The sequence below is a fragment of the Vulpes lagopus genome, chromosome 7 (genome assembly GCF_018345385.1).
Source record: "Vulpes lagopus strain Blue_001 chromosome 7, ASM1834538v1, whole genome shotgun sequence".
Lineage (NCBI taxonomy): Eukaryota > Metazoa > Chordata > Mammalia > Carnivora > Canidae > Vulpes > Vulpes lagopus.
In genome coordinates this window covers 40982412-41054500 of record NC_054830.1, presented here as the reverse complement: position 1 = coordinate 41054500, position 72089 = coordinate 40982412, and positions in this window count along the sequence as shown.

The following is a 72089-nucleotide window of genomic DNA, read 5'->3' as shown; positions in this document are numbered from 1 at the left end:
ACAAACAGCATAGACTTAGAGAGTACAAATAGTATAAAAATAGTAGAGGTTTAGAAAATACAAACCATATAGGGATTGCTTGCAAATAGTACAGATTTAGGAAATGCACTTTCTCATTTAATATTCAAAACTCCAAAATTGGTTTAAAATTGAATCTCATCTGTCTCCGTTTGAACGGTAGAGGGAGCCTCCAGTTAGGAAAGAATGCTGTGGCTGGCTTTGTCATTCTTCTACTCTCCCAGTTTCAGGCCTCTCCCAGCTTTGCTAAATTTAGTTTCTGGCCCCTGTGGGGGTTGGGGTTTGGGAAAGGAAGAAAGGCTGTTAAGAAGGGGGGTGCAAAAAGTTCTAATTGATGGATATTGCAATAAGACGGAGTGGAGTTTTCTCTTCTTGGCAGATATTCAAAACAGACTCCCACATGCAGCTTGCACAGGTCCTGCTGGGATCTCTCATGCTCTGACCTGCATCAGTGCAGGTCAGATCTTATTCCTCTCTGCTAGGGTTTATTCAGCCTGTGTGAATGGGTCCTGAAGCAGCATCACTCTGCCTATTTCCAGAAAAGGACCTGGATTCTGATCATTCATGGATCCTGACACATGGTCTTGACACATTCTGGGAGAACAAATGAATCCTAATGCAACAGTGACTTCTGTGACAGATCATAAGCCCGTTTCTCAACCCTGACGTGTCTCCAGTGAGAATCAGACATACTTGTCACCTTTAAATGCAGTGGACACTTAGCAGGCTCCCCTCCTGATTCACTAGTTTCACTAGTCCTGAAATGTGCGTCCGTTCCCCCCAACCCCCCAGGGAAATGGGAAGGGATGTTTCAGCCCTGTAACAGTTCTCCTCAGATATCTGCTTTACAAACACTCCTTCAGTCCCTTCTCTCCCCATCCCCCAGATCCTTTTATGGTTGGGTTAGGGGATTAAGAGTTGTACAATAGGTTTTGAGATATCTCTATTAAAAATTTCCATTTGGCTTGAAGCTTTACTTTTAGAATATCCATTGTCCAACTTCACAGCGTGTTGCACAAATATTGTCTCCCTGGGGTGTAACTTGCCTTTTTTTGATGTATTTCTATCATATGAGATCTTAAGGTTTTTCTACAGAATCAAACTTTCCAATATTTTCCCTGGGGTAAAAATCTTATTCAAGAACACCATCCTTAAGTCAAGATAATACAAATGTCCTTCCTTTTTTGTTCTAAACCTTTTACTTATTAGTCTGTTTATAGTTAATTATTTTGACTACTTAAAATAAAGTAACATTCTGATGCAAATTTGTGGTACAGTTCATCTAATTTTATTTTTTTCCAAATGAAAGCCAACTGGTGTTGAAATGACCACAAATTTTATACTGATGTGAAATGCCATCTTTATCACATACTTCATTCCGGAGGAGGATTCAAACCTGACCAAGGAGATATTTTTTTCTTATTAAATTATAGGTAATCTACATTCACAAAGCAGATAAGCTGGTTACTTCTCTGAGCAACAACTCTATTTTTCATGTTTCCATAAATTCTATACAACATGCAGTAGTATCGCAACTGCCTTACCCACTTTCCAGGTTTGCTATAAAAGCTTAAAAATAAAGTTAGGTAATATAGACAAAGGCCTTTGGCAAATTATAAAATTATTTACAAATTTAATTATTATTTTTACTCTTTTATTTAAAAAATATAATCCTGAGTGAACTGTCATTGTAAAACATAGCCCTAATTAAACAAACTGTCCATCTATTTCCAGACATTATACTCAACAGGATGAAAATTATCCACTGCAAACTGCTCATTTTAAAATTAGTTTTATGCAAGAAAATTATATAGGACATACTATTTCATTCTAACATTATATAATTTAATAAATGTCAATTCTGTACTTCTTTGACATTATATCTACATTTGGTTTAAAATAGTAAAAGAGAGAAAAATGGATTTCAACAAATTGGTCTCAAATTCCACTGAATCTGCTGAGTTGTAGTAATGGAATAACATGATGGAATGACACAAATACTGTCAAAGCTGCAATAAAACAGGATCCTGTTTTCCCCTGAAGAGGGAAAAACAGAGGGTGGCAATATCAGAAAATTTTATTCTTGTCAGTTTCATTTTGCAGGTAGCTTTTATACATTTTTATATTTTAAAATACGGTGTACGATGAATGCACTGAGCAGTTCTTATCAAGCCCAATAGTTAGAAAAGTGAAAAAGGACCAATTTCATTTTGGTAAACCACTAAAAGGAAAACTATACTTAGATTAAAAACATAATGAGAATATCGCACGGTATGCTGTCAACCACATATTTATCGAATAACAAATCCTTGTAAGGATGAAGAGTTAATTAAAAATTACATAGCAATCTGTTACCTTGAAGTTTGAGGTCAGGCTTGGCAGATAAAAACTCAAAAGTTCCTTTACCATATGCTTGCGTTACCATCTGGTTTCAGGAAGAATTTATTTGACCGATTGCAAATATTTCAAAGAAAATACAAGAGGGATTTAGGAAAACCACATGCAGCCAAACCTAGTTCTTGAAAGATCTTATTTAAATGAAGATGAGAGTTCAACGTTTAAGGAATGCTGGTTTGATGATTATGGGAAGAAAGGTGGGGAAAGGTAGTAGGCAGGCAAATGAATTTTTTTTTTTTTAAATTTTTTTTTTTAATTTTTTATTTATTTATGATAGTCACAGAGAGAGAGAGAGGCAGAGACACAGGCGGAGGGAGAAGCAGGCTCCATGCACCGGGAGCCTGATGTGGGATTCGATCCCGGGTCTCCAGGATCGCGCCCTGGGCCAAAGGCAGGCGCCAAACCGCTGCGCCACCCAGGGATCCCAGGCAAATGAATTTTTATACATAATTTATCTAATATGTTTCAATAAGAAAAGACAATTCCTAATTGGTTCTTTTTTTCCTCCAAAGGAGATAAAAGCCCATCAAATCATATCAGGTCTCTTCTTGGACAGGGACAGAAGAGAAACACGTGCCTCAGACAACCTTTGGTTTTATTCAAAAGTATTTTGTGGACTGATACCAGACCTCCAGACATACACAGAGCAGCTGTTTGCCCTGCTGGCCCTCGTCTCCTGGGCTCCAGCCAGCTGAAGAGCTGCCCTCTACTTTCCTGTTGAGTCAAATTCATGGATCTGGTTTGTGTTGGTTCTGCTGTCTCTGAAGTCTTGCAATGACTAACATGAAGTATGCAGGCCAGAGGGGGTGCAAAAGCAGTAATCATGAGAGACATACCAAGAGTAAAAGCAACTAATATTTTATTGGGTACTTAATAGATGCCAATGGTTCTGCTAAATGCTGTGTGGAAATTGTCTCATGTAAACCTCAAACTTTTTGAGGCAGGCACTCTTATTATTCTAACTTTTCAAAAGTGGGATACATTCCAGTGTGACACAACTTGTAATTGACAAAGTCAGTGGAAAAACTTGGGCCCCTTCCTGGGAACCACTGAGTCTTCTTGCTTCCCCCATGACTCTGGAAACTGGAGTGGAAAGGGGATGTTACCTTACACCTCTGTATCATTTGTGCCAAAGGACAAAGAGCCCACCCCGCCCCAGCAGAAACTATGCTAAATGCTATTCTTTGACGGTTGGAACAAAGGTAAGAGTAATTATGGCACACAGCTTGTGACATAAGGAAGGAGATAGGTGAATATCAAAGAAACTCCCTGAGGAGTCCAGTGAAGCTAAGAAAATGGCTTCTACGTTCATGCCCTATCACCATTACAACCATACTATAGCTTCAGTAATACTTCATGAAAGTCAGGGGCTATAATTATCTTTTCAGAGTCAAAAAAAAAAAAAAGTCTCAGACGCACATCTGATTTTATAACAAAGGCTGTGAATCCAAGTTGAAGAATGATGGAGATTGAATTGGCACCAAATTCAAAACAGATTTGCAACTTCTCAGTATCCACCTAAATTGAGAAAATATTGGGAGTGACGTTTTGCAGTATTTTGGCAAAATAAAAACAAGAGGAACAGAGAATGAAAGGTTGGAACGTTGACTTTTCCTAAAATTGTACTTCAGAAATTTTGATTAGTGATTCACTAGAAAGGCAGAATTGGCTTGAATTTGTTAAGTCTGACTGAGAATTTATCCATTGGGTCCTTCATTCATTTCTTGAGAGCCTCCTTAGCAACAGCCTCCTAGCCTTCTTGAAGTGCTGGGAGTAAAATTGTGAAGAAGACAGAGAAATTCTCTGTTTTTATGAGATTATATTATAGTAGAAGAGACATGTAAATAAACAAATAAATGAGGAAACAAAATACCCTATGGGGACATTTTACAAGATACGTAACAATAAATGCAGGGCAGTGGTAGATGATAGCTGGGGGCTTAATTTCAACTGAGTAATTAGACATAAGAGGCTATTGAGGGACCCCTGGGTGGCTCAGCGGTTAAGCGTCTGCCTTCAGCCCAGGGCATGATCCTGGAGTCCGGGAATCGAGTCCTGCATTGGGCTTCCTGCATGGAGCCTGCTTCTCCCTCTGCCTATGTCTCTGCCTCTCTCTCTCTGTGTCTCTCATAAATAAATAAATAAAATCTTTTTTTTTTTAAGTGGCTATTGAGTTGGTGACATTAAAAGTGAATTTGAATAACAAGTTGGGATTAAATATGAGAGGCTCTGGAAGAAAAGTACTTCAAGAAAACTCTTGTGCAAAAGCTCTGGGGTGGGTGAAGAAACAGAGATAGCAAGTGTGTTGGGGCTGAATGAGGTCGAAATGTAGTGCAGGAGATGAAGGCAAAGAGCAGGCAGGATCAGACTTGTAGTATGTTCAAATTCAGAGTCAATAATTGCATTTGATTTTAAGTACAATTTGTAACCAAGGGAAGTTTTTAAACAGTGATAACCCCCCATCCCCCAAGCAGCATATTTTTAGGGAATAATGGCCTTTTTCCAAATTAGTACATCAGGACAACAGGTATACATTGGGGTCACTCTAGATAAGTGGGACAAATAAATAGTCATCCTTATTTTAAATACGACTGCCATTACAACTTTTAAAAGATTTCTATGAGGGCTGACTGGTCAATGGATTTTGGGGGAGTAGCAATGGAAACAGGGAGAATAATGAAGATGCTTTTCATTAGCCTAAAAGTGAAAGAGTAGTAGCCTTGATGAGTGTGGTATTAGTGTTGATTTCATGTTATTAAACAAACATATATGTATATTCCAGACAATGAGTGATATTCTTGATGTAGGCTTAGGACTTGCTAATGGGGAAGAGGAAGCTCTTAGCCACGAGGGCTAATGGACAGAGAGCAATGCACAATGACTCCTCATTTTTGACTTTAGCAAATAGATGGATGCAATTACTGTTTACAGTGATTTGGTTTGAGAGCATAAGAGGCAGGGGGAAATGAGAGCTCTATTTTGTCCATGATAAGTTAGTTATGCCTATTTGACATCCATTTGGTGATATCAAGTAGTCACTTGGAATATGAGTTTGGAATTCAGGAAATGACAGGGTTGGAGGTAGGTATTTGGGAGTCATTGATCTATAGATGGTATTACTGCACTTGCCTGATCTTTGCATTTTTAACCTCCACTGATCTTCGGGATCTATAGATAAGTTGAAGATCAATGTTTTATTTATTACAAAGTTTCTGAGAGTCTAGTCCTCCAAACAGTCAAATCAGAATCAATTTTGATGTTTGTGTATAATTGATATCCCAATTCCAGAAACTTTTATTTAACATGGCATATGGTAGGGCCATAGAAGCTGCATTGTGAATGAGCTCCCCAGGGATTCTGATGCCCATTATGTCTGCAAAGCACTTCTTTTATTGTTGTCATGGTGTCATATAAGTAGTCAAAGAGGCAAAGAGAAATAGGTGGTTATGCCGCCTGAGATGGCAGTTTCTGATGATGGGGGTAGGGAGGGGGTGAGAGAAACCTGATTGTACCCTCCCTTAATGTCTTAATTTCATCACTATTATCATTGCTGTTTATTTTAAGTTCCTGTAACATTATCACGATTGTATTTTGTTTTGCTTTAATGCACTGTAGAACTTTCATTCTCAAAGTTGGCATACAGAGGCACCGCTGTATTATTTTATTAAAAAAGTGGTCTCTGGGACACCTGGGTGGCTCAGCGGTTGAGCACCTGCCCCTGGCTCAGGGCGTGATCCGCGGTCTTAGGATCGAGTCCCACATCAGGCTCCCTGCCTGGAGCCTGCTTCTCCCTCTGCCTATGTCTCTGTCTTTCTCTCTCTGTGTCTTTCATGAATAAATAAATAAAATCTTTAAAAAAATAAAATAAAAATGTGGTCTCCAGTGATGAATTCGGATTCAGAGGTTGTCCTAGGAATCCTTACTTTTAAGGAGCACCTCAGGTACTTCAAAACTATGATTAATCAAGTGGCTTGGCACAAATTCTTGTTTTACATGGAAGTTTCTACACAAGGACTTCCAGTTGCTTCATGTTTAAGTTCCTATTCTTTGGACATGTTCATGGAAAGTTTGATTTACATCATATTACAGCTTCATATGTTTGTTCTCTGTAATTTTTAAAAAATATCCAGAGTAAATAGGTGGATTCTATATTCAATTTCTGAAAATTAAAAACAAATTTTACTTGGTTTCATATAAACCTTATTATGGTCTTAAGAAAAGAAATCCTCTTCCTATTAATCCTTTTGTCCCCCTCCCATGGTCTTAACAAATTTAGTTTCACTTAATTTTATTTTTGGCATACAAAAAGCTGTATGTATTTGATGTATACAACTTAATGAGTATGGAGATAAGTATAAACCCATGAGATCATCACTACAACCTATGCCATTACGCCACCCATCATCTCAGTTTCCTTCCACCTCTTATTTATTATGACCTTAATTTAAAAAACTTTTTGAGAGGCAGAGAGAGAGAGAGGAGAGGAGAAGAGAAGAGGAGAGGAGAGGAGAGGAGAGGAGAGGAGAGGAGAGGAGAGGAGAAAGAACTTTAAGCACTCTCCACACCCAGCATGGAGACTGATGCTCAATCCCACAACCCTTGAGATCATGACCTGAGCCAAAATCTAGAGCCCAATGCTTAACTGACTAAGCCACCCAGGCACCCATTATTATCTTAAATTTTCTAAAATTAAGGTAAAATTGACATATAATGTCACTCTTGTTTCAGTTCTACAACATGATTCAATATTTATATATATTGCAAAATGATTAGCACAATATATCTGGTTGCTATGGGATCCCTGGGTGGTGCAGCAGTTTAGCGCCTGCCTTTGGCCCAGGGTGCAATCCTGGAGACCCAGGATCAAATCCCACGTCAGGCTCCTGGTGCATGGAGCCTGCTTCTCTCTCTGCCTGTGTCTCTGCCTCTCTCTCTCTCTCTCTCTGTGACTATCATAAATAAATAAAAATTAAAAATAAAATAAAACATTAAAAAAAATCTGGTTGCTATCCCTCACTCTACAAAGTTAATTTTTAGGATTTATTCTCTTAGTAACTTTCAAGTATGGTCTACATTATTGACTCTAATCACCATCTAAACATAACATCCTCATGACTTATTATTTTATAACTGGAAGTTTGTTCCTCTTGACCTCTTTCACCCATTTTGCCCACCTCATAATTCTTCTTCCTTCAGACAATCATCATTTTGTTCTCTGTATCTGTGATTTTTGTTTTGTTTTAGATTCCAAATACAAGCAAAATCATATGATATTTGTATTTCTCTGTCTGACTTATTTCACTTAGCATAATATCCTCTAGGTCCATCCATTTGTTGCAAATAGCGAGACTTCAGGTTTTTTTTAATCACTTAGTAATTTTTCCAGTGTGTGTGTATGCACGCATTTATGTGTGTGTGTCTCACATCTTTGTCTAATCATTTATCAGTGGACACTAAAGTTGTTACTATATCTTGGCTATTGTAATGTTGCAAGGGATATAGGCTTGCATATATCTCTTTGAATTAGTGTTTTCATTTTCTTTAGCTAAAACCCAGAAGTGGAATTACCGGATCATATGGTAGTTCTATTTTTAATTTTTTGAAGAATCTTCACACTGTTTTCCATAGTGGTGTACCTAATCTTCAAGTATATTTTCCCCAAATGTGCAGACATGAAAAATAGCTCAAATGAAATGTTCAAATGAAAATATTTTTCAGTGTTCCATAATAAACTGCTATTCATTGTTAGCTTTATGCATCTGCATCAGATTTTTCTAGTTCTAAATAAAATAATTCTGAAAGTATGATAAAACCTGAGCAGATTATCTAAAAGAGAAAGATGGATGCAAAGATGGAAATAACCTACTTGATATAAGAGGAAAATTATGCTTGATTATTATTATTAATTCTATTTTTAGTCCCTCTACAATTTGAAAAGCTCATACATATCCATTACCTATTTGTTTCTTATAGCAGCCCTGTAAAGTAGGTAAGAAGGTAATTATCATTTTCACTTTATAACCAAAGCCCTAGGAAAATAAATGGCTTGCTCAAGGTTGTATACAGTAGTGCTGAATCAAGCGCTTAAACTCAAGCCTTTTTGCTCCAGGTTTGGAGTATCACCCAAAATACCTAAGTAGTCTTGTCATAATGTATGTGACAGTCTCCCTGACATTTTGAATCAGAATCTTCCCCATTTGCTGGCTGCTTCTGATGTGCTTATAAACAGCCTTATAAGAGCCTTCCTGAGTATATCAATCTGTTCCTCAACAAAATTAGGAAACATATTATTCATGACACTTTTGATGCAAGAGACTAAAGCCCATCTCAAACTGACTTAAACAGAAATGCTAGTGTGGGAGAAGAGGAAGAATTATAGTCTTCCACAAATGAATACTCAGGCAATAGAAACTCTCTAGGTAAAGTTACATCCAGGATAGCAAATGATGTCGTCAAGACTAGGTTCTTCTCAGGGGGCGCCTGGGTGGCTCAGTTGGTTAGGTGTCCAACTATGGATTCCAGCTCAGGTCATGATCTCAGGGTTGTGAGATCCAGCCACACCCCCATGGAGCCTGCTTAAAATTTTGTCTCTTCTTCTCCTTTTGTCCCTCCCAGCTTGCTCACTCTCTCCCTCTCTCTAAAGGAAAGAAAGAAAGAGAAAGAAAGAAAGAAAGAAAGAAAGAAAGAAAGAAAGAAAGAAAGAAAGAAAGAAAGAAAGACAGACTAGGTTCTTCTTCAATGCTTGATATGTTCCTCTCAATGATGCGGCTCAGATATCTTTTCATGATGGTGTCCAGGAGTGTTAGGTTTCATTTTCAAATCCCCATACCAGGAAGACATGGCTCCTCTGGATTTATCATGGGTTGACTAAATTAATGGCCTGGAGAGAAGGCTACACTGTTCTGACAGCTTAGGAAGAGCAGCTCCTTCCCATGTTTGCCCATCAGCAGGAGGCTCCAGCCCAACACAGACAGGGCGAAAGGTAGGGTGGGATACTGGAAAGCCAATTCACCTTACTACATGAAGAGCAGCAAAGTACATTTAGCTTACTTTTCTTCTAAATCATTGTGCCTTGGGTAATAAATGATATTAACTTGTTTTCTTGTTTTGAAAATAATTTAAGGTTTTAAAACTTGGCAGTATCAGTGGGCTTTTGATTGGTAGGGTTCCATGTGGAATTGAGTGAGCCAAACATTTATGGATTAACTGACTTTTCAATTAGTTTACCTCTGTTTAAACAGGTGAAGGAGATGGAAAAGGTGGCACTTAGAAAGTTTGTGGAAATTCCAAAAGCTCTAATGCTTTGAACTTGGACTGTGAGAGGTTGTTATAGTCAGTCATTGTAATAAATTTATTACACCATGGTGCTTGAACATGTCCATTGCCAGACAAAGTCCAGATTTATGGGCAATCATACATTATGTATCAGATATATAAAAAAGTTTTATGCTATTGCACTAAATTTCAAGAAAATATAAATCCTGACAAAGAGGAAACCACTCTAAAAAAATCTGTGGCTTATGCTCAACCCCTTGCAGTTGCTTTGGCGATCAACTGTGAATTTCTGTATAGATTCTCACAAAGAATGTTGAGACATTCACAGTAGTTTTCAGAAGCAAAGTGATATCTAGAAGGGAAAAAGCTTTTAGTCCAAATAAAATTGAGTCAATTTTTCATTTTAAAGTCATGAAGGTTTTAGTGTTACTAAGCCCTAGAACCACCGTAACAGGAGAACTTTAGTCCTAAGTAAAAGCACAACTCATTTTTTTTTTCAGTTGTATAGTATGGAGGAAATACAAGAATGAGAACCAGGTTTTTAAAAAAGTTGCTATGATCACTAGTGAATGAAGACTGTCACATAACACTGACCTAAACTTTTAAATGATTCTTACCCTCCACCAAAAGAAAGAAAAATAGGAGTAAAATGAGCTTAATACTACTTATCACCACAAGTTCCTTGCTGAGTCAGTTATTATACTTGAAAAAACAATTTAAGACTAGAGAATGCATGGTCCTGTACCACCAAATAATATACAGATGAAATTCAGCAAGTTCTCAAAGGGAATTTTTTTAAAAGATTCTACTTATTCATGAGAGACACAGAGAGAGAGTGAGAAAGGCAGAGACACAGGCAGAGGGAGAATCAGGCTCCTTGAGGGAGCCTGACATGGGACTCGATCTTGGGACTCCCGATCACACCCCAGGCCGAAGGCAGGTGATAAACCCACTGAGCCACTCAAGGATCCCTCAAAGGGAATCTAATACTAATATTTGTAAATGGTAGGAATTTTTTTTTTCTTTAGAGAGGGAAGGAGCACATGTGCAAAAGTAGAGGGAGCAGAGAGAGAGAAAATCTTAAGCAGACTCCACACTTACAGTGGAGCCCTACACGAGGCTTGATCTCACCATCCTGAGATCATGACCTGAGCCGAAATTGAGAGTTGGAGGTTCAACCTACTAAGCCAACCAGGCACCTCTGGGAGATGATTTTTTAAAAGGAATAGATTATTCCTTTTGGATGGATCAGAATGTCTACTGTTAATACTTTCTCATATTCACACACTTTTTCAATCTCATATGCACACACTTTTTCATATTGTGTGTGTGTGTATACTCACACACACACACACACACACACACACACACACACCAGTATTCATTCTCTCCATCTGGTAGAGAAGGCTAATATTTAGGCAATAACCTATTTTCTTCCATTCCTTCCATCCTTCATTTCCTCTCTCATTCCCTGCTTTTTCCTCCCTTCTAATTTCTTGATTTTAAAATATTATCTCTTTTTTCTCCCTTATTTCTTTATTTTAGAATTATTTTATTCATCTACTGAATATTTATTTAACACTGGCTTAAAAATAAACCAATGAATTCAACTTCAAAAAGCAACACAATATATTCTTTGCAAAGTATTTTGAAAAGATCTTTTTTCTACATATAGAAAAATATTATAGCATCTGATTGAGAATAAAGGCACAGAATATTTGGTTTAGAATATTTTTTAACTTAAAAATTTTTAACTTTTTATTTTGAAATTATTTCACATGTAGAGAAACATTACAATCCAGTAGAAAGAATTCCATTATGCTTTTCACCTAGATTCCCCAAATATCAACCTATCAATCTTTTTACTATTTTTATTTACTCTCTTTTTTTTCTGATATGTTTGGGTGTAATGCAATGATGACCCTTTATTTCTAAAATTTTCATTCTTATTTCTTAGAAACTAGGCTATTTCTGATATAACTATAGTGTATTTTTTTAAAGATTTTATTTATTTATTCATGAGAGGCAGAGGCAGAGACATAAGCAGAGGGAGAAATAGGCTCTCTGCTGGAGCCTGATGTGGGACTCGATTTTGGACCCTGGGATCATGCCCTGAATCAAAGGCAGATGCTCAACCGCTGAGTCACGCAGGCATCCCACTATAGTGCAACTATTAAAGATAGGAAATTAATATTGAAACACTACTGGTATCTAATCTATAGGCATTATGCAAATGAAATTTAAAATTCAAACTCCTCAACTATCTCTGTAATGCTGATTATGGCTAAAATAATTTATTTTCTGATGTAAGATTTCATCCAAGAGTTCATATTGCATTTTATTATCATGACTCTTCAATTTTCTCTACTCTGGAACAGTTCTTTAGGATTTCTTTACTTTTTGTTATCTTAGCATTTTTGAAGATTATAGGCCTTTATTTATAGACTGTCCCTCAATTTGAGTTTGTCAAATATGTCATATGGTTAGATTCCAGTTGTGGGTTTTTTGTTGTTGTTGTTGTTGTTTCTCTTCTTATTTATTTATTCATGAGAGACACAGAGAGAGGCAGAGACATAGGCAGAGAGAGAAGCAGGCTCCATGCAGGGAGCCTGATGTTGGACTTGATCCCGGGACTCCAGGATCACACCCTAAGCCAAAGACAGATGCTTAACCGCTGAGTCACCCAAGTGTCCCTCTATTTTTTTTTTTTAAGATTTTACATATTTATTCATGAGAGACACAGAGAGAGGCAGAGACACAGGCAGAGGGAGAAGCAGGCTCCATGCAGGGAGCCCAACGTGGGACTCAATCCCTGGACCCTGGGATCATGCCCTGAGCTGAAGGCAGACACTCCACCACTGGGCCACCCAGGTCTCCCGCATCCATATTTATTAGTTTATGTTCTATTATAAGGAAGAATTTTATCCCACTCATTCATTAATTAATTCACTTTTATCACTATGGACTCAGAATTATTTTGTTCTATATACCATTACTACCACGATTTATCCTAATGTTCACATTTTCTGAGTGGTAATCATTTCACAAGGTATGCATGTATCAAATCATCACATTGTACATCTTAAACTTATACCATGTTGTATGTCAATTATATCTCCATAATTCTGGAAAAAAATTTTGAGAGTTGGCCAAATATCAAGTGAATAACAACTACACTCAAGGGGATGCAGGAGGGAGCCAACAAAAGCAAATTGTGAGCATAGAATTTTGATTACACACCTTTATGTTATGACCTTATGTTAAAGACAAAAAAATAATTAAGCAAGTATTTTTTAAGCAAGTTTTGAACTTTAACATAGATTTTCTTTCACTCTGATATAAGCATTTCTAAAACTACTTCATGTGATTCTAGTTTTAAACAAATTAATTCAGTTTATTATTTATAGTGGGCCCTTAGTGTCCCTCTGTTGGAGGCTAGGGGAAAAAAAAACACTTTATGTTGGATTGGCACTGGAGGTATGGTGTACACCTAATAATACCTTGATACTTAAAAGTACATGATATAGAAATATAGGTGCATGTGTGTATATATAAATATATATTTTGAATCTGAGGATGCTGATGGCTTGATGTAGAACACAGCTCTTAAAATATTGTGTATATTTTATATATACCCTCTAATACTCATAGCAAGTAACAAAGGAATAAAATTAGGGTCTTGCTTTCATTCTAATTGTAAAGTTAAGAGCATACAGCACATCACATTTGTTAAATACTATGACGTCATTCATTATTTGTCACTGTTTTAATTTCTTTCTGGGTCAAAATAAGGTTCTTAGGAAGCTGGAAATGAGGGAAGTTAACTGATGTTCAGAGTTAAACTATAATCAACCCTTCAAAGATCAAAGAAAAAAGTTGTAAATCTATCTCATGCCAGCAGGACTTGATTGTAACTTGTTGGGATGTGTTAATATACCTACGAAAAGAATATGTCTAACAGAATGTAGGGCTGGCAGAGAAGCAGTAAGAAGCAATTCTAAAAGCACCAATTGGCTGTCACCATCCTCAAGAACTGTCCAAGAGGGGAAAATGTCACTATATATCCAGGATATAAAAGCTTGAGTCTCAGTGGATGGTACACCCCTATAGTTTGGAGACCTACACATTAAAACTTATAAAAGACTGAAATTTTATAACTCACATTGCTCAATTCCATGCTCACCAGCTGACTTTTAGATCTCAATCTGTCACAGGAAATGGAGCCTGTGAGCCAGTAGACAATACTGAGACAGCATTAAGCAATCTCACCAGTTACAGCTCTCATTGTAAGCTACTATATTTTCAGTCTTACTCTACAGGTTTGGTTACTGTAATCTGCCCCCTGAGTAGCTACACTATTATGTTCTGCTGGTAAATCAGGTTTCTAGCTACAAGAGTATAAAGCAGGAAGGTCAGGGGACTAAACAAGTCAACCTTGCTGAAATAAGCAAACTTCATCGGATCTCCAAATTAGGCAAGTTATGGTCTTAAGTGTCTAGAGTTGTGAATAATATTATTTCAATAACTTAATTTGCTAAGTACCTGTTCCGGGCCAAGCGCTAATTTGGGAGCTTTACCAGTAGTAGGATTAGATCCATCTATCTTACATACCAAAATATGTAATATCCATGCTCATATTTACATATTGTGACATAGAATCAAATAAAATTTATTTTTGAAGCTAGTAAATAGCCATATTTTTACAACAGGAGCATAAGTAGAATCTAACTAATGAACTCGCTCATTATAATTCCTTGCCAGTCCCAATAGCTTATTTTCTACCTAGGAAGCAAGTTTGATAATGATATCAAGCCAAACTCTCTAGGATCTTGGGTAATTCATAAAAAATTATTTTTAAAAACTATTTGGTTCACATCATTACTGCCAGAAAGAATTATTTTTTCTTTTATATGAGCATCTTTAGTACCTTTTGATCAATTAAAAACAGACAACCATTTAATGCAACAATCTCTCTGCTAAGAATTTACCTCACAAACAGATATATTTGCAATTGGGATTCTTAATATCTGAATTGGGATGCTAGATGCAGCATTTTTACTAATAGCAAAAATCAGCAGAAAAAAGTTGAATGTTTACCATGAGTAGATTAGGAAAATAAAATGTGGCATAGTCATATAACAAACTTAAGGCTTCTGATAAAATGAAGTTGATCTATCATGGAATCACAAAGGGCCTCTGAAATACAGTACTAAATGAAAAAAAAAGTAAAAAATAAGAGTGTATAAACTAACATCACCATGTAAAGAAAATCTCTATAATAAATATAAACATAAATATAATAAATACTTCATATGTATGCATACAACACATATGTATACACACAAACATACAGCACAGCTTTTGTGTGTTTGTTAATTTTTTTTTTTTTTGTACAGATACACCAAATCTTGTTAGTGTTTTTATCTTCCTGGACTAGGGGAATTGGAAGTGGAAGACTTTTGTTTGATTGTTTTTTTCCGGTTCTATATTGAAAGCTAAATCTTGTTGATCACTGTCCCCAGCACTTAATACTCCTAAAATACAGGCTGGCATAGAGAAACACACTTAATAACTCTTTGATGAATGAAGGAAAGTAAAGAGTGAACTTTATCCCTTTCAGTATAATTTGAGTTTTCCAATCATGTGTATGTATTTTTTAAATTAAAAATTCAATAGGGATTTACTTGTGTTGCATGCTACTTCAACCTTATCATTTATAATTAATAGTAGTTTAAAACTTTTCTGTGCTATTTAAGTTATTGCAAGGGTTTTAGCTATTTGGTCCTTGCTCCAAACTCCTTCTCCATTTGCATTTTGTAAAGAGTGAGAATCTCATGGCTTCGGACTTAGACCAAAGTGCTCCTTCTGTATCACAGTAGTCAGAGATGGTGACATTTCCTCTATTTTTTATTGAACCTCCGTAGATGCCCAGCCCTTCTGCCTTTTGCTTCACTCACTCCTTTGGACACTGTTGACCACAGTCAATTCCAACAGAGGATTCCAGAATGCCTCATCCAAAGGAATCTCTATCATCTTTCCTCTGCTTACCTTCCCTCTGTTAGCTCACAGAAGCAATTATACTGATAACTCTAAATGTATATTCCAACTCCTTCCTGGCCCTTTTTTCTCTCTCTTTTTTTTTTTTAATGTAAAAAGACAAGACACAAAAATCCAAGAATTGGTCCTCAGATATTTTATGTTCTCTATCTAGACTTTCTCTTTAAGGGAACTGATCATTGATCTAAGGTTTAACAGCTAAGACGCAACAATTCTAAAATTTATATCTCCAGCCTTAACTTCAACCTGGAACTCCATATTTGATCATCTGAATGCTGTTTTCCCCAACTCTACTTGGATGTTCAGTGGACATCTCCAAATTAATTTCCACACCAAACCCGTCAGGTTTTTTTCCATTGCAAATAATGTCAGGGCTAATTATTTAGGCATCTAAACCTAAAACCTGACATTATCTTAATATCCTTGTTTTCTTTCACACTCCACATATAGTTAATCAGCAAGGCCTGGTAGCTTTACTTCCAAATAGATTGAAAATCCTAGCACTTCCACCACCACCATCCTGGCTAGCAATAATCACCTTTCCTCCAAACTACTGCAGAGCCTCCTGCTTCCTCGTTTCCATTCCAGCCCTTCACTGTATTCATTATTCACACAGCAGTGAGATTGCTTCTCAAAAATAGAAACAGAGTATACTGGGTTTCTCTTTAAAATTCTTTAAGTGTTTCCAATTATGGCTAGAATAGAATTAACGTTCTTTCAGTGACCCTTCATTGTCATTCCCTATCATCCAACTCAAACTCCCACCCCCAACCTCCCTGCCTCCCACCAGACAAACAGATCTTTCTGTTTTTCTTCAATTAACCAAACATGTTCCTTTGCATGAAATGCTTTTCCTCCAGATTCCTTTTCATCCTTCAGGTCCCTGTTAAAGTCTTGTTTCCCCAGAGGGATAATCTCTGACAAACCTAGCTAAACATGAACCTTTGTTGCTATTTACCATGTCTTATTCTTTTTATTGCACTTTTTACTGTATATTATTGCATTATAAATTTGTCACCTTCTTTATTCTCCCCTAGAATGCAGCTTCCCTGAGGGCAGTTACACTGAAGAAATGTCATAAGGGTTCTTTGAGTGTTGATTGTTTTTTCTTCTCTGAACCTCTCTACACATTCGCTGCCTGTATCTGAGAAATAATACCTAAATGTTTAAATAGTTGAATTATATAGTATACAAAATATTCCAGGATTATACTTCAATTTTCACCAGAGATTTTACGGAGTAAGTTTATTCTCATCTATGTTCATTTATGACTTCTCTGTCCTTTTAACTTCCAGCCCTTGTACACTTGCCATAATGTATTTCTTGGACAGGATTTAAAAAGCCACATATTACCCCCAAATATTAAGGTCCATTAATTTTAGATTGATGTCAGCTAAATAAAGACATTTGAAGTTTTAATATCGCATGGATTTCTTAGACAAACTGAATTTCAGATCACAAATAAGTGATGTTTTTGTTTTTATTTGTTTGTATGTAGAGGACATCACACCTTTAAACCTGACAGGACATTTGTCTTGATTAATGCTAATCTCCTTGAAAAGAGATTGTGGGTCAATAGTCATTAACACCTGGCTTATGCATAGCTGAAAATATTTACTTGCTTCAAAGTTCAAGAAACTAGATATTCAGATTCTTCAAATTCTAATTTAAAGTAAGTTCTTTATAACACTATATATCCATATCAACTATAAATAATTTCCAAGGCAACTGAGAAACTACAAGGCATTCTGCATATCCTGAAACAGCCTAACATTAGAAGAAATGATTGTAACATCTCAGCATATATTGCATATTTTAGGTGAATATTGTTGATTTTTTTTCCGCCTAGCAAATGAAAGCTCTACTTCTGGGTAAAAATACAAATGAAAATAATATATTTTACTGATACTTAAAAAGTAAGGAAAGACAACAAGATGGCATAGATTCACTTTTCCCTGTTTCTCTCCTATAGATACAACTGAATATCCTGGAAACAAATCAAAAGACCATGACAAAAGACTCTGGAAACTAGTAAGTAGAAGTCCTGGAGGGTGCTCAGAACTTAAGGAAAAACAATGTGGTGAGCTTTTTGGGTTTCTTTTTATCTCTTTTATTCCCCAGCCTGTGCACTAGAGAGTTCTACAGTCCAGAATCTCCAACAGACAGACAAGAAAACAAAGAACGTCTACTTTTTTCAGCCAAAGACAAGAAAAGAAAAAAGCCCAACAGAAACCTAGTGGGAAGTCCTAAGCCTTGTTCCAGAACAAGGGCAATAGCAGGCAGGCTGATTTGTCTGCAGCAGCCTCTTCAAAGCCTGGGTGACTCAATGCAGTCTCCACTCTCTTCTGGGGCACTGACAGGAGGTGTACTTAGTTCTCGGTTCTCGGCAGTAGCAGTGGTGGTAAAACTGTGGCAAACAATCTACACAGAGTCATTCTCTCAACCCTGTGGCACAAGAAAATCCAGATGCAGTTGCTTCCACTTGTCTCCCACAATAGAAGATGGCACCGAAATACTAGGGGGCCCAGGAAATCAACTTTCACCCTTATAGCACCAGCAGCTACAGAACAGAGAACTCAGAAATAGACCCAACCAAATGTGCCAAGTAATTGTTTTACAAAGGAGCAAAAGCAACTCCAGAGAGGAAGGAGAACATTTTCAACAAATGCTGTAGAAGAAATTGGACATCCATAGGCTCTCCCTCCACCTTCTCTCCCCCCAAAAACCTAAAAAACAAAACAAAACAAAAAAACAAACCAAATAAAAACTTCATTATACCCTCATATCTTATGCAAAAATTAACTTGATATATAAAAGGGATCATGGAGTTAAATGTAAATGTAAAACTATAAAATGTCTGGAGAATATCATTGAGATATAGAGCTAGGAAAAGGCTTTTTTTTTTTTTAAGATTTTATTTATTTACTCATGAGAGACACACAGAGAGAGAGGGGCAGAGACACAGGCAGAGGGAGAAGCAGGCTCCATGCAGGGAGTCTGACGTGGGACTTGATCTGGGTCTCCAGGATCAGGCCCTGGGCTGATGGTGATGCTAAACCACTGAGCCATCCGGGCTGCCCAGGAAAAGGCTTCTTAGACCTGATACCCAAAGCACAAGCCTTAAGGAGAAATTGGCAATTTGATCAAATGAAAACAAAACAAAACAAAAAAAACAACCCATTTTTTTTCCTTGTGAAAGTCCCTGTTAAGAAGATGAAAATATAACCTCCAGATTGGGAGAAAATATGTGCAAATCACACATTTGACAATGGACTAATATTTAGACTATATAAAGAACTCTTAAAGTTAAAAATTGAAAAAGAACTCAATTTTTAAAATGGGTACAAGACATGAAGAGCCATTTCACTGAAGCAGCTGTACAGAAGCTCTACAAGTATGCACACAAAAGGATGTTAAACATCTTTAGTTATTAGGAAAATGCAATGTAAAATCACAGTGAGATCAGAATATCTAAAATAAAGCATAGTGATGATACCAAATGCTGACATAGACATGAAGAAACTGGATCACTCATTCATTGGTAGGTGAAATGTAAAATGGTATAGCCACTATGGAAAATACTTTGACAGTTTCTTTTTCCCTTTTTTTTTTTTTAGATTTTTATTTATTTATTCATGAGAGACACACAGAGAGAGGCAGGGACATAGGCAGAGAAGCAGGCTCCATGAAGGGAGCCAGATGTGAGACCCGATCCCAGAACTCCAGGATCATGCCCTGAGCCAAAGGCAGACGCAAAACCGCTGAGCCACCCAGGCGTCTTTTCTTCTTCTTCTTCTTCTTCTTCTTCTTCTTCTTCTTCTTCTTCTTCTTCTTCTTCTTCTTCTTCTTCTTCTTCTTCTTCTTCTTTTTCTTTCTTCTAGTTTTTCTTTCTTCTTCTTCTTCTTCTTCTTCTTCTTCTTCTTCTTCTTCTTTTCTTCTTCTTTTTCTTCTTCTTCTTCTTCGATTTATTTATTTACTTGAAAGAGAGAGAGTGCTCACATGAGTGGAGGGAGGGCCAGAGAGAAAGAATGTCAAGCAGATTTCCCATTGAGCACAGAGCCCAGTGCAGGGCTAGATCCCAAGACCTGAGATCATGACCTAAACAGAAATTAAGAGTTGATGCTTAACCAACTGAACCACCCAGGAGGCCCTCAGCAGTTTTTTTTTTTTTTTTTTTAAACTGAACAGACTTTCAGAGCACCTGGGTGGCTAGTTGGTTGAGTGCCTGACTCTTGGTTTTGGCTAAGGTTTTGATCTCATGATTGTGAGATCAAGTCCCCACCACCCCCACTCCCCCAGACTCCATGCTCAGTACTGAGTCTACCTGAGAGATTCTCTCCTTCTCCTTCTGCCCCTCCTGTTCATTCTTTCTTTTTCTTTCTCTTGGTCTCTCAAATAAGTAAATCTTTAAAAACTGAACAGACTTATCAAAGAACCCAGCAATTGCACACTTGGGCAGAAGCTTTATTTGTCGAAATCAAACACTGGAAGCTGTCCTTATGTCTTTCAGTGGGTGAATTTTAAAGAAACTAACTATAGTATATCCATACTATGGAATACTAAATAATCAATAAAAAAGTAAACTATTCATCTATGTGAAAAAAAGCCAGTCTAAAAAAGAAACTTATTCTATGACTCTGTTTACTAAAATTGATGAAATTCCTTAATTAAAGAGACAAAGAACAGATTGATAGTTTCCAGGAGTTGGAGTGAGGAGCATGTCATGTGGCTCTAAAGTGATATGACAAAGGAGCCTTGTGTAATGGTGCTATAGTTAAGTATCTTGATTAATGAAGATTAAATGAAGCATGCATGTGATAAAATTGCACAGTGGTAGATACTCATGCATGCACACTCATACACAGAAGTGCCAACACAACTCATGAAATCTGATTAGCTCTGCATGTTGTAACCAATGTCAATTTATACTATCATTCTGCAAGATACTAACATTGAAGCTAATTGGCTGAATGAAGGGGCATAGAATCTCCTTTGAAATTTCCTAAAATCTATATTTATTTCAAAATGAAAAGTTAAAAAAATTAAAGAAAAATAAGAAAATACAGAAGCACTGCTGTGGAGGAAGCTCTATCAGATAGAAAATGAGATCAGAGCTAAAAGCTTCATATCTACTATTCTCATTAAGCTACTGTGTCTCAGCTACAGCATAAAATCTCACTGAGCCTGGCCTAGGTATGCAAAACACTTTATCACTACTGGAGAGTGTTCCACCTTTACTGCTATAAACAGAGTGAGTACAAATGGGGCACTCTACATTCAGGGGCATGCTTTTACAGTTTTTTCATGGGTGAAGCATTCATTGAGTGTGACAAAGTTAGACAGTAACTTTAAACAAGTAAAAAAAGAGACAAGTGAAAAAAGGGGAGCTTTCCATAAAGTTTCAATGTATCACCCCACAAATTAGTTTTTAATTATAGAGAAAAATGGACTTTGCAATAAAAAGACCTGACAGTCCTGACCTTCATCAAGTTATCAAATTAGCAATACTAATAGTGGAATAATGGGATGTGATCTGCTTCCTGAGAGGATGCAATAATAGTTAGCATCATCTGCATATTAGGATGAAGTCTTTAGCTTAGCATGAATTATGAGAAACTGACTAGAAAAACCAGAATGAAAAACATTCCATAAAAAATGACAACAACAATAACAATGAACAAACAAAAACAAGTTTGGGCCCTTCAAAATGTAATGTCATGGAAAACTAACAAAAACAGCAAAGGGACCATTCTAGCTATATTAAAGAGATCAGAAACATTAAAAAAATTCCATGCATTTTACTTGACTGATATTGAATCAAATATTAAAAATAATTGGCGATAAAAACCATTGGCAACAACTGGGAGAAATGTAAATAACCCTTAATTCAGATGGTACTGTATTGGTGCTAATTTTCCCCTCCCTCTCCGCTTCCCCCACCTTCTTCTTCTTCTGGCAGTCTCCATGACCAAAGTGGGGCTTGAACTCATGACCCTGAGATTGAGTGTTTCATGCTCCACCAACTGAGCCAACCAGGTGCCCCATAATGCTAATTTTCTTAGATCTGATAATGGTATGAAGATCAGAGAGGAGAATGCCTTTTCCTTAGGATATGCACACCAAAATACTTAGAGATAATAGTTTTAATTCTTGCAAATTGATTTTTTTAATGGTTTAGCAGACCAAAAAAAAAAAAAGTGGATGAGTAGATAGACACACATGCAGTAGGGCAGGTTAACAACTATAAATTTAGAGACTGTATGCAACATTCTAGAGAGTTGACAATTTAGAAACAAAAAAATGCTAGGAAAAAAGATTATTTTTTAAAAACTACTGTGTCCTATATAAAGGATTATGTTCTAGGTAGTATGTTATTATAAATTATTGTGTTCAATGAGAAATTTCTAATTAAAATAACAGAGCAGTGTAAAATATACTATTATGTCTCTTTTGCATGATATAATTTCATGGCCAATATTTTTGTCTGACATTTGGACTCCTTGGGTCATAATTGGTCTGGAAGTCTAAAGTCTGTTATCTTAGATCCTTTATGTTTCTTTATGGTTAAAATAGCTCATTAAAATATAAAATATTTATAGTTTCTGATTTGCAATAGTAAGAGTATACACACTGCAAAAATGCTTGGTTGGGTAAGTGACCAATGCATACAACTAGAATCTTATTAGGGAAACAAAAACCAAGAGGTAAATCTTAAGGAAAATGATTAGTTTAATTTCTACCAGGGCCTAACTGATTCTAGAAGGTCTTTGGCACTTCGTTAAACCACACCTTGTGTGAGCAACTTTTCTCTTATACCGGGGCAAAGCCTGGTGCATGTTTAAAAGCCACAGAACCTGGGGAAAAAAGTGATGTTCCACTTTAAGTCAGACAGTTCAGTCTCTAGCAATTTCCACACCTGGTTGTGCAACAGAAACACCAAAGAAGTTTCCTAACTAGAGAGAATGCTGGGTTCTACCCCATACCTGTTTTCCCAGAATTTTAGAATTCATTCACAATAATATTTATCATTAAAAAAATCCTTTGGATGGTTCCAAAGCACAGCTAAGTATAGGAACCATTAATCAATTTACGATCACAAGGCTGAAAGTTCCCCTGGAAAGAGCTGATTTCTGTATGCTTCAAATATTTCAAGAAAAATAAAAGTTATTCCTAGTTTTGACTAATAACATAATAAGAATAAATCTAATGCATTAGAAAATCAAAGAGCTATTTGTGAATTTTTCCCCGAATTAAAATCTATATAATGCCAGACAGATAATTTTACTTCTCAGGGCCCCTCTGTAAAAAGGGGGAATAACCATGACCATGAGGCAATGAGCCAGCAATGAGTTATGTTACTATATATGTTTGTGACACACACTCTTTTTCAAGATTTTATATTTGGGGAATCCACATCAAAAAGTATATGTCACTAAGTACAGAAGCCTGCAGAATAAGCAGGCACAATGCTGTGACATAAAAGGAATCAAAATTTAAATCTGCTTGTAGAATCTGACAAAGATAAATGGAAACTGTATTTTCTTTGACCTCTTCTTTCTTACTGTTTTCAGTTGAGGGTAAAAAAAAAATACTCTTGACTCTCTGTATGAGCCAGAAGTAAAATCACCTGTTAAAAACACGTTAAATTATGCTAATATGAACTTCTCTGTGATTTACTTACAGTAATCCTTAATGAATAGCATCACAAAAATGAGTCAGGGGCTTCCTGTCAAATCTTTCTGATCAAGGTAACATCTGTGGAAGTGTGCATTTAGCTTTTTTGTTTTTTGGGTGTTTTTGAGAGAGAGAGTGAGACTGAGTGTGAGAGTTAGAGAACATGAGCAGGGGGACCGACAGACAGAGACAGAAAGAATCTTAAGGAGGAGGGGAAGGCAGAAGGAGAGGGAGAGAGAGAGACAATCTTAAGCAGGCTCCATGCCCAGCATGATTCCTTGATGGGGGGGGGGGGACTCAATCTCACAGCTCATAATCTGAGCCAAAATCAAGAGTCAGACACTTAATAAACCAGACACTTGAGCCACCTAGGCACCCCAAATTTAGCTTTATTCTATATGGTTTAAAGTTTCATCTGGGTAAAAGGTAAAATAGGAATAGTTTTGTTATATTTAAAGAGATGTTATTAGGCAATAAAGGAGTGTTTTTGCTTTATAAGGGATGCTGTTAATTGTAGCCTAAATATCACTGGTTTAAATAATAAAGCCATTTGTATTTTTTTAAACAATTTTGCAAAGGTCATTTGTTACTACCCCAAACTCCTACAGGATTTTAAGAGAATTCTCATGCAATTAACTTCCAGACATGCACAAATGTTGAATAAAACAAATCAAACTCCATACATTCTCAATGCCTTTATTAAAGAATCATCAGAATCCTGAGACCTCAAAGCTAACTTTGAAGCAAAGCTGGGTGGAAGAGGAGAATATTAAAGTTTATATGAATATAGAATTTGCTCTATTTTGTAAATATGCAAACACATTTTGATCAAGTATAAATGAGAACGTCTTAACACATTCACTTATTACTAGAAACTGCTTATTAAATTAAAAAACTATGTGCTTAAAGACTAGGTAGTGAGGAAGGAGTTGTCTAATCTTTTAAATACTGTGTAAAACCATTTTGATACAAGCCAATAATTCTCAGCACAATTAAATGTAGAAGATGTGAGATTTTCTGTTTTGTGGAATGTTTTCTTTATAACCCTTTCCACTGCAATCTATGGTAAGGCATACACATTCTCATCCTCGTGCCCTGTGGTTTATGTACCTCATCTTAGCAGATGCTTCACCAATCATAAATTAAAGGAAGACTTTAGTGCCTCTCATTTCCCTGACATTATTAGGCTTGTCACAGCACTGGATGCAGCATTTTATGAGATCTACTAAATCCCTCTTGGTTTTGTTACATGTAACTCTATTTCTTTGTCATCTATAAGTTCTTAAAATACACATACACACAATCGTGTGTGCATATGTGTATGTACACATGCATCATGAGCAAATATTCCAGGACCTATACTTAGAAGAGCTAGTTTATAGGACTATATGAAAGTCTGATTAAAAAAAAAAATCCGAGTGTCTTTGATCATGTTGAAATTGCTACTTAAATGCCAATTGTTTCTATGAAAATGCATAGCTCTATTCTCTTTCCCTTAAAGTTGACTGAGTGTCAACATTTATAATTCTTAGAATGCTTTCACTTCCATTATTGGATACTGGAGTCAAAAAAGAATAAATAGAATGCCTTTACTTTTGAGAACATTCTTGTTCAAAAAAAGGGGATAAGATTTTCTATTTCAGTACTGTACTCAAATAATACGGCATGGGATATGATTTGTGTCAACCTTTAGCTTGCTGTCTGCATGTTTTTAATTCTAGCATCAGAGTATTCTTAAGAGGTTTAGGATATGAAATATTGTTATTGACCCAAGAGGGTCAAAGAGTTTTAAATAGAATCGACTCATGATTATTCTATTGTGAACACTCCAAGCCAGTTGTTTTCTCAAAACTTTATCCCAGCTCCTTCAATTATTTGCTGATTATGTTTTTTTTTCTTTGTTAAGTGGTTGATAAAAACAGAAACCCATCCATCTCTATTCCACAATCTGCTAACACACTTACGCCATAATCTGTGTGTGGAAAACCTATGGAGATGTGCCACGGTGGCTTAGAGTGAGGAGTTGTTCATTCATGTATACGCTGCTTTACCTGAGACACATGTGTCTCATCTTTGTGTGGACATATGTTCTCATTTCTGTAAGGTAAACACCAATGATTGGGTTGCCAGATCATAATGGTAAGTGTATAGCTTTAAGAAACTGCCAAGCTGTTTTCCAAAGTGGCTGTAAAATTTTACATTCCCAGCAACAATGTGTGAGAGATCTAAGGGCTTCACATTTATCACTACACTTGGTATGATCAGTCTTTTGAATCTTAGTCGTGAAAGTGGGTGTGTTATGGCAACTATTTATGGTTGTAATCTGCATATATCTGAAGACTGATAATGTTGAACCTTTTCTCTTGTGTCTGTATGCCATTCATATATCTTCCTTTATCTTTAGCTCAATATAGTTATCATGCTGTCCATTTTCTTGGTAAAAAGTTGTAAGAATTCTTTATGTATCTTGGATATAAGTCTTTTATCAGAAATATACTTTGTGAATATTTTCACCCAGTCTATGCCTTGCTTTTTCATTTTGTCTTTTAAAAAGCAAAATATTTTCATTTTGATGTATTCCCAAATTATCATTATTTTGTGGTTCATTGTTTTTGTGCCATATCTAAAATCTCTGCCTAACTTATAGAAATTTAGCAGTATGATCTTATATCTCCTATTTCTCATTAATTTTAATATGTGGTGTGGGATGAGGGTCTAGTTTCATTTTGTTGTTTATGTATATTCTATCATTCCAGTAGTAGTTGTGAGTAAATTGCCCTTTTCTTACTGAATTCAGAACTTTGTTGAAAATCAATTGGTCGTATATATGTGGGTCTCTTTTTAGAGTCTCCATTCTGTTTCATTAATTTATTTGTGATAATATCACACTTTCCTCATTAATGTAGACTTATTTTGCTATACTTTTGCCTTTTAAAAAATTCTACATAAATGGAATTATGTAATACACATCGTCAAGTCTTTTTTCCCCGGATTTCTTTCACTGGCATTATGGTTTTGTGGGTAAGACACATAGTTGCATAGGTTCTGTAACTTGTTTCTTTACATTTTTGAAGCTACCACAGATTGTATAGCAGTTGTAGAATTTTCAGTTCTCTGTCTTATCTTCAAGCTTCCTCCATGGCAGTTGAAAGAATTAGAAGACAATGGGTAATGGCCAATTCCTAGAAATTGTCCTATAAGATAGTCACTCAGAAATCAAAGAACAACAGCAAAAAGAAATCACAGAACAATGAAAAAAAAAGTATTGTTCAACAGTAGTAAAAACCTGATTGATACTGAATTGCATGAACCTATAGTGAATTACATCTTCAAGGCACTGTGACTGTTTTTGCTGAAAGTCTTATGAAAGAGGGAAAAGTGTATGGGCTGTGTGTCAATCAAATTTCCACGGGGTATCATTTTCATTCTGCCTAAAAAGAATTCCTTTAACATTTCTAGTAGTGCAGATATACTGGTAATGGATTCTCCCAGCTTTTGTTTGAAAATATCTTATCATTTTCAGTTTTGACAGGTGTTTTTTTGTTTTGCTTGTTTTTTTCATTTTTTCAAAAATGCCTGTCCATTATTTCTTGGCTTGCATGGTTTCAGATGAGAAGTCTTCTGTGATTCTTATCTTTGTCTTTTGTAATGTGTCTTTCTTCTCTGCTTTTAAGATTTTTTTTTTTTAATCACTAGTTACCAGAGATTAGATTCTTATTCATATTGGTGTGGTGTTCTTTATGTTTCATCTTTAGTTTGTTACAATTTTTGGATCTTTGGTTTTAGTTTTCATTAGACTTAAAAATATATTTGACATGACTTTTCCTTATATTTTATTTCTGCCTTACTCCCTACTTTAGAGTCTCCGATGACACATCTAGCAGCAGACTGATTTTGCTCCATGACTCAGTGATGTGAATGTCCCCAGCTCTGTGTGAGCTCTGTGAATTGCTCAGTCTAATGTCTTTAATGTTTTTTCCCTGGTCTTGGAAAATTTTATCTCACTCATGTGCTGATTAGTTCTTAGCCAAGATTCAAAGGGAACCTGTGTGCATATCTCTAGAACTGTCCCTCCCCGCACCCTGCTGTCTCTTACCCAAATTCAGCCTTCTATCCTCTCAATTCAACAAGACTGCTAGGCTCTGTTCTCCCTGCGCTGTGGTCTGAGAATTGCCCTCAGGCAATAAGCTGGGTCAATCAGAGGAATCATATCTCATTAAATTCTCTTCTCTTAGTTACCAAAGTTAGGTGCTGACTATTGTCTGATGCTCAAAACCATTGCTTATTTGCCCCAGTTTCCTACGTGTTTACCTATGCATTGATAATTCTGTTGTTTATTCTTCATAGAAAGATATGGAAATGGTGTTCCAAGTATTTTTAATGAAATTAAAACATGAAAGGTAAAATAGAAGTTTCACATCTTGCTTCCTTTCTTTCCTCTGCATGGGGCCTGGGACTGCCCTGGTGAACATTCAGCCTGAGTGAATGATATCCTGATACCTGATTCCACTCCTTTATTTCCCCCTTTATGGTGAATTCTAGAAATGGACAAGACATTCTCTAAATGGTTCATTAGCACATCAATGGTCACATGGGGTCATTAATATCTCAATATTTCCTACCCTTAGTCATTCAAGGGTGGACCATGATAGCAACCTGTTTTGAAATCATGGAGGTAGATAAGAAGAGTCTGAGAAAGATGGCTGCTTATTCCTTTCTACTGCCCTCAGATTTCTCCCCATTCCAAAACAATGGGTCATAAAGAAATTTTAATTGGATTTGCCCACATGGATGGAATTGGTTAGGGAAATGAGCTATTTATACTGCTGAAAAAAATGAGACCTTAAGCTCCTGAAATCTATGGAGAAACATTAAAGCTACATCGAATACACATTTGGCCAAATACCAAAGAGCCAAAAAAAATAAAATCAATATTGAACCAAGGCTAAGGTCTAAAACAAATATCACATCATAAAATGAAGTTCTGGAATACAAAATGTAATCTAAATTTTATTTAAAAACATCATTAAGAAAATTTATTAGTAAGTATTTTGGCAGTCAAAGTTTAGTCCAGAATCATTAGAGGACAGAAATAAACATCCTTCAGCAACGTGATCACTCTACTACTCATTTATAATATTAAATAGTAGGCCACTTACATTTGAAATTGTTGGAGGGAAATATATTTTTTGGCTAACTCTGTTGGCATTCGATGCTGCTGATGTTGCTGTTTTCAGCTAATTATTCAATTTTTCTTCATCTAAATAAAATAGACTTAATATAGTAGATTAAGGCTCACACTTTTCTCCTTTTCTCCTCTTCTATTCCTGCATTTGAAGACTTGGTCAGAATAAACTGAAATCTCATTGAAGCAATCCCACAAAATGAAGTATTTGTACTGCTTGAAGAAAATAATTTTAGCATATTTTCATCAGGTGACTCAAGTTGTTTCCTATATATATATATATATATATATATATATATATATACACACACACATATATAATGATATATAGTATATATATATATATATAAAATCTTTCAAATACTTGCAGCTTTTCATAATCTCTAGAGTTAAATTTGTCCTTATACTTTTAATCTAGAAATCTGAAAAAGTAGCAATGTGGGCTTTCTAGAAAATGAGATTATTTCCAAGTTTCTACATTGTTTACCAATCTTAGCATCTTCCTAAAAGTACAATATGAGTATCTTCAGAGCAGGTATCATACAAAAGTACTAGCCATACTTTTTTTTGTCACTTCTCAGCAAAGGTCAGAAGACCATTGCCAATGCACAGACTCAGAGATGACAGAAACAAAGTTATGCTTCCAAAGGCTGAGGCAAAAGCCCAAAATGAATGATTGCATTGTACTCTTGATACAAGGTAAATCGTGATGCATCCTTAAACATACAGGAAAGCTGAGGCCAAGATGTCTCAACACTCCTATAAAACACCTGACTATAGTCAAGTCTTGTGATTGTCAGCCCCCCAAATTAATGCACTCTATTGCATACATGTTCTTGGACTCATCTTGAAGAGACAGTATTCAGTATTCTCAAATGTATTCATATACCTTGTTCAAAATCTCTAGCCAAGTATCTTAGAAAGCATTTCATTTATATCATAATCTTATCATATTCTTCTCCATGTTTTCTTCTTCTATTTCCCTTTTCATAACTCAAAAAATGTTTTTTATTCCTCACTACTCCATATTTTCCATTCCTTTCTAATTTAGTTTTTCTCCTTATCACTCTGCTGCAAGAGCACCTCGACAAATTTCTCAGTTCCTTCGAGTGGTTTCCTTGAATGTCAGTCTTGGGGTGGGGGAGCAGAGAAGTAGCTACTAAGTCATTCCATGGTTTTTCTTTAACCAAATATTCATGGTTGACACCATAGTGAGAGAATTCTTGTCCTTTCTTTCTTTTTATAAAAAAATTGGTTTGATTTCTTTTGACTAATAGCCCATCCTCAATTAGCACATTATACATACATTTATAAAATTACAGAAGTTGAAAAGATTATCTAAACTGAGAATTTGCCAATTTTCTTATTTTTTGAAAATTTCAATGAAAAATGTAACATTAAACTTAGAAAAAAAAGTCAGTATAAGATGATATCAAATATTAAGTCTTTATGGAGCTGGAAAACAAATTTCTTGAAATAATAGAAGCATATAATATTACGTTAAATGTCTATTTTGACTCATTTTCCTCTTCTGAGACAGTGGAAAGAGAATGTGACAGACCCATGAAGATTCTGTAAAGGACAGTTCAGCCTTACTGAGAGCTGTTAAGGAAGCATGACCCATCTCTGATGTACTCCCCATAGAATTCTCTGCAGCAGCTGTCCAAAGCCTGTTCTATCTCAATACAGAGCATGGGAATTATGCTGCAAAAGGAAGATGCTTAACATGGAGTTAACATGCATTAGTTCTACAGGGGGAGCTCCAGCTAGAATTGCACAGGCAGGTGATGCATAGGAAAGAACAAAGAAGAGAGGGATAAGTCACAAATTCCTGGTAGTTTGGGGGTACTGACTTGCTCCTCTCTAGGACATTAGGGAATAGTACTCAAGTGTGGTTTCATAGAGCCCATAAAAAAGAGAGATGTTTAACTTGGTACCTTACTGATTACTGGCATAGCCCACAGATATCTGAGCTCCTGTAGATGAGTGATGAAAAGCCATTCTCTTCAGGAGGTTGTGGTGGTCTGATGTGCTGGTTTATTCAGTGCTGGTGACACTGCAGAGGTCAAATGCACACTACAGAAACCCACTTTGATACTAGATGTAGGGGCTACTACAAATTTCCCTTGACCTCCATTCTTTCTAGACACTGTAGTGCTCCACACTAAAATTGCTAATGACTGTCTGATCTCCAGCCAGTGCTTCTAGGTTCTTATCCATTTATGTAAGCATTGTGTCAATTAGCTTTTGCTTTAAAACCATTCTAAAATGTATTCGATTAAAGCAAGACCATTCTACTTAGTTTATAAGTCTTTGGGGCAGGACAGTTTAGCGGTTCATTTGGGCTGGCTTGGCTTGTTAGGTTTCCTTATGAGTCTATGGTCAGATCATGGATTGGCTGGTAACTGAATGATCTTGACTGGCCTCACACATTTAGCACTTCTCTGCTAAGGTGTTTAAATTCTCTTCCACATGGTTTGTCACCCTGTAGCAGAACAGGCTGGGCTTCTTTACAAGGCAGTTACAAGATCCCACAGCAGTAGAAGAGAGAAGAAAAGTTCCTCTGTTTAATATGTTGCATTATATCTGATATTGTACAAGGGCCAAAGCAAGTCACATGGCTAAACCCAATCTTACTATGAGAGAGTGTATCCAAAGGCATGAACAAAGAAGAGAAGAATTTGTAGCCATTTTTACAATTGGCTTAAGTTATGATTCCCACATTAAATCACTTATTCTCATATCATTCATAGTGATTATTTCCTTCCTGAACCCAAAGTATTGACTAGTTGAATCGAGGCAGATGAGCTCAAGAATTGGCACCAATCTTAATCATATTATTGTATTGCCACCACAAAGATGTGATGTCAAAGGGTTTATAGTCCAGAAGCATACACATTCATGATCATTCTAGGAAATGGAATAAAATTAAAGATGATTAAATGTACTAGCTCATGTATTGCAAACACAGAAAGCAAGAATAATTTTGATTGAGAAGTGAATTGAAAAAAATATTGAACTATTTCCTGAGTTTTAAACTTGATGTGTTGTCAGAGTGCCTATTGGAAAGCTCCGTGAGGATTCATCCATGATATTTTATTTACAAGTTCAAATACATAATCTTCTCATGCAAATCTTCTTCCCATGACCTCCTTATTTTGATTCACTCACTGATTGATTCATCAAGTTTTTTTTTTAAAGATCTTATTCATTTATTCATGAGAGACACAGAGAGAGAGGCAGAGACATAGACAGAGGGAGAAGCAGGCTCCCTGTGATGAGCCTGATGTGGGACTCTATCCCAGGACCCTGGGATCACACCCTGAGCTGAAGGCAGACACTCAACTGCTGAGCTACTCTATATATCAAGTATTTATTCAATGGCTCTACTAAGTGCTAGTGAATTTTCTAAGTGTAATGATAAGATGACTAAAAAAAAGGGGGGGGGGAGTTTCCCCTAAAAGAGTTTACATTTTAACGAGTTAAAAGAAAATTTAAGATGTAAAAAGTCATATAGAAGAATATTGAGTTAAGATAAATGCAAGGAGAAAAGTATAAGGAAGCAGAATCTGCTAGTAGGGAGTGAGAATTTAGCCACTTTGGAAAACAGTGTGGCATTACTTTTTAAATTGAACACGGATATAACCTATGACTCAGATATTCTCTTCTGAAGCATATGCATAGGAGAAATTCTTTCATATGTATCAAGACATATATACAAAACCATTGAAAGCATCATTGTTCATACTAGCAAAAATCTAGGGAAAAAAACCCTAAATGTGTGTTTACATATAATAGAGTATGGCTACATAAATTCTAACAAGAAAAATAAAACAATTTGCTGACAGGGAGTATAAATTTCAACAGCCACTTTAGAAAAGAGTTTGGCAATATCTTTTAAGTAGAACATACACTTATCTTATAATTCAATAATTCTGCTCCTAAATCTATACCCTAAAGAGGTGATTTCATATGCTTATTACATAAATAATATATACATAAAGATAATAAGAATGTATATACAGATATTTTTGCTTATTTAGCAAAAAGTTTAAAAATGTCTAAGAACAAAAGAATGTATAAATAAAATATACCCACACAATGAAATATTACATGGTAGTGAAAATGAATCTTGGAGAAATAAAAAAAAAACTCATGTGACTTCTACATTAAGCTATGGTAAGTCAGCGTGTAATGGTCTAGAAAAGTCAACTAAAATAAGGTAAAATATAATCTTTTTGAAGAATTGGTGAGATACTGACACTGATATGAGGGGTCAACATTCCAGATATAACAAAAGTTCACTGAGGTGAGCATAATATTCTCCATGCTATTTTCCTCCACGGAGTATTTGCCAATTTTTGAAGGAGGACATGAGGCTAAAAACCTGGGTAGATCAAAGCTCTATGAGTCAGAAAAACAAGCAAGGTATTTAGTGTTAATGTTCTTGGAGACAAACATGTGATTTCTAGTCTGCCAAGGCAGTCAACATGAGGGGCTAAGATTCTGGAGGAAAATAAGATGCATATAAGTGTGACAACCATCACAATGGTTTTCCCCTTACAGCATTTCTTGAATGTTAGCTAAAATAGCATGAAAGACTAAGAGCTGCACTTTTATCTGAAAAGTAAAATAGTTTTCAGAAGTTTTACACTGTTAGAAAGACCAAAATTGTAACTCATGATATGCCAAGGAGGAATCCTAGTAAACACACAAAGCTCTCAACTGGAATTCTGAAGAGCTTTACTCTAGAAGTAGGAGTATATCAGTGGTAAAGAAAAATTTCCGAACACTGTATTTCAGCCCAAGATTAGCTCAGTCCTTGGTGAGCAAGACAATCTGCTTGTACTCTTATTGCATGTCAAAGGAAAGAATAAATACATCTCATGGATAGAAATTCCATTATTCCAAGTTTCTACAGTATTCCATATTCAATGTATGTCAGTCAACAAAAATTTTTCACTCATACCAAGAGTATCAGTCAGCAATATCTGCAATTATCCTACATGACAAGCAACTATAAAATTTCATTAGTATACAACAATGAGTATTTCTTTCTTTCTTGCACAATCTACACGTTGGCTAGGAATGGCTTTGCCTTAGATTATAGGTCTACAGTTCAGCTGGAGCAGTTCTGTTTTAGATTGCATGTGTGTCCATCAGCAAGGGTAGCTCTACGCTGCCTCTTTCATTCTGTAGTCCAGGCTGGATGGGTGACAGTCACCCAGGCCATGTTCTTCTTTAATAATGACAAAAGCATAAGTAAGAAAAATCAACCATGCAAGCACATTTCAAATTTATTTCCATATCAACTATACTAAACACCCATTCAATAAAGCCACTTGGCAAAGTCCAAAGTAAAGGAGTTGGCAAGTAATCTGCATCATCAATGAAATGATGAGAATTAAATGCATAATTAATACTGCTATCTAGAAGGAGGTACAGAGAAAGGAGAAAGAGCACCAAAATTCACTTATAATAATTTACTCTCTTGGTTACAATTTCTTTGTTAGTCATACACACAAAATATCCTTATACCCATCTCAAGGCTCAGAAAAATCTCATCCAATTATGTCATCAGGTACATCTAGATATGTTTATTCCAGGAATCCAAGATTTTATATCATTTAAGAAGATCAATAAATCTCATTTATCCCATTGACAAAATAAAGGAGTAAAAGACTATAATCTTCTCATAGGATGTGATAAATCACTTGATAAGATTTAATGGACATCTATGATAAAAAGTCTTAGTGAACTAGGAATAGAAGAGAACATCCTTAATCTGATAAAAGATAGCTACAAAACCCTGCAGTAAACGTCATATTGAATCGTGAAAATGTTAAAGCTTCTTCCTGGAGATCGTGACTAAAATAAAGATGTTCATCCTTACTACTATTGTTCATTATTGTCCTAATGCTCTGAGCCCACTGGGATAAATCAAGGGGAAAATTATATAAGAGTAGAAAAGAAAGACATAAAATGGTCATTATTCACACATTACACAATTGTATCCAAAAGAATCTGCAATTAAACTATTAGATTTGACAAGTGAAGTTAGCAGGTTTGTTGAATAATTGTTCAGTATGACTAATTATAGTAATTATATTTCTATAGAGGGGTATATAAAAATAACAAAATGAAAAGATATGCTGTAAATAACATAAAATAATTCAAATATCCAGAAACAAGCAAAAAATTTAAGAACCTCTACACAAAAATTATTGAGAGAATTAAAGACAGAACTAGATGAATAAATACACTGAGTTTAATAGTTTAGATGACTCAGCATTATGTCAATTCTCCTCAAGTCAATCCATAGATTCAACATAATCATCTTTAGATTATAAAGAGCATGAGAGTATAAATTCATACACTGATTCTAAAATTATGTGAAAATGCAAAGAGTCAAAAATAATCAACTCAATCTTCAGAAGAGCAAAGCTGGAAGACATATCTGTATGAAGAGATTCAATGACATAGGACCCCACATACACCGCACTGGACAAAAGTCACCCATTTTACAGCACAAGAGGTATGACAGTGTGCACTTGACCATTGTATCTCCTTGTTTTAACATATACTGTACCACTCAGAAGCCAGCCAGGAGAGGATTCCCTTTGAAGATGGGATGTTATCCTCCATGATGAAGTATACATCCTAAATCAACTAAAGTGATATGGTTCTATGTCCCGAGTAGATAAACTCTCTGGGTATAAGATCCAAGGGGGTAGGGAGACCCACATACTGTCATCTCAAGTAGCTCCTTTGGGGATTTTGTGTTTTTTGTTTCAGCAGCTTCAGGTTATATGGTCCGAGGGGCACAGTAAATGTCTCATTGAATTTACAGCTGGGGGCGGGGGGCGGAGAATTTACAGCCAGGGCTGTTGTTTGGTCACTTTGTGCCCCTCATGCCAAGAGATCTGGGGACAAGGAAAGGAATCAGTCTACTGGCAGAGGTAATTGACCCAAATCATGAGAAGGAGATAAGGCTGCTGTTATAGAAAGAGGTGGAGAAGAGTATGTCTGTCATTTGGTGACTAGAGGGGAGACTCTAGGTCGAGGGGAGACTCTAGTTCCCCTCTGACTGTGAGGGGTAAGTGCACAAGCGCTGCTGCTAAAGCCTAAGAAGGGCATGGTGAACTTGGACTCAGCCGCAAGCTCAAGACCAGGTGCAGTGAGGAGAGCTGCAGTTCATTCTAGTACCTTTCTGTCCTGTCTCACCAGGAAGGGAATCCAACCACAACCCTAAAGAAGCAATTCACAGATTGAATGAATGTATTAAAAGAAGCAAGTGGATTTAAGCAACATAGGGTGAACTATACTATATCTGACTATGTCACCCAGCTCTGGCCTTCTGGACCAGCCACTCGTGCCACCGGCTGCAGAGAATGTTGCTGATGGCTTCCAGCTGTGTCCTTCTAGGCTTTTGCCCTCATGAAGGGAGCTACCTTACCTACCATTCAGACCCCTCTCCAGGGCATGGGCCCTTGCCTAAATAGGGAACAATTCTGAAAGTCATTCCTTCTTTAGTATATAGGATTGATGATGGCCTCAGTTTCATTTTATCCAATCCTGCTTTCTTAATTTTCATGTAGGATTCGTTCCTAGGATTTGCTCCTAGTCATACTGTCCAATAAACCTTCCTTATACAAACTCCCACTTCAGTCTGGTTCCAGGAACTGTCCCAAGACAGTTTTCCTCTTTAGTTGAAAGCATATGCATCTAAGGCTAGACTGTCAGCATCTGTAAGGCCAGCATGGTCTCATTACTGCCTATATCTCTGGCTGTTAGTTCCGAGCTTTGCATACCGCTGGCGCTCTGTTGCTCAGTGTATAACTGATGATTAAACCAAGAATTGCCCTCCCCACTAGACTTGACAGAGACAGAGAGAGAGAGAGAGAGAGAGAGAGAGTGTATGTGTGTGTGTGCATGAGCAGAGAGAGGGAGAAGCCGACTCCCTGCTGAACAAGGAGCCTAATGCAGGGCTCGAACCCAGGACCCCAGACCATGATCTAAGCTGAAGGCAGATGCTTAACTGACTGGCCACCCAGGCACCATGAAACTGTCAACTTTTTGAGAATAGGACTACATATAAGCATTTTTGTTTTATTCTTACATAGTCTAGAATCATTCAGTGGAGGCTGTAAATAAATTTACCTTGCTCTTTAAAAGGAAGGACAAACTCTTAGGCTGTTTTTACATAACAAAAGCAAAGTTAACCTATCATTTATATTGAAAGGTGCTTTCTTTGTTTGCCCAGTAGCATATGCTTGCACTTATTTCTTCAGAGGATTCAGATTAGCAGCTTTGGTCTCCTAATAGGTGTGGATGGGTGCACAGTAACCTGATATGGTTTGCCATTTCATTATTTTAAATTATTTTGACATATGCACAAGGAAAGTACCAGACTTGTGTTAAGAGATATCAAACATTAAACTGACTACTTTTGAGAAGAGATATTGATAGACAGTGATGGAAATGAGCTCTTACTGGTTCATCACTGGGTTTGAGCTTTCCAGCCTCAGAAGTTCCCAATTGGCTGAGTGATTCTGAAGCCATGCGAACAAGGACAGTTTGAGGGAAACATCAGGGAGTCCTGATTCTATTAACTGTAATCACCGTGGTGTTTCCACTCGCCAGTACAACACATTTTCCATGTAGCAATAAATGCTGAAGCACATTTCATTAATTCGTGATTTCCCCTAAACAGCAATGTGTGTAGCCGCAGATCAGTGTGTGACTTTATCAAAGAAATAGAAGCAACAGAAGTACAATGAAACAAACCCCCTGACCATCTTCCAGGAAGGCTACTCTATGCTGTGAGGTGCTTTGGGCTAGTCTACTATAATCAGCCCAGTCAAAAACCTGCTTCTCTGAGGGTCATGGATTTCCTAGGAAAATCTTTCAAGGAACCTCGGGTAAACCAGAGCCGGCCGCCTTTGGCCAAGGTTGCTAGCCAGCTGCAGCTTCTCTCTGGAGGCCTGTGCAGTCAATCTGTTGACACTTAAGTCAGGAACTTGAAATTCTAATCACTGCCCTGATAGCAGTTTGCAGTATGTCCTGGTGCAAGCCACTTACTGCTTCTGGTGCTCTAGCAGTTTCTCAGCTAGAGCTTGGGAGGAGGGACAGGAACATCTCACTCTGACTCTTCAGAGAATTAATATTGGCAGAACACTAGTACATCTGTTGATGAACATTTAGGGAGCCTTGTAGAGACTCAACAGGGTAGAGCATTTTCATTTGAGGTTACCTATGGAATAAACCCAGATCTCCCCACAGTTATTACATATAAAGGAATTAGTCTAGTACCAAGAGATGATATGAACTTTGTTCGACATGGAATTGTGATTTTATTATTATTGGATACTCCCATTCCCATGTTATAAGCTCATTCAAAAGCTAGAAGCACATATTTAGATGTTTCTGTTCAGTGCCTACAAGCATGAGGGGCTAACATCACACACAGGAAATTAAAGGCAGTCTGGAGCTCTTGGGAGAGTCCCTACTGCATCAAAACAAGGGTGTCTCTTTCCTAGATAATTCCCATGTACCCCTGAAGATCCCCTGCCCTTCCATCCCTCTGTCCTGTGAGGCTGGCCTGGACAGATAATCACAAAGAATTCCTTTTCCTTTGGCTTCCTCTTGCTTCAGGCAATGGAAAGCTCCAAGTTGATCAGAGAGAGGGAGAATAATGAGATCAAGGCATTAATTTCCCAGGCTATCCCTCTTCTCTTTAGAGTCGCCTTTGGGTTCACTATGAGCCTTGACAAGTACTAACTGTTCTTAACAACATGGTCTCACTATGTGGCTCTCTCTTTCCTTCTAGGTTCTAGTAACTATTCCTTCCCTACATCCCTTCAGATCTTAGTATAGACTGAAAACCCCCTTACTGTATCTCTATACTCTGCCCACACCTTCACAAATAATCCTGTTAGCAAGCATCTTTATGTTATCTTGGCTTAATGTACCATCTGCTTCCTGCTCCAAACTGAGTGACATACCTCCAACTCTTCCTCCCTCTTTTTCCATCAAGTTCTGGCTTTTTGGACTCTCTATGAAATCCTGTTACTTCCCCATGATGCACCTGTGTTTTTGTCATGAGAGAATTCATGTGGAATCTCACAGGTTCCAGATCAGCACTACACAAAATAAATAAAACACCAGCTATGCATGTAAAATTTGAATTTTCTAATAACCACATATAAAGAAGTTTTTAACAAGGTGAAATTAATTTTAGCAATCTATTTCATTTCAACCAATATATCTGGATACTATGCTAAACACTTACAAATATTATCTTTTTTTTTTTTTTTTTTTTTTTAGAGGGAGACACAGAGGGAGAGAGAAAGAAAGAGTGAAGGAAAGAATCTCAAGCAGGCTCAGTATGGAGGCTGACACAGGGCTTGATTTCACAACCCTGAGATCATGACCTGAGCTGAAATCAAGAGTCAGACACTTAACCGACTGAGCCACCCAGGCACCTCTAATGTAATTTTTATACTAATCTTAAGGGGGCTACCCTGAAATATTCTAGGGTTGAGAAAGGTTCATACCTTGAATCATTTGCTCATCAAGAAATATTTATTGAATACTACTGTGTACCAGGCTCTGTAATAGGCTCTGTAATAATGAGTAAAGATGTGCATTCATGGCCCTCTTGTATCAGTGGGAGCAGAAGAGAGAATAAACAAGTTAAACTAAATCACATATCATGTAAATGCTATACATCAACTAAAATATATATCATATTCATGAAAAAATGCTTCAGCCAAAAATAAAGCAAGAAAAGAGACAGGAAGGAGTGGCAAGAATTGAAATTCTACACAGGTTGGTCAGACCACCCACTCTGACAAGATCTTTAAGTAATGTCCAGAAAATATCATCCATGTAGCTAACCAGAGAAAGAATAATTTAAGTAGACAAAGCAGCAAGTGTAAAGACCCTGAACATGGCAAGTGCTTGAACTATTCAAGGAAGAGCAACATAGTGTGACTAGAATAAGTAGTGACACTGAGTGTTATATGTAAATGATGAATCACTAAATTAAAAAAATATATATAGGTGGGTCTTTTTTTTTTAATTTTTTATTTATTTATGATACTCACAGAGAGAGAGAGAGAGAGGCAGAGACATAGGCAGAGGGAGAAGCAGGCTCCATGCACCGGGAGCCTGATGTGGGATTCGATCCCCGGTCTCCAGGATCGCGCCCTGGGCCAAAGGCAAGCGCCAAACCACTGCGCCACCCAGGGATCCCCTATAGGTGGGTCTTAACATCAGCAGACAACATCAAGATTTATTTAAGAATAGAGTGTGACTACTTTTTCTATGAAAAAAAAATAAACAAGATTAGCTTAGATCAGGGGTTGGTAAACTACCACCTATAGACTAAATCCAGCCTGCCATCGGTTTTTGTAAATAAAGTTTTATTGGAACATTAAAAAAGGAGTAAGTAGTGACAGCACAGGGCAGGATAGAAGAGGGTAAGTTCAGAGAAATTTTCAGGGAGTGGAGCTCAAATGTATGCATCATATATGACTTTTTAGGTCAGAAGGAGAACTTTAGGTTATGTACTGAGTGAAATGGGAAGTCTATTAGCAGGTTTTGAGCAGAAGCATAGTATCATTTGACTTAAGTTTTTACAAAATCAGCCTCAAAGCTGCAGATTGAAGGAAAGGAAGCAAAGGAAAAGGTGGGATAGGAGGTACTGCAATAAATTGGGCAAACTGTGGAGGTGGTGGAATGGGGTACTGTGGATTAGGGGACGGACCTGGAAGGATGACAAGAGATTGGATTATGAATTTATTTAAAGAATGGAGAAAAATAAAATAATGTGAGGATGACTCTAGGTTTAAGAAAGTTGCTCTGGTTCACAGTGCAAATAAACAAAAGAGCTAGGATTTAATTTTAGATCTCTCTGACTTGAACAATCAAGCTCTTAATTGTGAGTAATGACTTCGATTTTCTTCTCAGAGAAATCTGGGTGCTCCCATAGATGGATCATACCTTTGGACTGATGGGCAACTTCTAAATATTCTCCAAATGATATCCCCTCTGCTTGAATTTTGAGGTCACTGATTCAGTCCAGCTATCTCTGGGAAACTATTCACCTTTCTCTTTCTCTCTCCTTCCCACCCCCACTCTGTCTCCTGCCTCTCCTCTTTATTCTCCTGCTCTTGCTTTAGATTCTATCTCACACTCACATACAAATATGTATTAATTATCATCAAATATTTCATTGTAATGTCTTACATTTTATAATTGTTTTGGGACCAGGCCTTTTAATTTTTTTAGAGAGGAAGAAGGGCAGAGGGAGAGACAGAATCTTAAGTAGGCTCCATGCCCAGTGCAGAGCCCAACACGAGGCTCAATCTCACCACGCTGAGATCATGACCTGAAGGTCAACCAAGAGTCAGACCCTTAACCAACTGAGCTACCCAGTCACCCCAGAACCCAGGTCTTTGTGTGTGTGTGTGTGTGTGTGTGTGTCTGTGTGTGTGAAGGTTTTATTTATTTATTCATGAGAGACACACAGAGAGGCAGAGAAAAGGCAGAAGGAGAAGCAGGCTCCCTACGGGGAAACTGATACGAACCCAGGTCTTTTATATTAAACCAGATTTTCATATAATCTACTTAATGCATGGCTATAGTTTGATTATATTAATATCATCTTTTCCATTCCAAAAAGTATGACTTTTTAAAAGTTACTTAGTGATAATAAAGAGAATCAAATTAGCTTGGTTGCAATCTTCTTGCCCAAACTAAATTCTCATACTCCTTCTATCAAGAATTTCCTCAATGTCGAGATGCCTTGGTGGCTCAGTGGTTGAGCGCCTGTCTTCAGCCCAGGGCATGATCCTGGGGCCCCGGAATCAAGTCCCACGTCGGGCTCCCTGCATGGAGCCTGGTTCTCTGCCTATGTCTCTGCCTCTCTCTCTCTCTCTCTCTCTCTCTGTGTCTCTCATGAGTAAACAAGTAAAATCTTAAAAAAAAAAAATTCTTCAATGTCCAGAGTATAGCCTCTGTTTATGTTCTGTACTCTCACCTGTTTCATAATGTGTATGGCTCCCTAAGCTTGGCTTGCTCTTCTTTGTTCATTCTTTTTCCTTCCACCAATCACTACTTCCTTGGCTCATGGACTTTTACCACAACAAATAGGATATATTCTCTCTCCTCATGTACATCCCAGTGTTGGTCTTCATATTGGCAATTTGTATTGCTTTCCTTTGGAATCCATTTTGGAAGTATCAGACAATTACTTACTCATGAAGGTGCTAATGCAAAGCTGGCATATTTTCTTTAAAAAAAATGTTTATTTAAATTCAATTTAATTAACATATACTGTATTATTAGTTTTAGGGTAGAATTTAGTGATTCATCAATTCCATACAGCACCCAGTGCTCATTACATTATGAGCCCTCCTTAATGCCTGTCACCTAGTTACCCCATCCCCCACCTACCTCCCCTCCAGCAACCCTCAATTTGTTTCCTGTAGTTAAGAGTCTATTATGATTTGCCTCTCTCTCTGTTTTCATCTTATTTTATTTGCCCCTCCCTTCCTCTATGTTCTGTTTTGTTTCTTAAATTCCACCTATGAGTGATATTATATGGTATCTGACTTTCTCTGACTGACTTACTTTGCTTAGCACATCCTGTAGTTCCATCAATGTCATTGCAAATGGAAAGATTTCATTCTTTTTGAAAGCTGAGTAATATTCCATTATTTATATACTACATCTTCTTTACTCATTAATCTGTCGATTGTCCATTTTGGCTATTGTGAACAGTACTGCTATAAACACTGAGGTGCATGTGCTCCTTCAAATCACTATGTTTGTATCCTTTAGATACATACCCATTAGTGTAATGTTTTGGTCACAGGGTAGTTTTATTTTTAGCTTTTTGAGGTACCTCCATATTGTTTTCTAGAGTGGCTATATCAGTTTGCATTCCCACCAACAGTGTAAGAGGATTCCCCTATCCCCTTTTCCTGCATCCTTGCCAAAAACTACTGTTTCCTGAGTTGTTAATTTTAGCCATCCTGACTAGTGTGAGGTGACATCTCATTGTGTGTTTTTTTTAAAAGATTTATTCATTTATTAATTCATAAGAGACACACAGAGAGAGGTAGAGATACAGGCAGAAAGAGGATCATCCTTGCAAGAAGGCTGATTCAGGACTCGATCCCAGGACCCTGGGATCATGACTTGAGCTGAAATCAGATGTTCAACCATTGTGCCACCCACGTGCCCCTCATTGTGGTTTAGATTTGTATTTCCCTGTATGCCCAGTGATATTGAACAGTTTTTCATCTGTCGGCCATTTGTAATTCTTCTTTGGAGAAATATATGTTCATACTTGCTGCTCATTCCTTGACTGGATTTTTTTGTTTTTTTAGGTGTTGAGTTTGGTAAGTTCTTTATAGATATTGGATACTAACTCCTTATCTGATAAGACATTTGCAAATATCTTCTCCCATTCCATAGATTGCCTTTTAGTTTTGTTGACTATTTCTTTTGCTATGCAAAAGCTTTTTATCTTGATGAAGTCCCAATAGTTCATTTTTTGCTTTTGTTTCTTTTGCCTTTAGAGTGGTGTCTAACAAGAAGCTGCTGTGGTTGAGGTCAAATAGGTTGCTGCCTTTGTTCTCCTCCAGGATTTTGATGGATTCATGTCTCACATTTAGTCTTTCATCCATTTTGAGTTTATTTTTATATGTGGTATAAGAAAGTGGTCCTGTTTCATTCTTCTGCACATGGCTGTTCAATTTTCCCAACACCATTGATTGAAGAGACCGTCTTTTTTTCCATTGGGTAGTCTTTCCTGCTTTGTTGAAGATTAGTTGACCTAAGAGTTGAGGGTCCATTTCTGGGTTCTCTGTTCTGTTCCATTGATTAATGGTCTGTTTTTGTGTCACTACCATACTGTCTTGATGATTACAGCTTTGTAATATAGACTGAAGTCCAGAATTGTGATGCCTCCAGCTTTGGTTTTCTTTTACATTACTTTGGCTATATGGGGTATTTTTTTGGTTCCATACAAATTTTAGTATTGTTTGCTCCAAAGCTGGCATATTTTCAATCCTGTGTCATTGCTAGTGTCTTAAAAATATTTGTAGTTCTTGGGGCACCTGGGTAGCTCAGTCAGTTAAGCATCTGACTCTTAATTTTGGCTCAGGTCATGGTCTCTGGGTCATGAGATCAAGTTCTGTGTCAGACTCTGTACTCGGTGGGGTCTGCTGAAGACTCTTTCTCTCTTTCAGTTTCTGTCTACCCCTCTTCCCACTAGCTCTCTCTTTCAAATAAATAAATCCTTAAAAAATATATTTGTAGTCATAATAAAGTTACGTTATTAAATACATGAAAAACATTCTGTTACTTGGAGACTTAAATTCAAGACCTGAAAAATAAATCCCAGTATGTTTTGATGGCAATTATGAAGATACTTACAAGTTATAAATATAAAATTCTAAAATTCTAAAAATAAAGGATTCCATATTCTTGGCTTCCTTTTACAACATATATGCATATCAAATCATCACATTGTACACTTTAAATATCTTACAATTTTATTTGTCAATTACCTATCCAAGTGTATAGGCAAGTTTCTGGCAAAAGCATAGAATCAGAAGTCATATGATCTGGAATTTATTCCTAGTTATAGCTGCGTGACTTCTTTATTCAACCCACCTAGATGTTATCTTACTTGATTGTCTTCATTTCTACAGTATGGATAAATATTAATTTTCTTAAGTGTAAGATTTTTTCAAAGTTTTTTTTTTAAATCAGGATGTGTTTTATGATATAAATGTCAAAAGACTGGAGTCAACTATCATTTAACAAAAATAAATGTTATTAAATCAGTTTTGTGTCTAATATGGATGGGCGGTCTTAAGGCATCTTATAATCAAATAAATATGGTGATTTTTCACCTCCTTCTCATACTATCAGGAGGACCTGAAAATATAACATGATGAAAATAATACTAGATCAGTTGCAAATTCCTCTAGGGCAAAGCAGAAAATGTAAGTGAAAGAAAAACTGAATGTTCTGGTTTACTCCATCTCCAAAAGAGGTTGATGGTCGTGGGGCGAGGGATAAAGAGCACACAAAGTTCTGGATGATATCTGCCTGGCAAGGTGAAGGTCAGGTTTGCAGGACAGCCTGATTTTTCAAGAGAAGCTAAGATCTTCTTATATCAATATGTGTATTATATATGAATTTGTGTGTGAAAGTGTGAGAAAGCCTCTAACTCTTATATTTGGGCAATAACTTAATTCTAATTTTGTATATTACAGTGTACAAGTAAGCATTGTGTAGTTGACAACCTTCTAACCTCAAATGCAAGAAAATTAAACTCTAAAGAAGTAATATTAATGCAATTTATCAATTCCATTCTAAACATTCTAAAGTTATAATTTGTATAATGCATTTTTTGAATCACTGAAATGGATGGTATTTGATATAGACATAATATGATGATTCAAATTGGTATCAGAGGAAAGTGGATATTTTACACATACATATGAAATTATGACTACACATATAGAGTATTTTATCTTATGCAAAATTTTCATTAGACATTACCAATTTCAAAGATGTTTCAATTACTCCTCAGTGTAGAAGTAGAATTATTATTATTATTATTATTTTTATTTTTTTAGAATTATTATTATTATTTTAAGATTTTATTTATTTGAGAGAGAGGAGAACAAGAGAGAGAGCATAAGCAGGGAGAGGGATAAAGGGAGAGGGAGAAGCATACCTCTAAGCAGAGAACCCAATATGGGCCTCCATCCCAGGGCCCGAGATCATGACCTGAGACGAAGCCAGGTGCTTAACTTACTGAGCCAGCCAGGCACCTAAAAAGTGCAATTATTGTAGACAAATAGTGGCATGGCCATCATTGACTGAAATAATGATTTCAGAAATGCATTATTGCATTAATGTAATATCAAAATTTTATAAGTGTTATAGAAACTTTTGTTCACTGAGGTGTTTATAGTGATACAAATGTGCAATTTACATTTGAGCTATTACATGCAGGCTTTAAAATATGTAGACATGTCAGCAACTGGGCTTTGTCATGCATACGCCAGTTGATTTTCTTTTAGTTCTGTGGGGTTGTAGATTCATATAGGAATACATGTAAAAAATGCATATTACTTTAAAAAATCAACTTAGATCTGATTTCTCATATTGGATAACCACTTCAACTGACAGCTGCGCTAGTCTCTCAAATCTAAAAAACCTATTAATATTTGGCAGCAAGTAATGGAAGTATCCTGGGTTGGTACAAGAGCAAAAGAGCACTTTCAAATTTTAATGAATGGGGTGGTCTGTGAGCTGTCATCAATATGACAGTAATGGCCTACAGAAATGGAAAGTGGGTCTTCAGGACATGGTGGGCAAGAGCAAAAATAATATTCAGTATTGATAGAGAGTAGATCACTTATAAGACAGAGTCAGTGCCAGAAACATCCAAGCAAAGGAATTATTTCACATAGACATTTTTACTTTTTTTTTGACATTTTTACTTTTTGAAGAACATTTTTTCCCCTGTGTAGTCCTAACTGAAGAATAATTTCCAATATTGCACGATGTCGTTTTTGATATCCTGTACTGTAGACCCAAAAGGTAGATTAAAATGGAGGATGATAGCAATTTCATGGAAGTCTCACTGATGAAACATAAATACTGACAGTTCTAAGTCCTTTATATTTTAGCAGGTAACAACTCCTCTAAAGCATCAAAATAAAATTTCGGGAATATGTAATATACACTTAATTTGTTGATACATTTATTTATCTTTAAATTAATTAATTTATTTGAGAGAGAGAGAGAAGAGGGAGAAGCAAAGGGAGAGGGAGAGATAATTTGGAACAGACTCTGCATTGACTGCCCTGAGTGGAGAGCCCATCATGGGGTTTGATCTCATGCCTGTGAGATCATGACCTAAGCCTAAATCAAGAGTCAGGTTCTTAACCCATTGTGCCACTCAGCTGCCCCTAATTTGTGAATACATTTAAAACAAGAAGACAGGGGCCTTTGGGTGGCACGTGGGTCGAGCCTCTTGGTTTGGGCTCAAGTTGTGATCTCAGGGTTGTGAGATCCAGCTCCATGTTGGGCTCCATGCTCAGCATGGAGTCTACTAAAGACTCTCTCTTCCTCTCTCTGTCCCTCCCTGTTGCATCTCTCTCTCTATTTCTATCTCTAAAACAAATAAATAAATCCTAAAAAAATAAAATAAAACAAGAAGACAAAGCAAATGTATCCAGTGGAAGTGGGTTCTCTTCTTATTTTTTTCCACATATCTTTCTCTTTTGGAATAAAATATCAATATTTATAAGAGACAGGCAAATTAAGAATGTGAGATTCTGCTATACACTCATTGGCATGGATCAAAACAAAAGAACTGATACCGTGAAGTATTGGAGAGGATGTGGAAAAATAAGAACCTTCGGGGATCCCTTGGTGGCTCAGCGGTTTGGTGCCTGCCTTTGGCCCAGGGCGCGATCCTGGAGTCCAGGGATCCAGTCCCGCATCGGCTCCCGGCATGGAGCCTGCTTCTCCCTCTGCCTGTGTCCCTGCCTCTCTCTCTCTCTATGTCTATCATGAATAAATAAATAAATAAATCTAAAAAAAAAAACAAAAACAAAAAACAAGGACCTTCACTGCTGATGGCAGGATAAACAAGAACAACTTTGGAAAATGTTTGGCAGAATTAACTAAAGTTAAACAAGTGGACACATGAACCTCATGAAAATGTGTCCATTTTCCCATCAAAAGACATGTACAGGAATGTTCACAGAAGTTTTGTTTATGATAGTTCCCAATGGAAGAGGAAACAAATGTTCAACAGAATGGATGCATGAGTTGTGGTGTTTTCATAGGACAGCATACTACAGAGCAACGGAATAGAATATACCATTCCCATACATATGTATGTGAATGACTCTCCCAAACAGAATATTAACTGTAGGAAGATAGACACCGAAGATCTGTTCTGTCCAATTTCACTTCTATGAAGTACAACCACAGGCAAATGGAAGCTACGGTGACAGAGAACAGAGAGTAGCTACCTCTTACAGATAGAAGTTTTGAGACAGTGCAGGGATCCTCTGGTTGTCATACATTTTCTAGATCTTGGATCTGGTTACTAAGGGATGTATTTCTGTATAAATTCATCAACCTGTGCATTTAGTATCTCAGCACTTTTCTTTTACAGATGCCTCAAAAGACCTCAGGAAAAAGGAAAGAAAAAACAATGAACAATAAAAACACCCTTTATTAAAAGGTTGTTCGGTAGCATTGTTCTGGAATGGTTTAGGTTTTGCCAATTCCGGTCAGCCAGTCTCTGTAAATGATTTATGGTATCAAGTCCTGTCAAAGAATTCATCACAAATTTATAGAGTTGGAAGGAAACTTGTAGACTATCAACTGTGTGTCCCTGCAGCCACAGAAGAGGAACCAGAGACGGAGAGAGGGGCAAGTCCTTGAGGGATGCCACCCAGCTGGGTAATAGTCTAATTAGGACCCAAACTCTGATTCTTTTAGTTAGAATTTCTTCCACCATCTGCTGTTCTAATTTCTCCTCACGCAGTCTCTGAAATAGATGTGGTAGGTTCAACAAGCATTCAGCGTAAAACCACTCAGCCACCAGGGCAGGATCCAGCCCTGCAGGCCATGAGACTAGTCCCGGTCTGTCCACAGCACTTACCACCTCTTCTTTTCAGCTTATCTCCAGGAATTCACTTTGTCCCTGCCATTTTTCAAAGCAGCTTCCACCAGTGCCAACACTCCATGTACCTCTTACCTGGGACCACCTCCAGAGGAGTTAATGGTCTGCTCAGAGCCTTCTATCCTTGGCTTTTAAAACGTGCATGGATTCTTAATATATCCATGGCTTTATCACATTTACGGAGGGGGTAGGAAAAAATAGGAGGAAAATAAGTAAGAGGAAACAAATCAGGTTCTAAAATCTTACTGAATATTTTCTGATAGAGCCTCAGCAGTTCTTCTCAGAATCTGAGTGAATGCAGAAGATATAATCCATGGGAGTGAAAAGGAAATCAATCATATTGAAACAATTACCAATATATTAAAAGAAATATTTGTAAGGCAACATATGAGCTTCTTTTTAAAGGCCAAGATCTAGTGGCGGATCTAATAACTTTAAGTACACGGAGCCCAAGTTATATTTGATTTATCTGTCTCTGTTGTCATATGATATGAACATATTTATGATTTTTGATGATGAAGACATCATAGATGCTGCTAATATTACTATCCATGGGATTTTGTTTGTTTTTTTGTTTCATTATGTTTTTTGCCTACCTTCTTAATGGAAGGAAATGTTAACCTTCTGTAAAAAGAGGGATTTAAAAAAAAAATTAAGTTCACTTACCTAAGCAAAGAACCTGATTCTAATCATTGGCTTTAGAAGTTAGTTCCTATTTATAGACAAAATTGCCTGAAATGTGAACACTGGAGAAAGGCCAGGAATGGGAGGAATACTACCCACATCAGCAATAATAATAAAAGCCCTGGTCTAAGACAAGGGCTGGATGTTTCTCCCAGATCCTCAGCCATGCACTCTGGAATGCTTCTATAACCTTTTCAAGAAGTCATTCGGAGAGGGGTTGCACTTAAGCAAGCATGGAAATTGTATAATATAGAGGTGTGTGGGGGGAACAATACATTAGTAAGGAGGTATAAAAAGGTAAGAGGATGCCTTCTCTGTTTTCAAGGACCTTGCAGTTGGGAGGGGGAAAAAAGATGAACTGTCAGAGGTAAGTACCAAGTCATTAAGTACTAAACTGCAGAGCTTGTGCTACATTGTGAAATAATTTGCAATGTGCATTTTAATAAACTGATAGGAAAAAAGTACATTAGATTTTGTAATAAGCCTACAGATTTTAAACATTTGCTCGGCTCTATTTTTCTACGTTTTTTAGCACTGCTTCTGAAACTCCAGATTCTTTGAAGAAGGACATCTTTGCCACCAGCACTCCAAGCCTCTTGTGATTTTGTTGCCTTTGCTCCAAGATACTTTCAGCTTTTTAAGGCAGGGCAAAGACTTATTTATTTGACCTAGCTTTTCATGATTACTCAGGCTACTAATTTTATTATGCCAAATAGTAACTTGGGAAACCTTGTGTGAAGGGCGTGATGGAAGGGAGCTTTGATTGATTGGTTGTTGCTAATTTTGCAAAATTTTCCATGATGCAATTCAATTAAACTTTAATTAAGGATAATAATAGATGAGAATTTTAATATATAGATTATATTTTCATCAATTTTAAGTAGGATTTTAGTGAAAGCAAAAATAAAGTGGATAAAAATATCTACTTGTCAGTTTTTTACTGACATTTGTTCTTTGGTTCTGTGGTATTTTAAAAGGAAAAAATGCAGTTGGTTTTTGAGTATATTTATGCTTTGAGATTAAAACTTCAAATGTTTTTTTTTTTCTTCTTTCTTGAAGAGTGATCATTTTGGCTATGTTCTATACCCTATCCCAATGAGGTATAGTGTATTTAAAATAAAAAGTATCACAGAAATATGGAATGTGATTTTCAAGGCAACTTTTATCTTTTTCTGATCCATTATCAGATATGAACAGAAACACCCACTAGAGGTCTCTCCACCCTGAATTATTTCTGATTCCTGAACTGAGATTGTATTTATTAAATTTTCAATTCCTTGCCTGTTTATGATAGCTGGTGAAAATTTGCTGCATTTGACATGATAGCTAGCTATGACCTTAACAGAGGAGAGTGGCACAGACATCCAAACTGCTATGCCCATGAGTCTATTTACATCCAAGAATGTTAGTTTCACCCTGACCCGCCCTGGTCTGTATTCATTTGACAAGTTTTCATGCTCCTGAGTGAGGATGGAAAACATGAAAGCCCTTTAAAGATAGTGACCACATGCTGGCATGTTCTTTGCAGCTTGAAGAAAACTCTGGTAGCCTATCAACTGGAAATAATTATTATGATAGGCAATTTTCAGCCCTTCTCTTATCAAATCACAGAAAATATATAAAGATTTTAATTCAAAGGAATAATTTTCATATGCAGACTCTAGAGACAACTTCTTGATCTTCTGATACATTTACTTTATTCATTATGTCAAATAAATTTCAGGAAGCTTGTCTTATGTGCAGTGTGCATATAGAGACTTGTTACAGTGTGTAATTTTAACATAATGAGGTGTGTGTGTGTGTATATATAGATAAAACAATTCTAAGATTGCTTCCAGCAAACATTTATAAAATGTCCTTTACTATATGAGTCATAAAACATTAAATTAAAATGCCAGCGAGGTTTAGGAACCTATAATCCTCTCCATAGACTTTAATTCCTTACCCTGGTTCAAGGAAAGATAGGTTGTAACCAATGGACAAGCTGTTTGAAAAGTCAGCATTTAGGATGAGCTGTGGTCACCTAATTTGTGAACTAATCCTTGGAAGTTAGATTAATTCTCTGATGTGGCCTAAAAAAACCTGCAAGGCAAATGAAGGGGAAAAAAGGATCATCTTCAAAGTGGAATGATCCACGAGACTGAATTCATAAGACTAAGGGGGAGAGAACTCATTATTATTTTTCTTTTTAAAATCAGTCTACAGAATCCAGAGACCTAAGCAGAACTCCAGATAAGAAGCCATTACAGTATTTATTCTAAGTAAATACAATAATAAGCAATGTAAGGGATTGCTTTATTCCTGAATCAGCTTGCCTTAACAATTAAGATGATGATAATATAATCAAGGTATCAGCTGTTTGAGTTGGAAGAATCCTAAATCCCAGTGTTTAGCTGCTAAATTTTTGTATCAATAAACATCAGCCCCGAGGATACTTCCGCTTGGATTCCAAGATGAGACTGGAGTGGGGATAAATACTGAAACTTGGATGACCCCCTCCAAGGCAAAGAGTCCTCCTCACAAAGAGGAGAGTAATAATCAAAGAAGCATGCTTATTTAGTAATACTGCATTGCCTATAGGCAACTTTTTAACAGTCATAGTTTATGGAAATGATGTGTGCTACATCAGTTCAATGAAATTCCCTGAAAGTATATACAGAGAGGTTCATGGTGGTGTCGGGTATAATCACAGAAAGTGAGAACAAGTCTATTGTCCAACAATAGGGGTTAGTGAAGCATGCAGGTAGAATTCAATATGATTATATTTGGCAATGTTTGTTAAAAAGGAAGAGGTTTTGGGGTAGCCCAGTTGGCTCAGCGGTTTAGTGCTACCTTCAGTCCAGGTCCTGATCCTGGAGATGTGGGATCACGACCCACGTCAGGCTCTCTGCATGGAGCCTGCTTCTCCCTCTGCCTGTGTCTCTGCCTCTCTCTGTCTCTGTCTCTGTGTCTCTCATGAATGAATAGATAAAATCTAAAAAAATAAAAAAGGGAGAGAGATTTTGTAATCAATTAGTAAGTGCAAAAGCTGTTTACAGCTATGGGTTTTAAGGATTCTGACAATATGAAAATAATCTTACAATAGGATCCCATTCACATTTACACACACACTCACATGCACACAACACACACACACAACAATAATCACCCTGACTCTACAATATATACACTCTGTTTCTTTATATTCTATTTAAATTAATTATTTTAGTGCTGGTTGTTACCCATTAGATTTTTTGACACAGTAATTGGTCATAAAGCATAGTTTGAAAATCCTTGAGAATAACACATTGTATGAAGCAAATTTAAATACATAAATTTTGGGATGCCTAGGTGGCTCAGTTGGTGAGCATCTGCCTTTGGCTCAGGGCGTGATCCTGGGTCCAGGGAGCCTGCTTCTCTCTCTGCCTATATCTCTGCCTCTCTCTCTCATGAATGAATAAATAAATAAATCTTAAAAAATACATAAATTTTCATAGGAAAAAATTCATAGGAATTTTTAAAAAAGATTTATTTATTTGAGAGAGAGACACACACACTCACAGAGAGAGAGAGTGCATGAGCTGAGGGAGAGGCAAAGGGAGAGGGAGAAATAGAATCTCAAGCAGACTCTCCACTGAGCAGGGAGCCTGATGTGGGGCTTGATCTCAGGACCCTGAGATTATGACAAGAGTTGAAATCAAGAGTTGGCCACTTAACTAACTGAACTATCCAGGTTCCCTGGTAAATTTTACATATATAAATGTTCACAAAGATCACACAATGACACAGTAATAGCAGTTGTCTCTGAGTGATGAGGTATCTGACTTTTTTCCCCCTTTTACCTTTATTGGCTTATGGTCCTTGAGAAATTGTATTTCTTTGCTAATTGAAAATAATTTCATCTCATCCAAGAAATATTTTAGAGTCTTTCAAATTATCTAAATGTCTAATTGTGTCCTCCACTATTGTTAGATTTAGACAGTGTTCCTTTTCCAGATGCCATAGTGATTTCCCTAACTCTTATATTCCAACTAAGAGTACCTCAGGAAAGAGGAGAGAAAAAAAAAAAAGAAAGGAGGGAAAGAAGGATGGAAGGGTGTATCAAAGAAAGGAAATTAAAGGAAAAGAGAGAAGAATAATTCCCATATAGCCACTACATTTTCAAAAAAAATTTACCAAGGTATTTGTGTATGTGTATGTGTATGTGTATGTGTATGTGTGTCTACAAATGTATATGGGCAGATTTTGGGCTCAGAGCTTATTTTTATGTTTGCCAAGGGGCTTAGACTGGAGAACAAAAATCCTGTTTGAGGCATTCATTTCACTAGTCTTGTCAATTTGAGAAACTCACATCCTGCCTTTTCTTTTCTTTTTCTTTTTTCATCCTGCCTTTTCTGTGCCTTAGTTTCCCTGTTTGTAAAATGAAGTTGCTGTGCTAAGATTTAACTTCTATGTCTAAGAGATATTTTGGCTCAGGAAGAATTACCTTGTCAACTGATGCTTCACTTGCAGGTATATATATTTTTGGATTATTGATAACTCAAAATCCATACTTCTTGTTCTGTGCTGAAATTCCCACACAAGACGAGTGCTGCATGCTTGCTGCATTTTATGTTAGATTTAACTCAGTTGCTAAATCAGATCAGATCAAATGCCCCCTTTTTGTGAGAAATAGTTGTAACATTTCATTCACTATTTTGAATTGCCTGACTACTTGAAGTTATAATTCCACAGAATTAAAGGAAAACCTACTGACATGTGGGTGGCAATGCCATTCTGCTGCCATGGGTATATATTTATTTAAGTAGTCTGTATCTTCTATGGATATCGGTTTATCTGGTTTTTAGTGTTAAAGATCATGAGCTATATTTAATGGAAGGTCTTAAAAGAGCTTTGATAAGCTTTATTCAGTCTTTGAAATGTTAAAGATCCTTCCAGAGATCCAATTTCAATTTAAAGAAGTCACTACTGATAGTTATATTAAATCTTCTGGGAAGACTTAAAGATTCTTTCGGGGAATAGATTATAAGGATTTATAAGGATTTCCATCTGCATATGATTCATAGCCATTTCTGAGTGCATAGGTCAATGGTCAGGATGGCAGCATGTGCTGGGGTGCCTGGGTGGCTGAGATGGTTAAGTGTCCGATTCTTGGTTTGGGCTCAGGTCATGATCTCAGGGTGATGAGATCAAGCCCTGATTGCGCTCTTCCTTCAGCACAGAGTCTGCTTGAGATTTTCTCCCTCTCCCTTTGCCCTCCCCCTTCTTACATGTGAGTGCTCTCTCTCTCTCTCTCAAATAAATAAATCAGCAAAATCTTAGAAAGAAGGAAGAAAGAAAGAAAGAAAGAAAGAAAGAAAGAAAGAAAGAAAGAAAGAAAGAAAGAAAGAAAGAAAGAAAGAAAGAAGAAAGAAAGAAAGAAAGAACAAGCAGCATGTGGGGCAAATCTACCTTCAAGGATGTTTTCTTTGGCCTTTGGATACTAAAATAATTTTTACAAATTAATTACAGATACTAAAAATGAGAGATTATACATCATATGACAGATTTAAGAATCCTAACATCTGTCTACTCTGGACCCACATTCCTGCCAAGCACCCCTGCGGACTGAGTAAATGATTGCACTTCATTGTGGGTATGGGCTTGGCAGTTCAGCACAACCTATGCTGCACCCCGTCATTCATTCAGGATGCTAGCCTAGCCTTTCTAGGTATTTGAGCATAAGACCCCTTTACAAGCAAACATAATGTCCCCATGAGTTAAAATTTTTTGATGTGATTAATTAGAAAATAAATAGAAGTAGAAATTAACTAAAAACAAACCATAGACAGTTCATGCAACTTCTTGCTCTAAACATATTTGTTTTATATCTCCATTTTTCAAGCCTCATTGGCCTCACTCTTTTACATTTACATGCATTTACCCCTCTCCTTGTGCTTCTTGCCTCTGAGAGCTATTTTCGTAAAATGCAGATAATAACGCCTGCTTGGCCCACCTTTCTGGATTATTGTGAAGATCCATGTGTAAAAGTGCTATATAAATGCAAAGTATCATTATATCCATTATTATCCACGCTCAGGCATTGGTAAGTTCTTATAGGCCCCACTGCTCTGGCTGGCTGAAGTCTGATGTCTCAGCAGTACCGGGTAAAACTTGTTAGATGCCTTTAAATTCATTTACTGCTCTGTACTTGGCTCTTTTAGACTGGTGTTGAGGCAGCAAGATCATTTTCTCTAGTCAGCTCAGCACTCAAACCAACGGAAAAAAAACTAAACACTCCTCTCAGTTCCTGTTACAAGAACCAAGAATGAAAACCAACTTGCACTTTGCTCCCCTAACTCCAGGTCCATTCAAGCTCAGCATCGCTCGACTCCTGCAGGCAGAAAGAGCTGCAGCCCCCGGGGAGGTCTATGTCCATGTTGGTCTGTTTCTCCAGAAGATAGCCTACAGTTGTCTATTCCACTGTCTGAATGCCGCACACTATGTTGTAAAATGTTCCAACTGTCTGATACTAAAAAGCAGATGCAAAGCAATCTGTCAACAGAGGACTTGCAACTCTAATCGTTTTGGCAAGGTTTCTCCTAGACAGGACTCAGACTCTGTTCCTCAGAGCCCCTGTGACATCCCACCTGGGCAGGGTGTTTTACCGGTAGTTGTTTAATGGATATACTTTCCAGAGTGCTGACAATGGTGCCCGGCATACAGCAGGTGCTCAATAATTTCTGGTTTTGTTTTTGAATGAGTGAATGATACCATCCAATGAGCATCTACAGCTTAACGTTTCCAAGAAAAACTGCTGATTCTGATCCCCCAACTCCAAACCTGTTCCCCTTCTTGCTTTTGCTATCTTTGCAAATGGCACCACTACCCTCCCAGCTACTCAGGTCCTCTCTTTCCCTTACTCCTAGCTTCTAGTCGGTCAGCGAGTCCTGTGGCTCTACTCGCATAATGTGGCCCGAGTCTGTCCCCTTCTCATTACCATCACTGCAGTCTCTGTGGAACTCTCCTCTCTTGGGGGGTTACTCCAGCAGCAGCCCCCTCCAGCTTCCTGCCTCCACCCTCGCTTCTTATAGCCCGATTTCCTACAACAGCCAAACGCAACTTTTTTTTTTTTTTAAAGATTGTAATTATTTACTCATGAGAGACACACAGAGAGAGGCAGAGACTTAGAGGGAGAAGCAGGCTCCCTGTGGGAAGCCTGAGGCAGGACTTGATCCCAGGACCCCAGCTGGAATCATAACCTGAGCAAAAAGGCTGATGCTCAACCATCGAGCCATCCAGGTGCCCCTCCCGGAAAGATCTAAAATATGACCACACGTTGGATTGAAGATTGAGATTGAAAAGATTTAAAATAGCCCACATATTAGACTGAGTGAATCAATATCTCTAGGGATGTGTTTCCCCAGATGGCATGTTGAGCATTCCCCCACTTTTGTCTTCTGTGTCTTGTATCACTCTCCCTTTCAAAGAAACTCAGGCAACACAGCTTCTTTTCTCTCTGCAGAAATCATCAAGTTCTCACCAGTCTCAGGACTTTTGCTTCTGTTGTCTTTTCCATCTGCAATGTCCCTCCTCTTTTCATTGGCTGCCTCTTCTCCTCATTCAGGGGTTTTACCAAATAGCTCCTCCTTAGTGACCTTACTCTGATCTTCCTCACTAAGATGCAATAACCTCTGTCCTTAGGTGTTTTCTGACCATAACTCTATGATAGTTTCTTTCCAGCACTTGGCACCACCTGAAGCACTCTCATCTATTCATGAGTTAATAAATCTGTCCGAATAGAAAGTAAAATCCATGAACTCAGGGACAGGGCCTGTCTTTCCCTGCTACATCTCCAGATATGCTCCATAACTACATGTGGAATGCTAACAATAAATACTTCAGTCTTTGTGGACCATGCAGCCTCTGTCACAACTATTCACCTCTGCCACTGTAGTGTAAAAGTAGTCAAAGATAGGATGGGACAAATGGGCATGGCAGTGTTCTAATAAAATTTCATTTATGGAATTAAATTTGAGTTTTACATAATTTTTACATGTCACAAAATATTATTTGTCTTGTGAAGGTTTTTTAACCACTCAAAAATGTAAACACCATTACTAGCTCATGGGCACACACACACACACACACACACACACACACACAAAATGTGGCAGGCTGGATTTGGCCCATGGGCTATAATTTGCCAACCCCTAATTAAGAGCATTTGTATTTATCGCTTGGTTTGAAAGGCCAGAGTTTCTTTGAGAGGTACAAAGAAGCTTCCTAAAACACTGTTAGCAGTGTTATCACACTATTTCTGCCTAGGGATGTCTGCAGGTCTCAAACCAATTCAGAAAACATTTCCCAAGTATATATTAGGTTAAACAGAACTGATTAAGTGGCAGGCCAGGGGGCAGCTACCCAAGGTACCAATCTACGACTGAAGCTAAAATATCACTCTAATAAATCTGAAACAGCACACCTCTGAACTTAGTTTTCTATAGTCTTTTTCCATAAATGGGAAAATATAAATTTCTGAAAGAGAGCACAGTCATGAATGAGTGGAAATTTAATATAACTCATATCTACTCTAACCTTATTAAATAAATATTGAGAAAACATTGAAATGATTTTAAAATGTAAATATTCAAATATGTTAGAGGTTGAAAACGATTTTTTTCCTGTTTCTGGGTCCCATGTAACTTCAACTGACCCTAAACTGCAGACATTGTGAAGACTCCCCAAAATACAAAGAATAAATACAAGTTGCTCCTTGTTTTCAAGGAGCTTATTCTGGCCATCCTTAACTTTCACCAGGTTCAATATTTATCTTACATTTTACTGCAGCCCAAAGGCCACTATTTCTGGGGATATTTCTTGAACCTGCAGATATATCAATTGGTTGCTCTTGGTTCTCAGAATATCCTCTTCTTTGTACTTACATATTTATTTTAAAATACCAAAAATATTATGTATTTGTAAATATATATTATTTGTAAATAAATACATATATAATATATTTATAAATATCTATTTACACACTTAAGTATTTAATTAATGCTTCTTTCTCTCATAAGATTGCCATCCCCTTAAGGTATGTTTTATGGACCACGATGCATGGTCTGCCTGCATGCAGTTGGTAGTCAATAAATACTTACTCAGTTAAGGAAAAAGAAACTGACCAAAGATGGTGAACCTTGCAAGAAAGCAAATCTTTGCCTTAATAGCTCTGATGACATTCCCTTCTGCTCTCTCCATGACTTTTTATAATTCATTGCGCACTCATTTATTATGAATATGATAATCATATTTCTGAGATTCAAACAGTCCACCTTTGGGTGAATGGAGAATAGAGAGGGGGAGGAGATGAAGGCACCCCTAGAGTGAAAATTCATTAGACACAGAGGGTAGGCTTTCGAACTACAGCATACATTTTAAAGCTCACATGCTGGTTACTGGAGAAGAAAAAAAATCAACCACATGTATTTAAAAGCATAAGGAAACACAAAGCAAAGTCTTCTTTCAAAGCCATAGGAAGCTTGTTTTCAATTCTGATTCTAAAAGATGACAGCCATCTCTTCCCTTCATTATAATCCTCATTGCTGCCCTTACAATTAGGTCCTAGAACGCATGCTGGCTCTCAGACATAAAATCAAAAGCTTACAGCACAAATATATTTTCAGACATCCTGCATATGTTTTTTTTGTTCCTCTAGCAAGGAGAAGAATGAGTGGGATCTCTCACTCAGTTAATTGCTCTGGGTCAGGATGTCCTCCTGTCCACGTGACTGATATTTTAGCAAAAGCAAGAAAGATGAACTTGGACATTAACAAGAATATTTAGACATTGAAAATCTGTATATCAGATGGGAATATATTTCCTACCGAAAGATACACAGTCAAAAATAGGTTATAACTCCTGTGATCTATAGAATCTAGATTACTAATATTTGATTCCTTTAAGCTGTGAAACTGATGGTGGTGATGAATAACATAAATATAATACAGTAATAAGAATAGATATAGATTTTGGAGAAACAATTCAAAGAACATAAGTTCGGAGCATAGCAAGTGGATAATACTTTCCTGCAAAAGCACAATATAAAGTTGAGAATTATAGTCCTCTCAGCATTATCTAAACTCAAAATTAACTGAAATAAATTTTTAAAAAATCAAGTGGACATATTTATCTGAGGATTCAATATGGTGACCCTCATAGTTATGAGGCTGTGAAATGAACATTGGTATAAGACAAGACGCTTATACCTGATTATATAAAATTAATCTTCATTAAAACATTCCTCCCACTTAACACTAGTTTATGTCTTTATAGAATCTTCTAACCAAACTAAATACAAAGCTATTTTAATATGCAAAGTACAAAGCTATTTTAATATGCAATTGCAAACCTTGCAACAAATGCAGGATTTCGTCATGTTAAGAAAGTGCTACTAAAGAATTTCTTTAAACCTCTAGTGATTTATAAATAGGATTTTAACACTGGTAGAGCAGTTAATGATTACACAGGTAATCATTGTCAGGAATGATGACACAGTTATCAATTCAAAAGAAAAAAATTATTCATAAAAAGATTCAGAGGCCCTTGGGAAAATTCAAGGGAAAAACTTGAATATTTTTCAAAATATGATGTGCTATTTCATTTGCTGTAAAAATGAAAAGTGAAGAACTTTCTTTCACATCATCAGAAAACTTTCTCACAAAAAATGTTCTAGGAAAAAATAATTATAACTCACATCTTGCCTGTTCTATCTAGGTAATGGTTTTTAGTTACCATTTCCAGCAACATTTTATGAAATAAAATATAAAACTACCATTTACATATAAAGTAAAAATATAAAAATAGAATACATGTTTTAAAGATATAAAAGGAAATAGGGGCACCTGGGTGGTTTAGTCGGTTAAGTGTCCGACTCTTGGTTTCAGATCCTGTCATGAGGTCAGGCTTTGGACTCAGTGGGGAGTTGGCTTGAGATTCTCCTTCTCTCTCTCCCTCTGCTCCTTCCCCTGCTTGTGCTGGCTCTCTCTCTCAAATAAATAAAACCTTTAAGAGAAAATAAACATTTTCACAATTACCTTCAGTTTTCAAGGTAACATTCCAATAACACTTCTTCAGAATTACTATAACATACTCATCTCCATTTTAAGTAGGCTCACTTTAAGGAAACTTTTCCTGGCACCAACTGTCCTTGGGTATAAAGAATCACCTATGTAGAGTTCTACTTCCTGCTTCTCTGAAATTTTTTCCCAATGTTTTCATGGTGTCTTCCTCCTACAATCCACTGGTTTAAAAGAGAGTTTTCTCCAGGTTTTATTGATCTGTAAAAAGATAATATATTTTATTTTCCTACCAGGATACTTTTGAACGTGAAAGAGGCCCAAAATAATTAATAGTCCTGCATTATAACTACTGGATTTCTGAATTTTGGGACTCTAGTCTAACTCACGTTTTATGCTCTTCTCATGCAAACCAGTCCATTTCCAAACAATGAATACATAATCTCCCCACCTGAAAGTTAATTTTCTGTATTCTCAATCTCACATATTCAGTCTAGTGGCCCTAACTACCTGAAAATCTTGACAAAAACAGGACTCCTTCCCTTTTTTACTCACTTCAGCCCATTCAAGCAGCCACCTTCAAAGTGGTGTCACTTTTTTTGGTGTGAGTCCATGTCCATATTTCCAATACTGTGAGGAATAAGACCCTGACACTTTCATCTGGACCTCCCGTGCCAAACTCCTAACAGGTCCTCTCTTTTCCTCCCAAGTACATCTCACATCTTGCCACACGGAGACAACACAGGTAAGACAGGGCTCTGTTTTATCAATGGGCAACCACAGTATTTTTCTTATAATTCTACAGGAGAGATCAGCCTCCTCACCTGCACATGGGCAAGTCTCTAGCCCTCATATGTCCTTCCAGTGGAATCTCTCACCATTTCATACATCATGCTTCATAGTAAGGTAGGAACTTGTAAGCAGGGATAGAGCAATTCCTTGATAATATAAGATATATGTGCACTGTGAACAATTTTTTCTGGAGAAATGATCAAAGAATGCTGTGACTACAAAATTGTTAACCAGAATATGAGAACATTAATGACCCTGGGAACAATGAATATGTATTTTCAGTGGAGACAGCTATAAGTTTGTGTAGTCTCTACCACTCACAGTGGCAGATCGTTGTGACCTTGGCCAAGTTAATTAACTTTCTAAGTATGTTTCCTCATATGTGAAACTGAAATAATATTTTTACTCTACATTGCTTATTATGAGAATGAAATGAGATCGTTTTTGTAAAGTGCTGATGCCGTCTTTCAATCATCGGTAGTTTAGCAATGATGCTAATGAAGGAGATGATGACAATATATCAAGCTGTTTCTCAATGCTATACTTTGGTTATGTTATTCCTTTTGCCTAAAAATCATATTTTTTTCACCATGTAACTGGATAAAATGTTCATTATTCAAGGTACAACTCAGGCTTCATCTGCTTCAAAAGCCTTTTCCTTCCATACCCCAGACTGAGCTGTGCTCCACATTTTTACCTCTGCATATCTCTTTACAAAAGAAAGCACCACAGCACATTGAAATGATTCATAAATCTATTTCCCCTGTAAGACTATAAGTTCTTTTATGATCAAGGGCCATGTCTCATTACCTTTTTATCCTCAGTACTTGGCACATAGTTGCAGCAAGTTCAATGGATTTGAGGCTGATCATGGAAAAAGATATAGCTATATGAAGCAATAACACCCAGCAAGCTCTACTGGCTGGCCCTTGAGCAGGGTTGGAGAGGGGAAGCCCCCCTCACAGCATAAGACCTTTTGGTGGGAACATCCAGAAGGGGAGGAGTGCAAGAGGATTCCTGAAGGACTGGGGAGTTGAGGAGGGACTTACATGTCTACGTGATGATGCCCAGCAGCACAGCTAGGAGTCTCTGGGTTAGAGAGCTCCAAAGAGTGGTAGCAGCTTCGAAGTCTTGGAACTACAAGGCTCTGTCTTATCAATGGGTAACAGCTGTAGGGAAAAGTTTTTATAAGGTATGCAAAGCAGGCAGGTCCTAAGTGGCTCAAAAATCTGCTTGTTTGGGTTATTTTTAAAATAACTGAATGTGTAAAAATTTGAGTTGGTGCCAGGCTTTTGAGTTAATGGGTCAGCCTGTGTTAAAGAAATAAACAACCATGAGGTTAATACATAGAAGCTATCTTTGGTTCATTTATGTAACATTAGTAGGTTCTCAGTGATTGTTGAACTTATATAAAGTTACTTAACTACAATTTCGCTGTATACTCACAAGTTCCCAAGGGAACACCATGTTTTAATTGAGGTCAAATTCAGAGTCCAGAGGTAGAGGGCTTGGCTCATTTTTTTTTTCTTAAACATATCCATTAATTTATTCAGTTTTGGAATTCAAAACATTTAAAAGAGTACTCTGGGAGATGGAACTATCATGGCTTCCCTTTTTAGCTCTGCAGCAAACACAATACTTTGTGTATCACATGTACTCAGTAAATGTTATTTAGAATGATGAATTAATGATTCCAAATCTCTCAAAACATACATTTTTAAAAGACTTTATTTATTTATTTGGAGGGGGGAGGAGCAGAGGGAGAGGGACAAGCAGACTCTACACTGAGCGCAGAGCCTGACATGGGGCTCTATTCCATGATCCGGAGTTGGTGCTTAAGCAACTGAGTCACCCAGGCACCCCTACATTTTTACAATAAGATCTTTATAACAGAAAGCTTTCTTTAGACTTTAAAAAATATATATGCTTGAAAAGTTCAATTCTTACCCTTTTAGAAATATTTAATTGTATTTGCTAAATTAAGTTATATGGATATTTTTAGTTTTATTTTTTTATTGAAGTTCAATTTGCCAACATATAGTATAGCACCCGGTGATCATCCTGTCAAGTGCCCTCCTCAGTGCCCGTCACCCAGTCACCTTATCCTCCCACCCACCTTCCCTTCCACTACCCCTTGTTCATTTCCCAGAGTTAGGAGTCTCCCATGTTTTGTCTCCCTCTCTAATTTTTCCCACTCATTTTCCCTCCTTTCCCCTATAATCCCTTTCACTATTTCTTATATTCCCCGTATGAAATTAAACCATATGATGATTGTCCTTCTTCAATTGACTTACTTCACCCAGCATAATACCCCTAGTTCCATCCACATTGAAGCAAATGGTGGGTATTCATCCTTTCTAATGGCTAAGTAATATTCTGCTGTATGGATAGTTTTAGTTGAAAATATTGAATGGAAAACTTTATATATATGAAACTCTACCTAATGTTAAGCAACGTGAAGTTACCAGAAGGAATTTAATGCCTGAAGAGTCATCTTCTTCATAAAAATGACTAGTCTACCTCTACAAGCCCACAAATGATGATGAAAAGGAGGAGGAGGAAGAGGGAAAAGAGACAGATAGATGAATGGTTGGTTGGATGGACAATTTATTTCACATTTGCTATGTGCCAGATTTAATTCTTGGCTCTTGACCCACCTTATCTCATTTAATTCTTACAGCTTCCCAAAGAAAAGGTCATTACCATATCTGAGGCTTAAAGAGGTTAAGTTACTTACACAAAACAGAGTTAGTAAATTATATTTGGATGCAGGTTCTCTGACTCAGAGCACATTTACTCAATCTCTAAATGAGCACCCATACATGCTAAGAATGAAGAACTTCAGCTTGCAGAGCTTCTGTTCCATAAAAGAGAATTGAAAACTTTTTCTACACTGGTCTTTCAGCATGCCTGCTGAAAATACTCCTTTAATTTTGAAAATTAATTTCAAACACACTCAAAACACAATAAAATCTATGAGTAATTGTAATTAAGTTCTAGATCAGAAACAAAAGAAAACAGCTGGAAATCTCTTACTGAGTCGTATAGCACCCACTCACTATCCAATTAGTCCAATTATGGTCAACATCAGTCTCTGTTGTGAGAATGAAGAATATGATTGCCACTTTTTGGGAACTAGCTCTGCAGGATAGATATTAAATAGGCTTGGACATAATATGGATAATTGCCATCCGCTCTGCAATACCACTATATGATTAAAATTATTCAAAATATAATAATTTTTGGAAAAATCTTTTTTTTGATACTTTATTTTTTGTGGCCATTTGTTTAGGTACTCCATGGTTCATCACATAGGGTATGATTTGATAATATTTTTATATCTTCATTCAACAGCAACCAAAAAAGGGCAAGAAACCCTTATAATTCTAGAATGAATTCTACAACTGAAAACTTGAACATGTACCACTTTAAGTAACAGGGAAAATCAAGTTGACAGTGAAAAAATCTTGAAAATTAAACGAAATCTCTAATTCAAGCTCTACTCAAAGTAGAGTTTAAACTATTGTGTGTGTATTTTAAGTGCAGTCTGAAACCATTAAAAGTTGTAAAACCCAGGTACTTAAGTATTAGATAGAATAAGTAATTAACTTCAGACATTTCAAGTACCGACAGTAGTGCAAACAGTCTAGATTTTCTGCAATTCATGCAAACATTTGTTGTTTACATATTTAGAGAGGCTAGCCTCATAAATTAAACTGAATCATAAGCCAACACTTTGTAATGAAACACTGGAAGTTATACAGAGAACCAAGAAAATAAGATACAGATTCAGGAAGAGTCTTCCTGATTGTGTTATTACAGTTCTAATGCAATCTCTCAAAGCAAGACAGCGGAGCAAATTCCATTGAATATGTTTGTCCAATAGAATATCTGTGAGAATGATAAATTAGGAGCTCTTGGACACTTTTATTTCCAGAAGTATTTTCCTTGGTTTACACAATGTTTTGGTAATTTAAAAATTAGTTGCCAATATTAAAAAAATAAAAATAAGTTCATGCAATCTCAGTTTTTCTTGAAAATTCCAATGAATTAATGCTGAGCAAGTAGCCCTCCAAGGCAAAAAAAAAAAAAAAAAAAAAAAAGAAAAAAAAAAGTTACATTATATTGCTCACCAAGTTCATGCACTAAACTTATTCCTTAAAACAAACAAACAGTAATTCTGATAAACATTCATTGTAAGGTATATTAACACACACTATTCCTCACCTGTACTAAGTTTTTTTTTTTAATTCTGTCTACCTAACATTAAATATCAAACTTAAAAAGGAATTAAGATGAAACCATTTTTTTTGACTGATGTAAATAAGACATTCAGAACTGCTTTACTGATTATTTTTATGATTTTTTTTCTCTTATTAGGTATCCTGTAAAAGGAATTAAAAGAGCAAATGACTCCTTTGGAAGGAATGAATTGCTTAACAGCAGAGAAGTTGAAAGGCTCTGAATGATCCCTACCTTCACTCATTCAACAGGTGAAGGTCTATTATTTTAGGTCTGGCCTAAAATGCTAGACATGAGGAATACAATTACAAACAGAACAGTGTAGAAGATGTTCTAGGACTAACCAGGTCACTGAGCTACAAAAATCTTAAAATCCCTTTGAACCCTAGATAAAATACTATGTGTGCTGTATATATATCAAAGAAATTATTTCTGGTAACTAAAGATATTTCCAACCTGTTGTAACTAAAAATAATTGTAGTCACTATAGATTATTTCATCTGTAATTAATTTATTAAGTATTATAAGGGAAAGGAGAAGATTTAGAGACGATAAAAACTTACCAAACTGATTATAATCCATGGGATTGGGTGTTGTAACATAACCTTGCAGACAGAACACTTGACCCAGTTAGCACCTCAACACTAAATGATGTAGGAAGCATCCAAGAAGAATATTACCTTTTTCTTTCTCTATATTTACAGTACTTCATGCTTCTAGTGAAGGCATTTCATTTGAGAGTGCTCATGTAAAGCTCTTGGAATAGGATCTGGCACATAGTAAGTGTTATGAAATTGTTCAATGCTGCTGTTGTTTTGTTATTACTATTGTTATAGGCTGCCTGGGTCAAAAAAACAGAAGTAAAAAGAATGATATATATGACATCAGTTGTAAACCAAAGAAAAAATACATAATAAAATTTTAAGAAGTACACTCTTAACATTTGACTACCTTTATTTGAAAAAGGTAGCTGCTATTTATAAGAAAATTCCAGATGAATTAATGTATTCTCCAATGTTCATTTGCTACATCAACAAATAAGAATAAATACATATCCAAGAAATGGAAAGAAATAGATCTCCTTCCTCACAGTAATTTTGACCAGTGTGATTTTGCTGAAGGGTATTCCACTGTCTCAGGTTTCTTATCTAAACCAAATAAATTTGCAAAATTATTAAAATGGGGCTGAATCATAAAACAAACAGTAAGCCTCATTTATCACTTTCAGGATACTCTCCCATGCTTTTTTGATTAATACTTTTATTAGAGGCGTTCAATATAGATAATGCAAAATTAAATGGATTTTGCCAGAATACATTACAGCCATTAAAATAAATCAGACTATTAAATAGAGGGAAAAAGTAAAATCTGAAAAAGAAATATAATTCCATATAACTTATGACAGAGTCAATTAATCACATAACTACAATTTGAGACTTTTCCTATAGAAAGAAAGAAATGGAGGTCCATTTAATCCTTCATCATTATTGTCACATTCCTTGAAGAAAAGACCATGAACCAAGGACTGATCTGCCCCGGACAAGAAGACAAAATTTTCTTTGTGTGTGTGTGTGTGTGTGTGTTTTTTTTTTTTACTTTCCTAGACTCAACTACCTTCTGTAGCACTTGCCAGAGAAATATGAAACAAGTCATACTTCAATAAGTAAGAACCAACCCAAATTTCAATGCTTTCTAAAATGTTTGAAATAAGTCATTTGAGAAGAGCTCTTGTCTTTTGTCATTCTGTCTTGATTTCTACCTTCTGCTTCTGAAAACTTTTCTCCAGTGTTCCATTTCACAAAATTGCCTTCAATTTCCAATTACCTTAATAACAAGATAGAACATTTACTTGACTTTAATTATTGAACTTCACATGTCTTTTGGCCTTTAAGATTTTCCCTTAAATAATAAAAAGGATGACAAGAGGAACACTTTTCTACAAGTACAATAGTGCTTCCAATATGAATTCACAGAATTATGATTAAGTTCATTTTTACCAAATACCAAATGTCTGCTATAAAACCTTTTTAATATTGTCTGTGTTTTATTCCATTCCTGAAATTTATTATTTATTGATTTAATAGATTTTTAGGTGTCAGTTTTAGTTTGGTGAATTTAAGGGACTTTTTTCTTTGATATTGCTTGATGACAGGCTTAATCAATAAAAAAGTCCTATTTCTGAGTATGCGATTAGATCCTTTTAGCTTTTGAGTGGGACATAGAAAGTAAAAAACATATCCTTGCTCTCATGGAAGTTATGATAGTTGGAAAGAAGAGTAACATATAAGAGATGGAAAATATGAAAATATTCTTAAGACCTTTATTGCAGTAGGAACAAAGCAAGAAGAAGATGAAGAAAAAGGAGGAGGATTGGATGTTGACAAAGAAGGAGGAGGCTATTATTAGGGCACCTTCAAGATTCCAAGAAGATAAACCTTGATCCATTGAACAAATATGGAAGGCAGGAAGACTCCTCTGAGTAGGAAGTAGTATGTGCAATGAGGCAGACGTAGGGAAGACTACATGGAAACATTCAGGTGTTTTTGTTTTTGTCTTAATTAATAGCTATGACCTGCCTTTTAGTGTAAATTACATCATGTAAACAAACATAGCCTTCTGGGAAGCAGCATATTATAGTGCCTAAACAGATGGGCATTATTTTTAGAAACCTGAATTTACCACATGACTCTGTCACTTACCGTATGTGTTAAGCTGGGCAAGTGACAAATCCCTTACTACTCAGCCCCCTTCAGTCCTTGAAAAATTTATAGCTCTTCCCATGTCCCACCCTCCACTTCTTGTCTAGCTTTCAATGTTTTTAATATGTTCATGAATGAGATGTCAACGCATTAGCCTCTCTAAAGTCTTTCTTCCCTGGCGTCAATGGACCCTGTACTTCCCACTCCTGCCACCTACTCCCATAGTTATACCATTGATATTACCATTAACAATAAATGTACCCCTTAATTAATTTGTATTTCAAACACTGTGCCCTCCAAAACCCTCCTCCTATTTCAGTCTCTCTACTTCCTGACTCCAAAAAGTCTTCCTTCTCACTGTGACTTCCAATGTATTGATCTCACCTTTTCACTTTCTATCACCTCTGTTATGTCCTCAGTTCTGTTTTTTTTTTAATTTTTATTTATTTATGATAGGCACACAGTGAGAGAGAGAGAGAGGCAGAGACACAGGCAGAGGGAGAAGCAGGCTCCATGCACCGGGAGCCCAACGTGGGGCTCAATCCCGGGTCTCCAGGATTGCGCCCTGGACCAAAGGCAGGTACTGAACCGCTGTGCCACCCAGGGATCCCTCCTCAGTTCTGTTCTTATCCAGCTCAAATTACATGGTCAATCACTGTAATTATTCCCTTGCAAATACTCTCAACTTGGTCTCTCTCTTTCCATCATCGTGCCTGTAAAATACTAAATTTGGTTAAATCTAGGCTTGTGCTTATATCCAAGCAGTGAATACTTCTGGAAAAAAAAAAAAGCCATGCTGACAGGTTTTGCTTTAAATTCTTGACAGAAATCTCAAGTGAGCGCTTAGTGCTTGCCTAGCAATCTTAGTACATTTCCCTAGTCAATTCACTTTCTCATTCTACATGGCTCTTATTAGAAACCTTTTACTGTCTCCTCAAACTTTCAATATCTTCCACCCACTTGCTTCTCTCAGCTAAAGGCATTGCTTAAACTTTTTCGTAAGAAAATATAAAATTAGGGGTGCCTGGCTGGCTCAGTTGGTAGAACATGCAACTCTTGCTCTCAGGGTTGGAAGTTTGATCCCCAAATTATGTATAGAGATTATTTAACAATAAAAAAATCTTAGAAAATGTAAGATTGCAATAATACTTCCATGCAGTTCTGCTACCCAATCTACCAACTAACTTGGATCTGTACCCATATATTTAGCCTTCTCCTCCTTTTGTGCTGTGGTAGGAGTGCCTATCTAAAGCCAACCTTCCACCTGCTCGGTGGATTCCTGTTCTCATTCCCGTGAAAATATCTGGATCCTGAAATCTTCCTCTCTCCTACCGCATCCAATTTTGTCTTCAACAGCAGAGGTCAGCAAACTATGGCCCAAGGGCCAAGTCTGGCAGGACAAAAAAGTTATTAGTTCTAATGTGTTTAAATGAGTGAGAAAGAAACTCCAAAGGTTAATATTCCATGCAATTATCTGAAATTCAAAGATTGGTGTTGATAAAGAAAGTTTTATGGAAATACAACCTTGCTCATCTCTTTATGTGTAATCTACGGTTGCTTTCACATCACAATAGCAAAGCTGAGTAGCTGCAATAGACATATATGGCTGGCAAAGCTAAAACTATTTACTATCTAGCCCTTTACAAGAAAAGTCTTCTGACCTTGGTTCTATAGAATCATTCTTTTTAAATTTATTTTATTTTTTAAAAATCACTCTTAATAATATCTAAATATGCTGGAATCACTGCATGCTAAACACAAAGACCATTCCTTGACTCCATGTGTTCCTCTAGCTATAACACAAGATTAATGCTCTCCTTTGCAGCAAAAATTCAAAAATTCTCAAAATAATTATCAGTATCTACAGCTTTCAATTCCACAGCACCTATCTGCTTTAATCTCACTCCAGTAGGTATCTGTGCCTGCTGTTGTACTGATACCACTCCTTTACACTGAAGGTGGGAAGTGCCATGGCTCCTCTGTTCCACTCCTACACTACTTCATAGTAACATTTGACCCACATCACTCTCCTCTCCACTTGCATTTGGGTTCCACCCTCTCTTGGTTAATTTCCTTCTTATCTGGCTGAACCTCTTTGGTTTCCTTTGCTGGATATTCTCATTTTTCCCAACATCTAAAAATTGGAGAGCTCTTGGGCTTAGCCTTCTGACCTGTTGTCTTTTGTTCCTTGGTTCATTAGGTGATCTCATCTAGCACCATTGTTTTAAGTGACATTAATAGACCAATACTCTTAAATTCATCACTCTATCCCTGACCTTTCCCTTCAACTTCAAATTCATATACACAAAAGCCTACTTGACGTATCAAATTTATATGCCTAAAAACACACTCTTGATTTTTCTTTTTTTCTTTTGTATATTTTTTAATTGGAGTTCAATTTGCCAACATATAGCATAACACCCAGTGCTCATCCCGTCAAGTGCCCCCCTCAGTGCTTGTCACCCAGTCACAGAGGAAGACATTAGACATGGCTAACAAACACATGAGAAAATGCTCCACATCACTTGCCATCAGGGAAATACAAATCAAAACCACAATTAGATACCACCTCACACCAGTGAGAATGGTGAAAATTAACAAGACAGGAAACAGCAAATGTTGGAGAGGATGTGGAGAAAGGGGAACCCTCTTGCACTGTTGGTGGGAATGTGAACTGGTAGAGCCCCTCTGGAAAACTGTGGAGGTTCCTCAAAGAGTTAAAAATAGAACTGCCCTATGACCCAGCAATTGCACTGCTGGGGATTTACCCCAAAGATACACTCTTTATTTTTCACCCAAACCTGCTTCTTATTCTCTGTCTCCTGCATCTCAGTAAAAGGCAGCCTCCACTTCTCTAAATGCTTAAGCCAAAAATCTTTGTGGTCATACTTGATTTCACTCTACCACTCCTATTCCAATCGTTTTGGTTCTTTGATTTCTCTTTACCTCTAATACTCAAATATTACAAGCTCTGCCTTTAAAATAAAACAAAAATTCAACCACTTTTCGCTGCCTCCATTCTTATGACCCTGGTCCCAACCATCATTTTAGGTCTTGACTACAGTAACAGCTTCCTGTTTGATGTCCCTACCTTCTCCTTTGTTTCTTCAAGTGATCCTTTTCAAATGAATGTCAAATCCTGCAACTTCCCTTTGAATGGCTCCCGGTTGCAGGAGATTGAAATCAAAACATTTAACCATGGCCAGTGCGGCGCCAGATTAAATTTCCCTGTTTATTCTCCAACTTCATCTCCTTCCATACCCACCTCTTTCACTAGGCTTCATCACATTGGCTTGATTCTGCTGCTCACAACCACTAAGCTCAGTTCCCACTGCTGTTCCCCCTGTAAATGTTTTCCTTCTCCCTGTTCTTTGGAAACCCTTAGTTAGATTCCGGATCAGGTACCTCCTGCCCAGAAAGGCTTTCCCAGACACCTTAGTAGTTAGTCTCCATCTCTGATCTGCCTTCCCTGATCTCTCCTGGTCATTTCCTTCACACTGCTTATCTTCATCAGATATTGCCCTACTATGTGTTTTATTACCCTGATAGAATATTAATTCTGGAAGAGCAGATCCCTTACTCTGTCTTGATTGCCATGGTATCTAAGAGTCTGGTAGAGTTGCCACTCATAATAACCATCTGCTGATTTACTATATGAATTAATAAATACACTGATGGCTAAGATCCAGGTAAAATATTCATATTGTCTGACAAAATAAAGTGCTAAATAAATGGAGGCTATTGATATACATAATATATATGTAAATAAATGCAAATTAAAGTAATCATAATTAAAAATTTAAAATAACTAACCAATATTATTTTAATGTAAAGGCAGCAAAGTGGAAGAGTTGTACGCCAAATATTATAAACAGCAACACTAGAGAATAAACCTATAAAAAGACTTAAATCTCAGACAGATATTTCTAATGGGTTTGTAGTGCTGACACAATATTATTTTCTGAGGGAGTATTATATCTGTGTTCAGAATACTCACACACACACACACACACACACACACACACTACCATGGGATATCCTACAGAAGCCAGTGCTAGCAGCCATGGAAAAAGAGAACTGAAATTTCTTTTTCTTAAAGAAAGGAAATGAAGCTGCTGCTCTTCCATGCTTCTTTGAGCTTAAGTTTTGATTGTGTTAAGTCTGATCTCTTCCAAGTTCTGAATAGAACATTAAATTAAGTTTTGCACAGGGAGTGTGACTAATATTCTTTTCTAGAATATTCTTCTAGACCTTAGACTGTGCCCTGGGTAACAGCCTCTACATAGTTG